Source organism: Drosophila suzukii (genome assembly GCF_043229965.1).
Source record: "Drosophila suzukii chromosome 2 unlocalized genomic scaffold, CBGP_Dsuzu_IsoJpt1.0 scf_2c, whole genome shotgun sequence".
Classification (NCBI taxonomy): Eukaryota; Metazoa; Arthropoda; class Insecta; order Diptera; family Drosophilidae; genus Drosophila; species Drosophila suzukii.
Genome location: NW_027255896.1, coordinates 4,376,851 through 4,448,939, shown reverse-complemented (window position 1 = coordinate 4,448,939; position 72,089 = coordinate 4,376,851). Strand labels below are relative to the sequence as shown.

The window sequence follows — 72,089 nt, the reverse complement described above, 5'->3', positions numbered from 1 at the left end:
TCCTGGAGGAGGCGACTAAAACAATTGTAACCTTACCAGTTTCAATAAACAATGGTTCATTTTTGATACAAACAACACTAGTGGAAGAAGGGTTAGAAATAACTGGTGGAATTTATTATGCAAGAAAGGGACAAGCCGACCTGGAAGTTTCACAGGAAAAGAAAAGAAATTATACCTGGAAAAGCGCTTGGCTGTCACTGCATATGATTCCAAAGATTATATAGAAATCGAAATGCTTAGACCATTTAAACAGGAGTATGTAGGCAGGGAAATAAACACAATGGAGTTAACCGGGGGTGAAGAAAGGCATGCAAAGTTGGACATGTCGCATCTAAATACAGAAGAGACGGGAAGCATTAAAAAACTGTGTTCGGAATTTCCGAGTATTTTTCACACAAAGGGAAATCAATTGACATTTACCAATGCGGTAACTCTCTCATTTACAACTAGGGTGATATTCCTATCTATAAAAAGCCATACAGATATGGATTTAAACAAAGGGAAGAAATGAAAAATCAGATACAGGAGTTGTTGGAACAGGAAGTTATTAGGCACAGTCACTCTCCTTGGAGTGCACCAGTTTGGCTAGTACCAAAGAAGATGGACCTATCAGGAAAACAAAAGTGCAGATTGGTGGTCGATTTTAGGAAGTTGAATGAGAAGACAGTAAAGGATACGTATCCGATGCCAGTAATTGGCGAAGTACTTGATAAACTGGGAAAGGCCATGTATTTCTCGGTATTAGATTTGGCTAGCGGATACCATCAGATGGAGATGGAAGAACAGGACATTCCAAAAACAGCATTTACAACAGATAACGGGCACTTTGAGTATGTAAGGAAGCCATTTGGATTGACAAATGCTCCAGCGACGTTTCAAAGAGTGATGAATAACCTGATTTGAGAGTTAGTAGGCGAGATTTGTCTGGTCTACATGGATGATATAATTGTGTATTCCCCGTCATTGCAAAGGCACATGCAAGACTTGAGGACAGTTTTTAAAAGGATAAGTGGAGCAAATTTTAAACTTCAAACAGATAAATCAGAATTTTTAAAGAAGGAAATAGAGTATTTAGGGCATGTAGTGACACAAGAAGGAGTCAGACCAAACCCAAAGAAGATTCAGGCCATAAAGCTTTTTCCTTTGCCCAAAACACCAAAGGAAATAAAATCGTTTCTTGGATTCATTGGGTATTATAGGAAGTTCATAAAAGATTTTGCAAAAATAACCATAACATTAACTAAGAGACTAAAAGGGAAACAACAAATAATCAAAGATGAAGAGTATACAAAAACCTTTGAATATTGCAAGGCGTTGTTATGCAATGATCCATTGTTGAGATATCCAGATTTTACAAAGCCCTTTATTTTAACCACAGATGCTAGCAATTTCGCTATTGGTGCGGTGTTATCACAAGGAACAATGGAAAGTGATCGTTCAATCGCATTTGCGAGCAGAACGTTAAATGAGGCTGAAGTCAATTATTCCACAGTAGAGAAGGAAATGCTTGCTTGATTTAAAGAACCCAATTCCAAGTTGGTGAGGTGGAAGCTGCAACTATTGGAATATGACTACGAGGTGACCTGCAAAAAGGGGTCACAAATCGTCGTGGCAGACGCCTTGAGCAGAATTGAACTACAAGTTCACAACAGTGAACTGGAGTCAACTCAGGCCACTCGTGCGGGCCAGACAAGTGAACTGGAATTAAGTAGCATTCATGTGGCAGAAAAGCCACTGAATGACTTTAATATCCAGTTAATATTTGAGGTTGGGCTGACACCAGGCAGAACAGTGGTGACACCTTTTAGGAACAAAATAAAAAGGACAATAACAGAAAAGGAGTTCACAAAAGAAGAAATTGCTAAAATTCTTAAGGAAGTGCTTAAACCGTACAGGATGTGTGCGATATACACGTCAGATGAAGTCTTCAAGAAGGTAGAAGAAGCGTTTCAGAGTTATTTTAGCAAGATCAAACTATATAAAGCAGTACGATGTCTTACCTTCATGCGGGAAATAACAGATATTAGTGAACAAAGGGAAGAAATAGAAAGGTATCAGGTAATCAGGTAATCATAGGGGAATAGATGAAACGTTTTGGAAAATGAGACGTGACATTTATTTTCCATTTATGAAAAACCGAGTAACACAGGTCATTAATGTGTGTGAAACTTGCCAGACATTGAATTATGATCGGCAACCACAAAAGGTGGTATTTCAAAATACGGAAACTCCGTGCAAGCCACTTGTCATCCTTCATACGGATTTATACAGAATCAACAAAAACTACGTTATAACAATAATAGACAAGTTTTCAAGGTTTGCTGTGGGGTACACCATACCAGCAAGAGATAGTTTAAATATTGTTAAGTCAATAAAGAAGTTCATAAGTCAGTACGGTGTCCCCAAAAAGATCATATGTGACCAAGGCGCAGAGTATGCCTCGGCATTATTCAGGGATTTCTGTAGGCAATACGGAATTGAATTGCATGTGACGTCGTTTCAACAATCGTCCAGCAATTCACCGGTTGAAAGGCTTCATTCAACGCTGACAGAAATTTATAGAATTATTATGAAAACAAGGAAGGACTTAAAACTTGAAAATGAGCATGAGGAAGTTTTAGATGAAGTTTTCCTAACATTTAATAACTCAATACAGTCCAGTACGAAATTGAAGCCGTTCGAATTGTTCTCGGGGTGAACACACGTTTTTGAACAGGAGATCAATTTTGATACGGAGCATAAGTACTTAAGGAAGTTAAATGCTTATCAAGAGGAAATGTATAAGGAGGTTAAGGACAGGTTAGAAAGACACAAACAGGAAAGGATGCGAAAACTCAATGAGGGAAGAAAAGAACCCTTGGAGTTGGAAAAAGGAGATGTAGTTCATAGGAAGGAGAATAGAAGAAATAAACTAACACCTAGGTTTACGGAGCACACAGTAGATGAGGATAATGGGGTTACATTCGTTACAAAAAGGAAACAAAAGATACATAAATCAAAAATTAAAAAAAGGATTAAACAAAATAAAAACTAATCAATCACGGTTACAGGTGCATATTGGTCCATGGACAGACAATGGACGTGCAGACGCTAAAACGAGAAGAAGCGATCATAAAAATGGAGCTGGGGAAGGCAAGAGTAATGGTCGGAGCGAAGACGTTCGACCATATAATAAACTTTAAGGACTACGAAGGTAATATTGCACAGATTGAAAACGCGTTATTAGACATAGAGAATGTTAGATTCTCAGGTGAGGCAGTCCAGGTAGTTAAGGAAGAATTGTACCAGGTGAAGGGGAAGCTAGAAATACTTAGACCAAGAAGTAAACTCAAAAGAGGGATTTTTAATGGGTAAGGAAGCATGATAAAAATAGTTTCGGGAAATATGGACGCGTATGATAAGGAGAAAATAGGAAATAGAATAAAAGAATTAAGAAACGAAACAAGGTTTCTTACAAAAGAAGCGCACGAGCAAAGAACCTTTTATCAGGAAACTTTGAGTAGGTTTACGAAAATTACTAAGCATATAAACAAGGAGCAGAAAGATATAAATTTTGTAACAGGCTGGCTATTATATATTGTAACAGGCGTGCTAGTTTAGATGCAATACACTAGTTCTAAGTATTATATTGTTATACTCAAAGTTATATGTACAGGGCAGAGTATATGAGTCTGCTCTGGTCACACTATTCGATCCTCGGGAGAGGAGAGTCTCTCTCAAGAGAACCTGAAAACGGGGGTTGAAAAGAGAGTTGCCTGCGAGCACCGAGTTAGTTCAAAACGAGAGTGCGAATAAAGAAGACGTGGAACTACAAACCGTTTGTGAACTTAATCCTGATACAATCTCAGAAGTGGGATACGGAAAAAAAAAATTCTATAATAACTTACACTCAAAAAATTTAAGCAGCCAAATGGATATCCAAATGAGTGACGTGTCTGTGACACAACTAAAACGGTGGCTGGAACTCCTTAATTTGCCGACAACTGGATCCAAGGCCGAACTTTTTTCGGGACTTAGCAGTTTCCCGCCGGAAAATCGGGGAGTCGTCCCGCAAGTCGATCAGGAAGTCGGAGAAATTGTGGACACAGTGACTACAGACTCGGAAGACGAAAACATCGAGTCACAAGGTCCGATGGAGCCGATGTGTGGTTTAGAAACCATGGACAAGTTGCGCTTGGAAATCGAGAAGGCCCAGAAATTTCTAGAAGTTCTGCACAAGCAAGTCGACAGCGTTAGTTCAGCCAGTGGCGCCAAAGGCCACAATTCGCAGAATTTTACGAAGTCGGACGGCGACGCAAGCAAGAGTTCGGAGAATTCCGAGAACGGGCAAGAACGAGATGGCAAGGCGAGCAGCGCTTCGGAGAATTCCGTGATCGGGCAAGAACGAGATGGCATGGCAACCAACAGTTCGGAGAATTCCGAGAACAGGCGAGAGCGAGTTGGCGAGCGAAGCCGCGGTTCCACGAACAGGCTACAAGGAAATTTCGAGAACTTGCAACAACTTGGCTGCGCAGATTACGGTGACAACAATGGCAGAGATGCGCATCGAACTTCTGACGAAATCGTGACACAGCGCCCCGTGGGAAGGGCTGAGTTTTCGTCAGCTGGATTTAATCTAGCCAAGGAAGTTTTGATGGACTTTGCCAAGAAGATTCCTGTACGATCCTGGATCTCCAAATGGGACAACATATCATCGTTGTAAGACCTATCGGACACCCAGCGAAGAGTGTTGCTGATCAGCAAACTAAAAGGCAGCGCTTTGGAGTGGATGCATGCGGATCCTTCTCGTTTTGTTAAACCAACGAATGAGTTGCTGCAGCAATTACAACTTGCTTTTGGTGGTAACGAGTCGAAGGCAGACATAAGGCGAAAATTTGAAGCGCGTCTGTGGCAACCGAATGAAAAATTTGCGATGTACTTTGAAGAGAAGAGAAGGCTGGCCCGAGATGTCAACATGGAGGAGGACGAGCTACTGGATGGACTAATTGTTGGCATACCGACGATTAACTTACGCACGCAGGCCAAGTTACAGTGCTTTGAGAATCCTGGAAGGATGCTTAGAGCTTTCGCTGACATAATGCTGCCAACGAGGGCTGCTGGGAGCAACAAGATGCAGTCTTCGAAAGCCGATCCGGCGAGCAAGGAGACGCGTTGCTACAACTGCAACGGAAAGGGGCATTGGGCTCGAGAGTGCGCCAAACCGAAGAGAACACCAGGGACGTGCTACGGATGTGGAGCTACCGATCATTTCATCAACGGATGTCCTCAAAATAAGAAGCAAGATGTCAATAACTATGTAAGGTTGTTTAAAATTTTTTGTTTTGAAAACCCTAACCAGCCAATTATTACAGAATGTCTAATAGATTCAGGAAGCCCAGTATCGCTAATCAAACATTCGGTTGTGCCGAGAAATATTAAATTAGATCCACATCCATGAAATAAACATTTTTTTTAATTTAATTGTTGTGGCTGATGAATCTATGGGTTGTAATTTTGTGCTGGGTAGAGATTTTATGAAAGCCTGCGATTTGGAAATTAATTTAGAAACTTTAAATATAATAACTGTAGAGAGTACTGAGACCCAAGATAATAGAAAAATTGGGTCAATTTATAAGGTGCCTTGCAATTTAAGAAAAGATTTGGAGAGTGAACGAAATGAAAAGTTAGGAAATGAGATCTTAGAGGATAAAATGTTAGATAGTGAAATATTAGGAAGTGAAAAGTTAGGGAATGAGATGTTAGAGGATAAAATGTTAGGTAGTGAAATATTAGGAAGTGAAAAGTTAGGAAATGAGATGTTAGGGTATGAAATGATAGGTGGTAAAAAATAAGAAAGCGAAATTTTAGAAGAAACTTTAGAAAGTAAAATTTTAAAAGTAGAAAAGCAAACAATTTTTGATAGTTTTAAGCAACAGATGATGGAAATAAATGTGGTAGAAGATTCGGAAAAGGAAAGTGTCTATAATATTGGTGAACAAGTTAGCTATATAGACCAAAAGAAATTAATTGAATTAGTGGAAAAAGGTATGTCTAGGTAAAGCGACCTGAAAATCCAAATATTAAATGTGAAATGAACATCGTGTTGGAAAATTCTAAGCCATTTAGTTGTGTACCTAGAAGACTTTCGTACAGTGAAAAGGAAGTGTTGCAGAAAATGTTAGATGAATATATTAAGGATGGCATTATTCAAGCTAGTAGATCGGAGTATGCCTCTCCGATTGTATTAGTTAAAAAGAAGTCGGGAGATCTTAGACTGTGCATAGATTTTAGACGCTTAAATAAGATCATGGCCAAGGATAATTATCCGATTCCCTTAATTGATGACCTGTTAGATAAATTAGTGGGAAAATCAGTATTTACGAAATTAGATCTTAAAAATGGTTACTTTCATGTGTTTGTTAACAAAGAGTCGGTAAAATACACATCGTTTACTACGCCGTTGGGCCAATTTGAGTTTTTAAGTATGCCGATGGGGCTTAAGACTTCTCCACAAGTATTTCAAAGATTCGTCAACGATATATTTTCGGATATGATAAGACAGGACAAGGTTGTTGTGTATATGGACGACATTTTGGTCGCCAGTAGGAACATGGAAGAACACTTCGAAATATTAGCAGAAGTATTTAAAAGGTTAGTGGAAAATAAGTTAGAATTGAGAATGGACAAATGCAAATTTTTACAAGACAAGGTCAAATATTTGGGGTTTTTGATTTCATGCGATGGAATCAAAGCTGATGATAGGGGCTTAGAAGCCATACAAAATTTTCCAGTTCCGACTAAAGTACAAGCAGTCCAAAGTTTTTGGGGCTCTGCTCTTATTTCCGCCGATTTATTAAAGACTTTTCAATAATAGCGAAACCCCTATACGATTTAGTGAAAAAAGATAGGGTATTTAAGTTTGAGGAAGATGAATTAAATTGTTTTTCACAATTGAAAGCGAAATTGATGGAAGCGCCCGTTTTAGCTATATACGATCACAGAGACGAAGTTGAGTTACACTGCGATGCCAGTGCTTTAGGGTTTGGGGCGGTACTTCTTCAACGAAAAGCAGACAAGAAGTTGCATCCCATATTCTATTTTTCAAAAAGGTCAACAACTACAGAAGCGAAATACCACAGCTTTGAGCTGGATACTTTAGCCATTATTTACGCATTAAGAAGATTTAGGATATACTTACAAGGCAAGCGGTTCAAAATTGTAACGGACTGCAACTCCCTTACGTTAACGCTTAATAAAATTGATTTGAATCCAAGAATAGCAAGGTGGGCTTTAGAGCTTCAGGAGTTTGATTACGACTTAAAGCATAGGGCAGGTAGTCAAATGCAACACGTGGATGCACTGAGTCGTTGCAATAACATAATGGTAATAGAATCGAACACGTTTGAAACTAATTTAATAATTTGCCAATCAAAGGATGATAAAATACAAGAGATTAGGACAATTTTAGAAAATAGTGTGCACAAATGGTTTGAAATGAGGAATGGTGTTATATACAGGAAAAGTAATGACAAGAGGATCTTATTTTATGTGCCGAACCGGATGGAGGATCATGTTTTATATAAGTATCATGATGAATTAGGCCACATAGGAAGGGACAAAATGATAGAAGTAATTGGCAAAAGCTACTGGTTTCCAAACATGAAGAGTAAAGTTTCTGATCATGTTCAAAATTGTTTGAAATGTATAGCATATTCTCCAAAGGTAGGCAAAGGTGATGGATACTTGCACAGTATCCCAAAGGGCAAAAAGCCTTTCGAAATCATTCATATAGATCATTATGGCCCTGTGGATAACAGTAGATCGAAGAAGCACATATTAGCTGTTGTTGATGCGTTCACAAAATTTGTTAGGCTGTATACGACCAAAACAACGAATACGAAAGAGGCAGTAAATGCAATGACAGATTACTTTCTAGCTTATAGCAGGCCCAAATGTGTTATTTCAGATCGCGGAAGCTGCTTTACTTCAACAGATTTTGCTAAATTTATGGAGGAAAATAACAAAAAGCATATTAAAATTGCAACGGGATCGCCACAGGCCAACGGCCAAGTTGAGCGAATCAATAGAAGCTTAGGACCTATGATAGCGAAGTTAGCGGAGCCAGAGAATGGTTTACATTGGGATAATGTCATTGAAAAAGTAGAGTATTCTATGAATAATACAATTCACAATAGTATTAAGCTGCGGCCTAGTGAAACGCTGTTTGGCATAACTCAAAGGGGGAAAGTTTGTGATGAGTTAGGGGAAAGATTAGAGGAGAGTAGTTAGTAGTAGGAAAGAAGCTGAAGAAACACAAGTACATTCGCAGAGGAAAAATGAAGCATACTACAATGCGAGAAGAAAAAACGCAACCGAATTCAGAGAAGGTGATTATGTCATGGTTAAGAATTTTGATAGTACGGCGGGTGTAGCGAGAAAACTTATTCCGAAGAACAAGGGACCTTATATAATTGAGAAGATTTTGAAAAATGACAGATATTTGATCAAAGATGTTGATGGGTTTCAGTTATCTCGAAACCCATATCAGGGTGTTTGGAGTGTTAATAACATTCGACATTGGATGAAAAATAGTAGTATAGTATAATAATGAATTGGATACATATGTATATGTACTAGATTGTAAGCAATAGATAACCAAATATTTCAATTGTAAAAAGTAAATTATAAAATATCAGAGATAGTGGGATATCTCAATGTCAGGACGGCCGAGTTGTAACAGGCTGGCTATTATATATTGTAACAGGCGTGCTAGTTTAGATGCAATACACTAGTTCTAAGTATTATATTGTCATACTCAAAGTTATATGTACAGGGCAGAGTATATGAGTCTGCTCTGGTCCCACTATTCGATCCTCGGGAGAGGAGAGGCTCTCTCAAGAGAACCTGAAAACGGGGGTTGAAAAGAGAGTTGCCTGCGAGCAGCGAGTTAGTTCAAAACGAGAGTGCGAATAAAGAAGACGTGGAACTGCAAACCGTTTGTGAACTTAATCCTGATACAATTTGTTTATAAAAAATTATAAAAATAACGTGTTTAAGGAATTAACACAAGAGCACAATGAAATACATATGCTCCAGCATTTGAATAGGATTAGTTACAGTATTGATTTGTTAACAGTGTACTTGAACAATATTGCGGAGAGCATATTGTTAGCGAAACTTCCCATTGTGCCTAAATTCATTTTAGCACAGACAGAATTAAATAGAATTATACAGTTTGTCGAGAGTCAAGGGCTCAAAATTGGTTTAAACGAACAATAATAATAATAATAATAAATATACAGGCCCAAATAAATGAAACAGACATAATATTTAGAGTAAGATCTCCAATTTTTGAGCCAACTGTCTATCAATTATATCATGTTATACCAATTCCAATTAATGGGAAACATTTATTAGTAATACGAAATTATGTAGCAATTAATAAGTATAAAATAAGCTTCTTCAACAACCAATGTTCAAAAGTTCATGAAACTTTTATTTGCGAGAGCGAAGAGTTGGGTGTTTATATAAAGGGAAAGGAGTGTTTGAGGAAGATTTTAATGAACAAACCACCTATATGCGATTCAGTAAATCTAGAGGGGAGAGAAATGGTTTTGGCACCTGAGGATGGACACATATTCATTTTCAATGCCTTGGACTTACCTGTAAACAACACGTGTGGAGAAGATATGACAGTATCGGGGGCGATAGCAATCAAATATGCAAACTGTTCGATCGAAATAAATGGCATAAAGTATGATGGCCAAGTTATGGAACATAAAGAGGACCATATAGTACTTACCACTACAATAAGTAAGCAGATACTTATAAATAACACCAAACAGGAGTTAAACCTAGAAGTTTTACATCTCGAGGATATGAGAAACCTCAAAAAAGTAGTGTACATAGGAAAAGTACAGGAAAGACATTTTTCCGTTATATACGGTATGTTGGTGCTTCTAACGATAACGGTACTGGCAATATGGAGAATTAGGAAAACAAAAACAATCTTCACCCCCAATGCTTTTCTGCACAATGTCGCTCTGGATATACCACAGATATGGCCATCGCTCCATTCTCGGGGGGGGAGGAGTTACCATACCGGTACCATCAACTACGCCACCGATTAAGCCTCCCCGTGCTACCCTTTTTCAATTGGACAGTGACTGGCAGCTAGCCGTTCGTTGTCCAATATAGGATCGACATAAAAAATGCAACATCAGCACAAGGCAGGATGTTGCTAAACGACACCCACTCAGCAGAGCTCTAGAAAATATTTTGTTTGCATTTACACACCCACACATACATAATTGTAAACACATAAAATTCTTTGGCGTAGGTTTGGTTTGAATCTCAAGCCACAATAAAGATTATTCCATTTGGAACAACCGAACAGAAGACATCAAGTGTTTATTTAAAATCGTATCACCATCAAGAGCAGTAATTAAAAGTTACTATAACTCGCTCGCACTGTCGTCCGCTCTCCCCCCCATCTCTCCCCTAAGTCTACGCCCCGCACTGGAGCGCTGAAATTAAGTTAGGCTTAACTAGTTCTTATTTACAAGTGTACCTATAAACACCAATGCACGTCGCTTAAAAAACCCCAAAGTACCCCGTGTCTTTTGCGTACCCTTCGTTCTTCGGACTTTACCCTATTTCAGCGTTTAAGCCACCCCGCCCCAACACAAGGTTTTATTAAAATTAGATAAATGAATATAGATGATAAGATTATTTAATAAGATAAATAGTTTTTGTGTTGCTTTTCTCCGAATCACAAATCAAAACCGGGTGTTCCAGGCTTGGGCCTGCCCACTTCCGCACTTTCAATAACGGGTGCGCGGTGTTGCGTGTGTGAGTGTAGTCATGGGGTGCACTGTGTTGCTTGCGTGTATTTATGTCAGGGGACGCACTGTGTTGCTTGTGTTTATGTGGGACAAATGGTGCACTGAGAATTTCACAAGAATTTTCGTCGTGGGGCCCAAAGTGGCCACTCTGATTGAAACTTTATATGCACTTTCTTGATTAGGTTGGTAGATTAACGCCTTTGGGTGTATGTCGAAAAGCTGTCGATAATGCTGGCGCTGATCTGGGCAGAAATTTCTCCGATTGAGAAGATTTTGAAAAATGACAGATATTTGATCAAAGATGTTGATGGGTTTCAGTTATCTCGAAACCCATATCAGGGTGTTTGGAGTGTTAATAACATTCGACATTGGATGAAAAATAGTAGTATAGTATAATAATGAATTGGATACATATGTATATGTACTAGATTGTAAGCAATAGATAACCAAATATTTCAATTGTAAAAAGTAAATTATAAAATATCAGAGATAGTGGGATATCTCAATGTCAGGACGGCCGAGTTGTAACAGGCTGGCTATTATATATTGTAACAGGCGTGCTAGTTTAGATGCAATACACTAGTTCTAAGTATTATATTGTCATACTCAAAGTTATATGTACAGGGCAGAGTATATGAGTCTGCTCTGGTCCCACTATTCGATCCTCGGGAGAGGAGAGGCTCTCTCAAGAGAACCTGAAAACGGGGGTTGAAAAGAGAGTTGCCTGCGAGCAGCGAGTTAGTTCAAAACGAGAGTGCGAATAAAGAAGACGTGGAACTACAAACCGTTTGTGAACTTAATCCTGATACAATTTGTTTATAAAAAATTATAAAAATAACGTGTTTAAGGAATTAACACAAGAGCACAATGAAATACATATGCTCCAGCATTTGAATAGGATTAGTTACAGTATTGACTTGTTAACAGTGTACTTGAACAATATTGCGGAGAGCATATTGTTAGCGAAACTTCCCATTGTGCCTAAATTCATTTTAGCACAGACAGAATTAAATAGAATTATACAGTTTGTCGAGAGTCAAGGGATCAAAATTGGTTTAAACGAACAATAATAATAATAATAATAAATATACAGGCCCAAATAAATGAAACAGACATAATATTTAGAGTAAGATCTCCAATTTTTGAGCCAACTGTCTATCAATTATATCATGTTATACCAATTCCAATTAATGGGAAACATTTATTAGTAATACGAAATTATGTAGCAATTAATAAGTATAAAATAAGCTTCTTCAACAACCAATGTTCAAAAGTTCATGAAACTTTTATTTGCGAGAGCGAAGAGTTGGGTGTTTATATAAAGGGAAAGGAGTGTTTGAGGAAGATTTTAATGAACAAACCACCTATATGCGATTCAGTAAATCTAGAGGGGAGAGAAATGGTTTTGGCACCTGAGGATGGACACATATTCATTTTCAATGCCTTGGACTTACCTGTAAACAACACGTGTGGAGAAGATATGACAGTATCGGGGGCGATAGCAATCAAATATGCAAACTGTTCGATCGAAATAAATGGCATAAAGTATGATGGCCAAGTTATGGAACATAAAGAGGACCATATAGTACTTACCACTACAATAAGTAAGCAGATACTTATAAATAACACCAAACAGGAGTTAAACCTAGAAGTTTTACATCTCGAGGATATGAGAAACCTCAAAAAAGTAGTGTACATAGGAAAAGTACAGGAAAGACATTTTTCCGTTATATACGGTATGTTGGTGCTTCTAACGATAACGGTACTGGCAATATGGAGAATTAGGAAAACAAAAACAATCTTCACCCCCAATGCTTTTCTGCACAATGTCAGTAGTAGGGAAAGACGGGTTCTGGGACAATTAGCATATTAATGGCCCCCGCCCCCTTACTAATTAGCATATTAATGACCCCCGCCTCTCACTAATTAACATATTAATGACCCCCGCCTCTTCATTAATGTATGCGGGTTCTGGGACAATTAACATAATCCATAAATTATCTGATTTTAAGGGGTTTAGATGTCATAAAAATGTCACGATCATATCCATAAAGAGTGTACTAAATTGCCCCCCCAACCCCACACCACCATGTGACAATACTGATCACGTGACCTTTTTGCCTCATTATCAGCAATTAATATTCAGCAGGTGTTGCTGTACACGGGAGAAAGGTCGCACACTTTCCCCACATCTCCATGTGACAATATTGATCACGTATTCTTTTCCTTATTATCAGCAATTAATATTCAGCAGGTGTTGCTGTGCACGTGAGAAAGGTCGCAAACCCAAAACATCTAAAGCTGGTTGCCTTAGAGGGACATGTCCGATCATGTTGGGGAATAACGTTTCCTATGATTGTAAAACTAATTTAGAAATCAAAAGAACCCCAAATAAAATAAATCCCACAAGTTAATGATTCTCAGATGTCGAATATTTTCAAACAGACTTTTTTTTCGCCCCAGAATGTTTAACTGGTAAATTTTTTCAAGATCTCTCCTTTCTACAAACGGGTCATAAACATATCATAAAAGGGATTCAAGCAAGAGCTACCCGAACATGCGCACCTGTCTATTACCTGACCGGAATAAAAGGGACACATGCACAAGTCTGAAGGCGCACGCCCATTGACAAAATCATGAGCCTCACGCCAACGACCTCACGGCTAAGTGCGAGCTCTAATACGTTCCCATAATAGGGGTTGAAGTCACGACCGCGCAACAACTCGCAAGTAGCCGACATATCTCAGTCAAGGAAATATTTTCCATTCTCCGTACCTGTAATTTTAACTCGAAATAAAATGTCAGAAGTTTATTTTGTACCATAAAAATACATTTATTCATTTACATTTATTTATTTTGGTATTGCGAACATTTTTTTTGTATATATAGAAATTTATTTTCTGCTATGATTCCGGCGATTTGCATAGAAGAAGCAGGCGCACGTTTCCGACGTCATTTCTGGATTACAAAATGTAAAGTGTTCACCATAATTCGTAGTTTTGAGGTCATGTCCACCTCGATTCATGAACATAGTTTTTGTGTTTAGAAGGTATTGAAAATGCTGACCAATTATCTCTCCTTTAAATTGTTCAATAAATTGGTCAATTTCCTCATGAAACTTAATTTGGTTAATTTTGTTTTCTTGCACATCCTTACACATCTAGTCTCAACTTTAAAATAATGTATAAAAATTATTTTATTGTTTTGAAGCTACTTTTAAAAAATGTCAAAATAATGTATGCATTGTTTAGAGCACAAACCCCGCCCTTAAGGTGTGTTTCACAATATTGAAACCGGTTTCCTTTAAACCTGTTTAATGACGGACAGCCCATTTCCTCGACATTAATGAGCTGACGACTCCCAAAAAACGTCTGTAGAAATCGTTTCTTTTCCACACCTTTACAAATAATTTGTTTTCCGCTTGTAATTGTCCTTAGATACTTTCGAGTTTGTGGAAAACTATTTTCTCCATCGTTCCAAAAAATTTTGTGATGTGTATTGGTTAACCAAATTGCAGTCTTTCGAGATTTTGTATTTAGCAAAGTAAAATCATATGGTGGTTCTATTAAAAAACTATTATTCAAGTTTGGATCTTTTTCGAATACAATTCCAATTTCCTTTAGAATAAAATTATTATTATTATCAAAGAAACCTTGAACATCAATCGAAACAGTATCTTTCAACATTTTTCTAATGTTAAACAACTCGTTGTACTAGTCCGTTTAGTGGGTTATATTCAACTAAACGGTCTTGTATGAGGAGACAATAATCTTGGGTATTTTCATGACTTGGTGTCTTTAGTTCTATTGAAATTCTCACATCAATAGGACCAATTTTACTGATTCATTTTGATATGAAAGATCAACCACAATAATAGGGGTCTTCAATTTAAATTCATTTGGGGTCAAAAATGGTTGTGATTCACGATTAACTAGATTGAAATCTTGTATACATTTCATATAGGTGAGCATACTAATTCTTACTAAAATCAACATTCAGATTATCACATGGATATGACTCAGAATTCAAGTGAACTTTCAAGTTTGATAAGTTATTTGTGATAAGTTCTCCATTTAGTGTAAATCCAATTATGGCAAATCTTGGTTTTTTGCGGTTAGCCGACAATTTCACATTCCAGCTGTGTTGACTTCCATACCCCAATTTGGCGTTAACATATGAATCCCAACTCCGGAATGCGATTGGTAGGTTTACACCACTTTTAATAATATCGTACATCTTAATTTTTTGCAAAATCGCTCAGAGTTACATGGGGAATTTTCCAGATTTTATTCGTAATTTCCAACTTAAAAGTTTGTTCATTTCTGGTTTGCTCAAACACATCACCAAGATTCTTAGTTAGCATCAACACTAGTTCATGCTTACAATTTAACAAAACTTTTTTATAATCCTCAGTCAATCCCAACAAATTTTTTAATGGTACAGAAAAATTTTAATTGGGGATCCCGTAGAAATTTCGTCTCCACTGCTCCATCCAGAATTTAATAGGTATTGACTTTGAAGATTATCCAGAGATATACAATTTTTAGGGTACTAGCCATACCGACATAGACTTGACACGTTGGACTCGTTGTATTTAGTTGTTACCTAGCAGTATTTTGATGGTTACTTTCTTTTTAGTCTTGCTTTTGGATGGTTACTTTTTGTATAGTACCTGTACAGTACTTGATTTTGGATGGTTACTATCTGTATAGTATCTGTAAAGTACTTGGTTTTAGATGATAACTAAATGTTAACAAGTATTATGAGTCGCTATAGTCTCTTATTAAGAACTATCAAAGTACACAAGTTAAAGTTTCTAAGATGTGTTAGCCAAACACACTTGCAGTGAACTATCATTACCTGACCGTCATCAAAGTCACATGCCCAAGACCCAAGGACATTGAATAAAATACTTCCCCTTCATTTGTACCTGGAGTTTTAATTACAGTCAGATACAAAATTTGTAGGATTATTCAATATTTCTTTATATATTTTATTATTGTAAACATATTTCATTAAATTCATAATTAATTATATTTTATGTATATTTGTATATAATTAATTTTCTTACTTCAGCCCTCTGTAAGAAACATGTCGCTTATTAATCTTCGTTCCAAGCGTAGATTTTCGCTTGGTTCCCATAGATAGATGTAAAATAGTTCTCACAATGTAATCTTTCTCAGATGCTGAATTATTTTTAAAGCATTCATTTGTTCCATCCCATAATAATATTGTAACATATTTCGAAGGCATCATTAGCTAGCATAGGAGCGCCTATCAATTTAATTTTTGATTGAAGTTTATGATAGAGGTGTTGGGACCTGATAATATCGGTTTTTGTTGTCAACTATTTTTCTAGTTCTAGTTTTCTAATTCTATTCTATTTGTATACTATTTGTATGAGTAAGGCATCATTGTCTAAGATTCTGAATAAGTTTAATAAACTCTTTAATTACAATACTGATTAGCTGGTTACTATATATTTAGTAGATGTATACAAGTTGTTTAGTATCTGGTTTGATATGTTTAATAGATGTATACAAGTTGTTTACTAGATGTATACAAGTTGTTTACTAGATGTTTAGTATCTGGCTACTATATATTTAGTAGATGTATACAAGTTGTTTAGTATCTGGTTACTATATATTTAGTAGATGTATACAAGTTGTTTAGTATCTGGTTTCTATATGTTTAATAGATGTATACAAGTTGTTTACTAGATGTATACAAGTTGTTTACTAGCTATTTAGTATCTGGTTACTATACATTTAGTAGATGTATACAAGTTGTTGAGTTCTGGTTACAATATATTTAGTAGATGTATGCAAGTTGTTTAGTATCTATGTTTAGTAGATGTATATAAGTTGTTTACTAGATGTATACAAGTTGTTTACTAGCTGTATAGTATCTGGTTTCTATATGATTAGTAGATGTATACAAGGTGTTTAATAGATGTATACAAGTTGCTTACTAGCTGTTTAGTAACTGGTTTATATATCTTTAATATCTGTTTACTTGATGTTTACTATTTATTAGCTGGTTACTAGTTGTTATTAACGTCTACGAGCTTTTATAGTCTTTTGTTAAGAATGATCAAAAATTCTTGATCACTAGACGACTTTCGATGTGAAGTAAAAACTTACACTCTGATTTTCAGTGTGTTTGCTATGTACGTAAGAAAGAATGCAAAGCCAAAATAGCTCAAGATTGATATATAAATCTTAGAGGAACATGTCCGATTATGTTGGGGGAAGATGTGTCCTGTGATTGTAAAACTAATTAAGATATAAATTGTTCACAAGTTGTCTAAAAGCTGTGTAGAAGCTGCTTTGATAAACAATTTTGATTCATAATTACAGATATTAAGAATATATAATAATATCATCCACTTTAACTAGTATATTGTTAAAATAAAACATTTCCATTTTTCATATTCTTTCATCTTATGTAGGTATAATAAATGTAATCTTAACTACGATAGCTAGCCTTACATCCCATAACTATAGTTATTAGCTACAATAAAATGTCTAGAAAGAACAAAATATATGAATGTCCAAAAACCATTTAAAACTAACTATAATTGGGAAAGTAATTGAAATCGCTCCGGCGTAATACAGTAAAAAACAAAAAACACTGTGGTTATCCCATTTTCTATCACCATAACAAATGTGTATACCCACACCTAAATGACCAATTATATCCTTTGTCCAAAAATGTCTGTGACTTTCACTTATAAATTTGTCACCGATAATTTAAATCCCATTAAGCAAACCACCCATTGCTAACCGTACCATAACCCCAGAGTCAAGTTGGTTACCTACAATAAACATAGGTGGTGGTGTAAAGGATTGCTAAAATGCCTCGACGCAGGCGCAAATGTCATAAAAAATGATCATAAAAATATAATTAGGAAAGTATTTTTTATTTGCGAACCATTTATAACTGTTACCAACAACACAAATAGTTATGTTACAAAGGATTTGCTTCAATGCCTCGACGCAGGCGCAAAGGTCAAGGTATTGGAAAAAAATTCATGGAATATTATCCCTTCATAAAAGAGGTCATATAATATATAATTAGGAAAGTATTTTTTATTTGCGAACAATTTATAAATGTTACCAACAACACAAATAGTTGTTACAAAGGATTGCTAAAATACCTTGATGCAGGCGCAAAGGTCAAGGTATTGGAAAAAAATTCATGGAATATTATCCCTTCATAAAAGAGGTCATAAAATATATAATTAGGAAAGTATTTTTTATTTGCGAACAATTTATAAACGTTACCAACAACACAAATAGTTGTTACAAAGGATTGCTAAAATACCTTGATGCAGGCGCAAAGGTCAAGGTAAAGGAAAAATTCATGGAATATTATCCCTTGACCAAAAACGAAAGTTTCTTCTATTTGGATAATAAAAAAATATATATTAATTCAATACTTTGATTTTTCCATCAAAATGCTTGATAAATCTAGTTGTTTGATATTCTCTAACTAATTGAGTAATATGTTTTCATGTGCCTATTTAATTTACCAAAAACAGTATTAGTCTTCTCTCATAAAATCCCTCTAATTCCCCACCGGTGAAATATATGTTCCTCATATTTAATAATGATGGTTTGTCATAGATGGGTACTTGTAATTCATATTTAAGATACTTACATCCTTCTCTAACTAATATCCTTTTATCCATCATGTAAACTGGTTTAGAATTGTATTGCGTGCTTCAACCCCTAGCCACACCCACCACTGTAACAGATTTCACTTTTCCAATGGCTGCCCCAGCTACCTAAACTGTACATTTCTTTTGATTTTCTCTTTTCCTTTCTAAGCAATGTACACAATTTTTAAACTGGTTCTGACCTCCCTCTTTAATGGCATCCTCTACTTTATTTTCGTTATATTTCTGATCTTTTCCTAACAGTAGGTTGTTAAACTTTTATTATTTTATGGGATTATTGAGCACCCGAAATCCCTGATATTAAGTCATAACATGTAACTAGCAGAATATAGTAAAAGACATTAGACTCTAAAAAGACTAGATTTACCTACAATTCAATTTACCATCTACAATCCCTGGAGAAGAGCTTAGTATTTGCAGTTTAATTTTCAAATTTATTGATTTCACAGATTCCCGCTGGTAAATACCAATTTTTAACAAATGGCTGCCAACTTCATACCATTCAGACACTGGTTTACAACCTCATAGAACTGACTCTCAAGGTATCTGTAATGCACAATATATTTCTGTCTCTTTTCTTCTAATCAATATTAAAAAATTTCATAAACTGGTTTTGGAGTTCATTTTATTCTTAGAATTAAATTATTAAAAATTATTAAGCCAACAGAGATAATATTGATTTTGTGATAGTATCCCGTTAATAATACATACATAATTCTTATTTGTATATTTTCAAATTTTTTTATTTTAGAAAATTATTCATTAATCACATTCAAATAATATTCATAATATATCTTACAATTTTTTAAATTTATCAATAATGTTTCCCAATTATTAATATTAAATGATATTGCATCATATCTATTTTTAAGATTAAATATTAAGAATAAAAATTCTTTTCCACTCCTCCTACTTAATGATGACCATTATAAAATTATAATTATCAACAACTATTATATTAAATACAATTAAATGTATGCGTACTCATATAACAACAGTTCCCAATATCGATATATGCTGGCCTACAATCTTACTTTGCCTTTGATTTCCGGTTTCTTATGTATTCTTCTTCTCACTTTGACACAGTATGGAATGGTTTTACTTAAGCCAATCGCATAGGATGGTGGTTTGATTCTTGGGGGAGGGGGTTTGATCCTTGGATATAAAGTACCTGCTCGATTCTACGTTCTCTCTTTTCCTGGTTGATGAGATTACAAAACCTAAAACAGTACAAAATTTGAATCGAAGGACATAAGATGACTGAAATCAACAAGCAAATCAACCACTGTGATTTTAAAATAAATGAAGATTTGTTGGTTGAGATAGGAATCTTCAAGGAAATTTTAAAGGTTTCCAAAGAGTCGCGGCGAGAATTCGGTAGTATCTATTATGATACTATAGAAGAGTTGGACATCCTGAAATGGCGCTTGGTGGATTTGCAGAGCGAAAACAATAACGATTCCCATCTCTTTGATATTGAGAACGTGGAAAATCGAATCACCGAGCTGATGATGGAGACAACCAAGTTTCAACAGCAAATTGATCTTCACGATGCGGAAATCGAAAATAATCCGCTCTCACGACTGCTCCTGGAAGTTAAGGAGATGATTTTTCGTAAAGGGGTTTCAATATCAGACTTAGAGTATCTTAAATTTAATGGTGAGGCAGAGCAATGTGAGTTGGTCAGCGCTATGTCTCGCGAGGACGACCCCATCTTAATATTTAATCTTAAAAATAGATATGATGCAATATCATTTAATATTAATAATTGGGAAACATTATTGATAAATTTAAAAAATTGTAAGATATATTATGAATATTATTTGAATGTGATTAATGAATAATTTTCTAAAATAAAAAAATTTGAAAATATACAAATAAGAATTATGTATGTATTATTAACGGGATACTATCACAAAATCATTATTATCTCTGTTGGCTTAATAATTTTTAATAATTTAATTCTAAGAATAAAATGAACTCCAAAACCAGTTTATGAAATTTTTTAATATTGATTAGAAGAAAAGAGACAGAAATATATTGTGCATTACAGATACCTTGAGAGTCAGTTCTATGAGGTTGTAAACCAGTGTCTGAATGGTATGGAGTTGGCAGCCATTTGTTAAAAATTGGTATTTACCAGCGGGAATCTGTGAAATCAATAAATTTGAAAATTAAACTGCAAATACTAAGCTCTTCTCCAGGGATTGTAGATGGTAAATTGAATTGTAGGTAAATCTAGTCTTTTTAGAGTCTAATGTCTTTTACTATATTCTGCTAGTTACATGTTATGACTTAATATCAGGGATTTCGGGTGCTCAATAATCCCATAAAATAATAAAAGTTTAACAACCTACTGTTAGGAAAAGATCAGAAATATAACGAAAATAAAGTAGAGGATGCCATTAAAGAGGGAGGTCAGAACCAGTTTAAAAATTGTGTACATTGCTTAGAAAGGAAAAGAGAAAATCAAAAGAGATGTACAGTTTAGGTAGCTGGGGCAGCCATTGGAAAAGTGAAATCTGTTACAGTGGTGGGTGTGGCTAGGGGTTGAAGCACGCAATACAATTCTAAACCAGTTTACATGATGGATAAAAGGATATTAGTTAGAGAAGGATGTAAGTATCTTAAATATGAATTACAAGTACCCATCTATGACAAACCATCATTATTAAATATGAGGAACATATATTTCACCGGTGGGGAATTAGAGGGATTTTATGAGAGAAGACTAATACTGTTTTTGGTAAATTAAATAGGCACATGAAAACATATTACTCAATTAGTTAGAGAATATCAAACAACTAGATTTATCAAGCATTTTGATGGAAAAATCAAAGTATTGAATTAATATATATTTTTTTATTATCCAAATAGAAGAAACTTTCGTTTTTGGTCAAGGGATAATATTCCATGAATTTTTCCTTTACCTTGACCTTTGCGCCTGCATCAAGGTATTTTAGCAATCCTTTGTAACAACTATTTGTGTTGTTGGTAACATTTATAAATTGTTCGCAAATAAAAAATACTTTCCTAATTATATATTTTATGACCTCTTTTATGAAGGGATAATATTCCATGAATTTTTTTCCAATACCTTGACCTTTGCGCCTGCATCAAGGTATTTTAGCAATCCTTTGTAACAACTATTTGTGTTGTTGGTAACATTTATAAATTGTTCGCAAATAAAAAATACTTTCCTAATTATATATTATATGACCTCTTTTATGAAGGGATAATATTCCATGAATTTTTTTCCAATACCTTGACCTTTGCGCCTGCGTCGAGGCATTGAAGCAAATCCTTTGTAACATAACTATTTGTGTTGTTGGTAACAGTTATAAATGGTTCGCAAATAAAAAATACTTTCCTAATTATATTTTTATGATCATTTTTTATGACATTTGCGCCTGCGTCGGGGCATTTTAGCAATCCTTTACACCACCACCTATGTTTATTGTAGGTAACCAACTTGACTCTGGGGTTATGGTACGGTTAGCAATGGGTGGTTTGCTTAATGGGATTTAAATTATCGGTGACAAATTTATAAGTGAAAGTCACAGACATTTTTGGACAAAGGATATAATTGGTCATTTAGGTGTGGGTATACACATTTGTTATGGTGATAGAAAATGGGATAACCACAGTGTTTTTTGTTTTTTACTGTATTACGCCGGAGCGATTTCAATTACTTTCCCAATTATAGTTAGTTTTAAATGGTTTTTGGACATTCATATATTTTGTTCTTTCTAGACATTTTATTGTAGCTAATAACTATAGTTATGGGATGTAAGGCTAGCTATCGTAGTTAAGATTACATTTATTATACCTACATAAGATGAAAGAATATGAAAAATGGAAATGTTTTATTTTAACAATATACTAGTTAAAGTGGATGATATTATTATATATTCTTAATATCTGTAATTATGAATCAAAATTGTTTATCAAAGCAGCTTCTACACAGCTTTTAGACAACTTGTGAACAATTTATATCTTAATTAGTTTTACAATCACAGGACACATCTTCCCCCAACATAATCGGACATGTTCCTCTAAGATTTATATATCAATCTTGAGCTATTTTGGCTTTGCATTCTTTCTTACGTACATAGCAAACACACTGAAAATCAGAGTGTAAGTTTTTACTTCACATCGAAAGTCGTCTAGTGATCAAGAATTTTTGATCATTCTTAACAAAAGACTATAAAAGCTCGTAGACGTTAATAACAACTAGTAACCAGCTAATAAATAGTAAACATCAAGTAAACAGATATTAAAGATATATAAACCAGTTACTAAACAGCTAGTAAGCAACTTGTATACATCTATTAAACACCTTGTATACATCTACTAATCATATAGAAACCAGATACTATACAGCTAGTAAACAACTTGTATACATCTAGTAAACAACTTATATACATCTACTAAACATAGATACTAAACAACTTGCATACATCTACTAAATATATTGTAACCAGAACTCAACAACTTGTATACATCTACTAAATGTATAGTAACCAGATACTAAATAGCTAGTAAACAACTTGTATACATCTAGTAAACAACTTGTATACATCTATTAAACATATAGAAACCAGATACTAAACAACTTGTATACATCTACTAAATATATAGTAACCAGATACTAAACAACTTGTATACATCTACTAAATATATAGTAGCCAGATACTAAACATCTAGTAAACAACTTGTATACATCTAGTAAACAACTTGTATACATCTATTAAACATATCAAACCAGATACTAAACAACTTGTATACATCTACTAAATATATAGTAACCAGCTAATCAGTATTGTAATTAAAGAGTTTATTAAACTTATTCAGAATCTTAGACAATGATGCCTTACTCATACAAATAGTATACAAATAGAATAGAATTAGAAAACTAGAACTAGAAAAATAGTTGACAACAAAAACCGATATTATCAGGTCCCAACACCTCTATCATAAACTTCAATCAAAAATTAAATTGATAGGCGCTCCTATGCTAGCTAATGATGCCTTCGAAATATGTTACAATATTATTATGGGATGGAACAAATGAATGCTTTAAAAATAATTCAGCATCTGAGAAAGATTACATTGTGAGAACTATTTTACATCTATCTATGGGAACCAAGCGAAAATCTACGCTTGGAACGAAGATTAATAAGCGACATGTTTCTTACAGAGGGCTGAAGTAAGAAAATTAATTATATACAAATATACATAAAATATAATTAATTATGAATTTAATGAAATATGTTTACAATAATAAAATATATAAAGAAATATTGAATAATCCTACAAATTTTGTATCTGACTGTAATTAAAACTCCAGGTACAAATGAAGGGGAAGTATTTTATTCAATGTCCTTGGGTCTTGGGCATGTGACTTTGATGACGGTCAGGTAATGATAGTTCACTGCAAGTGTGTTTGGCTAACACATCTTAGAAACTTTAACTTGTGTACTTTGATAGTTCTTAATAAGAGACTATAGCGACTCATAATACTTGTTAACATTTAGTTATCATCTAAAACCAAGTACTTTACAGATACTATACAGATAGTAACCATCCAAAATCAAGTACTGTACAGGTACTATACAAAAAGTAACCATCCAAAAGCAAGACTAAAAAGAAAGTAACCATCAAAATACTGCTAGGTAACAACTAAATACAACGAGTCCAACGTGTCAAGTCTATGTCGGTATGGCTAGTACCCTAAAAATTGTATATCTCTGGATAATCTTCAAAGTCAATACCTATTAAATTCTGGATGGAGCAGTGGAGACGAAATTTCTACGGGATCCCCAATTAAAATTTTTCTGTACCATTAAAAAATTTGTTGGGATTGACTGAGGATTATAAAAAAGTTTTGTTAAATTGTAAGCATGAACTAGTGTTGATGCTAACTAAGAATCTTGGTGATGTGTTTGAGCAAACCAGAAATGAACAAACTTTTAAGTTGGAAATTACGAATAAAATCTGGAAAATTCCCCATGTAACTCTGAGCGATTTTGCAAAAAATTAAGATGTACGATATTATTAAAAGTGGTGTAAACCTACCAATCGCATTCCGGAGTTGGGATTCATATGTTAACGCCAAATTGGGGTATGGAAGTCAACACAGCTGGAATGTGAAATTGTCGGCTAACCGCAAAAAACCAAGATTTGCCATAATTGGATTTACACTAAATGGAGAACTTATCACAAATAACTTATCAAACTTGAAAGTTCACTTGAATTCTGAGTCATATCCATGTGATAATCTGAATGTTGATTTTAGTAAGAATTAGTATGCTCACCTATATGAAATGTATACAAGATTTCAATCTAGTTAATCGTGAATCACAACCATTTTTGACCCCAAATGAATTTAAATTGAAGACCCCTATTATTGTGGTTGATCTTTCATATCAAAATGAATCAGTAAAATTGGTCCTATTGATGTGAGAATTTCAATAGAACTAAAGACACCAAGTCATGAAAATACCCAAGATTATTGTCTCCTCATACAAGACCGTTTAGTTGAATATAACCCACTAAACGGACTAGTACAACGAGTTGTTTAACATTAGAAAAATGTTGAAAGATACTGTTTCGATTGATGTTCAAGGTTTCTTTGATAATAATAATAATTTTATTCTAAAGGAAATTGGAATTGTATTCGAAAAAGATCCAAACTTGAATAATAGTTTTTTAATAGAACCACCATATGATTTTACTTTGCTAAATACAAAATCTCGAAAGACTGCAATTTGGTTAACCAATACACATCACAAAATTTTTTGGAACGATGGAGAAAATAGTTTTCCACAAACTCGAAAGTATCTAAGGACAATTACAAGCGGAAAACAAATTATTTGTAAAGGTGTGGAAAAGAAACGATTTCTACAGACGTTTTTTGGGAGTCGTCAGCTCATTAATGTCGAGGAAATGGGCTGTCCGTCATTAAACAGGTTTAAAGGAAACCGGTTTCAATATTGTGAAACACACCTTAAGGGCGGGGTTTGTGCTCTAAACAATGCATACATTATTTTGACATTTTTTAAAAGTAGCTTCAAAACAATAAAATAATTTTTATACATTATTTTAAAGTTGAGACTAGATGTGTAAGGATGTGCAAGAAAACAAAATTAACCAAATTAAGTTTCATGAGGAAATTGACCAATTTATTGAACAATTTAAAGGAGAGATAATTGGTCAGCATTTTCAATACCTTCTAAACACAAAAACTATGTTCATGAATCGAGGTGGACATGACCTCAAAACTACGAATTATGGTGAACACTTTACATTTTGTAATCCAGAAATGACGTCGGAAACGTGCGCCTGCTTCTTCTATGCAAATCGCCGGAATCATAGCAGAAAATAAATTTCTATATATACAAAAAAAATGTTCGCAATACCAAAATAAATAAATGTAAATGAATAAATGTATTTTTATGGTACAAAATAAACTTCTGACATTTTATTTCGAGTTAAAATTACAGGTACGGAGAATGGAAAATATTTCCTTGACTGAGATATGTCGGCTACTTGCGAGTTGTTGCGCGGTCGTGACTTCAACCCCTATTATGGGAACGTATTAGAGCTCGCACTTAGCCGTGAGGTCGTTGGCGTGAGGCTCATGATTTTGTCAATGGGCGTGCGCCTTCAGACTTGTGCATGTGTCCCTTTTATTCCGGTCAGGTAATAGACAGGTGCGCATGTTCGGGTAGCTCTTGCTTGAATCCCTTTTATGATATGTTTATGACCCGTTTGTAGAAAGGAGAGATCTTGAAAAAATTTACCAGTTAAACATTCTGGGGCGAAAAAAAAGTCTGTTTGAAAATATTCGACATCTGAGAATCATTAACTTGTGGGATTTATTTTATTTGGGGTTCTTTTGATTTCTAAATTAGTTTTACAATCATAGGAAACGTTATTCCCCAACATGATCGGACATGTCCCTCTAAGGCAACCAGCTTTAGATGTTTTGGGTTTGCGACCTTTCTCACGTGCACAGCAACACCTGCTGAATATTAATTGCTGATAATAAGGAAAAGAATACGTGATCAATATTGTCACATGGAGATGTGGGGAAAGTGTGCGACCTTTCTCCCGTGTACAGCAACACCTGCTGAATATTAATTGCTGATAATGAGGCAAAAAGGTCACGTGATCAGTATTGTCACATGGTGGTGTGGGGTTGGGGGGGCAATTTAGTACACTCTTTATGGATATGATCGTGACATTTTTATGACATCTAAACCCCTTAAAATCAGATAATTTATGGATTATGTTAATTGTCCCAGAACCCGCATACATTAATGAAGAGGCGGGGGTCATTAATATGTTAATTAGTGAGAGGCGGGGGTCATTAATATGCTAATTAGTAAGGGGGCGGGGGCCATTAATATGCTAATTGTCCCAGAACCCGTCTTTCCCTACTACTAATGTCGCTCTGGATATACCACAGATGTGGCCATCGCTCCATTCTCGGGGGGGAGGAGTTACCATACCGGTACCATCAACTACGCCACCGATTAAGCCTCCCCGTGCTACCCTTTTTCAATTGGACAGTGACTGGCAGCTAGCCGTTCGTTGTCCAATATAGGATCGACATAAAAAATGCAACATCAGCACAAGGCAGGATGTTGCTAAACGACACCCACTCAGCAGAGCTCTAGAAAATATTTTGTTTGCATTTACACACCCACACATACATAATTGTAAACACATAAAATTCTTTGGCGTAGGTTTGGTTTGAATCTCAAGCCACAATAAAGATTATTCCATTTGGAACAACCGAACAGAAGACATCAAGTGTTTATTTAAAATCGTATCACCATCAAGAGCAGTAATTATAAGTTACTATAACTCGCTCGCACTGTCGTCCGCTCTCCCCCCCATCTCTCCCCTAAGTCTACGCCCCGCACTGGAGCGCTGAAATTAAGTTAGGCTTAACTAGTTCTTATTTACAAGTGTACCTATAAACACCAATGCACGTCGCTTAAAAAACCCCAAAGTACCCCGTGTCTTTTGCGTACCCTTCGTTCTTCGGACTTTACCCTATTTCAGCGTTTAAGCCACCCCGCCCCAACACAAGGTTTTATTAAAATTAGATAAATGAATATAGATGATAAGATTATTTAATAAGATAAATAGTTTTTGTGTTGCTTTTCTCCGAATCACAAATCAAAACCGGGTGTTCCAGGCTTGGGCCTGCCCACTTCCGCACTTTCAATAACGGGTGCGCGGTGTTGCGTGTGTGAGTGTAGTCATGGGGTGCACTGTGTTGCTTGCGTGTATTTATGTCAGGGGATGCACTGTGTTGCTTGTGTTTATGTGGGACAAATGGTGCACTGAGAATTTCACAAGAATTTTCGTCGTGGGGCCCAAAGTGGCCACTCTGATTGAAACTTTATATGCACTTTCTTGATTAGGTTGGTAGATTAACGCCTTTGGGTGTATGTCGAAAAGCTGTCGATAATGCTGGCGCTGATCTGGGCAGAAATTTCTCCGATTGAGAAGATTTTGAAAAATGACAGATATTTGATCAAAGATGTTGATGGGTTTCAGTTATCTCGAAACCCATATCAGGGTGTTTGGAGTGTTAATAACATTCGACATTGGATGAAAAATAGTAGTATAGTATAATAATGAATTGGATACATATGTATATGTACTAGATTGTAAGCAATAGATAACCAAATATTTCAATTGTAAAAAGTAAATTATAAAATATCAGAGATAGTGGGATATCTCAATGTCAGGACGGCCGAGTTGTAACAGGCTGGCTATTATATATTGTAACAGGCGTGCTAGTTTAGATGCAATACACTAGTTCTAAGTATTATATTGTTATACTCAAAGTTATATGTTCAGGGCAGAGTATATGAGTCTGCTCTGGTCCCACTATTCGATCCTCGGGAGAGGAGAGGCTCTCTCAAGAGAACCTGAAAACGGGGGTTGAAAAGAGAGTTGCCTGCGAGCAGCGAGTTAGTTCAAAACGAGAGTGCGAATAAAGAAGACGTGGAACTACAAACCGTTTGTGAACTTAATCCTGATACAATTTGTTTATAAAAAATTATAAAAATAACGTGTTTAAGGAATTAACACAAGAGCACAATGAAATACATATGCTCCAGCATTTGAATAGGATTAGTTACAGTATTGATTTGTTAACAGTGTACTTGAACAATATTGCGGAGAGCATATTGTTAGCGAAACTTCCCATTGTGCCTAAATTCATTTTAGCACAGACAGAATTAAATAGAATTATACAGTTTGTCGAGAGTCAAGGGCTCAAAATTGGTTTAAACGAACAATAATAATAATAATAATAAATATACAGGCCCAAATAAATGAAACAGACATAATATTTAGAGTAAGATCTCCAATTTTTGAGCCAACTGTCTATCAATTATATCATGTTATACCAATTCCAATTAATGGGAAACATTTATTAGTAATACGAAATTATGTAGCAATTAATAAGTATAAAATAAGCTTCTTCAACAACCAATGTTCAAAAGTTTATGAAACTTTTATTTGCGAGAGCGAAGAGTTGGGTGTTTATATAAAGGGAAAGGAGTGTTTGAGGAAGATTTTAATGAACAAACCACCTATATGCGATTCAGTAAATCTAGAGGGGAGAGAAATGGTTTTGGCACCTGAGGATGGACACATATTCATTTTCAATGCCTTGGACTTACCTGTAAACAACACGTGTGGAGAAGATATGACAGTATCGGGGGCGATAGCAATCAAATATGCAAACTGTTCGATCGAAATAAATGGCATAAAGTATGATGGCCAAGTTATGGAACATAAAGAGGACCATATAGTACTTACCACTACAATAAGTAAGCAGATACTTATAAATAACACCAAACAGGAGTTAAACCTAGAAGTTTTACATCTCGAGGATATGAGAAACCTCAAAAAAGTAGTGTACATAGGAAAAGTACAGGAAAGACATTTTTCCGTTATATACGGTATGTTGGTGCTTCTAACGATAACGGTACTGGCAATATGGAGAATTAGGAAAACAAAAACAATCTTCACCCCCAATGCTTTTCTGCACAATGTCGCTCTGGATATACCACAGATGTGGCCATCGCTCCATTCTCGGGGGGAGGAGTTACCATACCGGTACCATCAACTACGCCACCGATTAAGCCTCCCCGTGCTACCCTTTTTCAATTGGACAGTGACTGGCAGCTAGCCGTTCGTTGTCCAATATAGGATCGACATAAAAAATGCAACATCAGCACAAGGCAGGATGTTGCTAAACGACACCCACTCAGCAGAGCTCTAGAAAATATTTTGTTTGCATTTACACACCCACACATACATAATTGTAAACACATAAAATTCTTTGGCGTAGGTTTGGTTTGAATCTCAAGCCACAATAAAGATTATTCCATTTGGAACAACCGAACAGAAGACATCAACTGTTTATTTAAAATCGTATCACCATCAAGAGCAGTAATTATAAGTTACTATAACTCGCTCGCACTGTCGTCCGCTCTCCCCCCCATCTCTCCCCTAAGTCTACGCCCCGCACTGGAGCGCTGAAATTAAGTTAGGCTTAACTAGTTCTTATTTACAAGTGTACCTATAAACACCAATGCACGTCGCTTAAAAAACCCCAAAGTACCCCGTGTCTTTTGCGTACCCTTCGTTCTTCGGACTTTACCCTATTTCAGCGTTAAAGCCACCCCGCCCCAACACAAGGTTTTATTAAAATTAGATAAATGAATATAGATGATAAGATTATTTAATAAGATAAATAGTTTTTGTGTTGCTTTTCTCCGAATCACAAATCAAAACCGGGTGTTCCAGGCTTGGGCCTGCCCACTTCCGCACTTTCAATAACGGGTGCGCGGTGTTGCGTGTGTGAGTGTAGTCATGGGGTGCACTGTGTTGCTTGCGTGTATTTATGTCAGGGGATGCACTGTGTTGCTTGTGTTTATGTGGGACAAATGGTGCACTGAGAATTTCACAAGAATTTTCGTCGTGGGGCCCAAAGTGGCCACTCTGATTGAAACTTTATATGCACTTTCTTGATTAGGTTGGTAGATTAACGCCTTTGGGTGTATGTCGAAAAGCTGTCGATAATGCTGGCGCTGATCTGGGCAGAAATTTCTCCGACTGGGCCGATTGGGCCGTAAGCCAGTGGGAGAGACCACTCGACTTCCAAGAATTTGCCTATGAAGCTCAATATTTTATGAAAACCGGGGTTTTTCTACGAAATATTAGTTAAACTTACTTTCTTTTATCAATAGCAACCTAATGGTAACCAAAAACCTTACCAATGGCCGAGGATTACTGATATTTTGTAAATTTAGCTTAAGCAGATTACTCAGTTTGAGTTCAATCACTGAAAAAACTTTGTTCAGACCGGATAATCGATATGCTGCAATAATCAGGGCTGGTTTGTCGGAAATTGTTGGACCAGAGTTGCTGATGCAACTCTATCGAATGCCTCTTTTCAGTGTTGTAAAGACGAAACATGGTTGCATTTTGTTCGGCCCTACAAACACCCCTCCACCAAAATCGCTTTTTGGGGATGAAATCAACAAAGGGAGATCCGCGCTTGGAGAAAGTTATTGTTTCAAGTCCTTCGCGTAGAACTGGCTAACAAATATACCTTGTAGATCTTCTATGTCAGGTGGTACACCTGGATTATAAAAGTTGTTCTGATACTGAAGAGAATGTTGTGGGCTGTTAGAATTGATGTTAAGTCCTGTAGCGATAGCTTGTATTAGCTTATCAGTTTGATCCTTTATAGACCGAGTTAAGGACTTACCATGTTCAGACTTGTGTCCTCTAGGAGCTTAATTTGTGATCGGGTCACAACCGATGTTGGCGGAATGGGAGCTCCTCCTTTTGAAGTAGGTGCACCACAAAAATCAGATGGAGTTCTAGTCAAATGAGTCAGGGACTCTTTGCACACAGGGCACAAGGTCCTTCCTGGTTTGTCAAGACACTTTTGATGGAAACAATGTCCACAATTGGCTATAAAAAGTTCAGACTCAGACTGAATAGTATCAGAGCAACTGTCACACTGAAGATCGTCAATACGCGTTACTGACATTTCAATACCAAAATACTAAATTTAATTACAGGAAAATTATTTTAAATTAAGTGTTGAAAACAAAAGGTATTATATAATATTATGAATGGAAGAAATGTAATGTAAATGTAAATATAACAAGGGAGAACGCTATAGTCGAGTACCTCGACTATCAGATACCCGTTACTTAGCTAAATGGAGATATGCAAGCAGCAAAGCGAGATTAAAATGCGCCACCTACCGGCGGTATACAGATTTAAGCGTTGTGGGCGTTAGAGTGGGCGTGGCAATTTTTTTTTTGGATCAATCGATAGGTATTGACAACACCAATACATTTCAGTGAAAATTTTTTATCTAGCATGAAAATTGTGGGCGTCACAGGTTTTTGCGGTTTGTGGGCGTTAGAGTGGGCGTGGCAAACTTTTTTTGGGTCAATTGATAGGTATTGATGAGAACATTACATTTCAGCTAAAATTTTCTATCTAGCATCAAAACTGTAGGAGCCACAGTTTTGGGCGGTTTGTGGGCGTTAGAGTGGGCGTGGCAGTCTACTGAAACAAACTTGCGCTGCGTAAGAAGGTCAGGAATCTGCACGCCAAATCTCAATAGCCTAGCTCTCATAGTTTCCGAGATCTCAGCGTTCATCCGGACAGACGGACAGACGGACATGGCTAGATCGACTCGGCTGGTGATCCTGATCATGAATATATATACTTTATGGGGTCGAAAACGCTTCCTTCTGCCTGTTACATACTTTCCGACGAATCTAGTATACCCTTTTACTCTACGAGTAACGGGTATAAAAAGTTTATCAATAATACAAGTTTGGAAGCCATGCAATCAATTCACAAGATAAGAGTCAAGCATCAGCCAAGTATTACTAGGGATATGATATTAAGAAAATAAAAGTTAAGGGAATTCGATCATCATCCATTGTTCGGAAGGCGTAGAACTTGTCCACATAGCCTACATCCAGATTCAATTTACGAAGATCTTATTCATAGTATAGATGTTGAATAACAAAACCGTTACTCAGCTAAAGGGACAAGAAGGAAATGGAGGCATGCAAGCAGCAAAGCGAGACTGAAATGCGCCACCTACCCCTGATCTCAGGGCGTTAGAGTGGGCGTGGCAAACTTTTTTTTTGGTTCAATCGATAGGTATTGACGAGACTAATACATTTCATTTAAAATCTATATTCAATTTTTAAACTGCAGGCGCCACAGTTTTGGGTAGTTTGCAAGCGCACACATTTGGATAACAAAATTGCGCTTTCTGAAATCTTAACCCTCTAGCTCGTATAGTTTTCAAGATAACAGCGTTCACACGGACACACCAATAGGCAGATAGACGGACAAAGCTAGATCGGCTAGTGATTTTAATCAAAAATAGTTATACTTATAAGGTCCAGTGCACCCCTCTCTCGCTCTCCCGACCTGTTCCCATCTAGCCATGAAGTCTCCACTGTGCCCTAGAGCGCATAACCTACGTAAGCTTAAGTCAGTACGAAATTTGTCACTAAGTGGAATAAATCGAGGTGGCTCCCCGACCTATTTTTACTAAATCAAGTTTGCTTGTGTTTTTAGTTTCTTTCTTTTCCCGGGGTATTTCGCGTTCCGAATAATTTCTCCCACACAGCCCAGCAGCAGTCCGCCGCTCTTCTCAATGTGCAGACCGTTAATCAGGTCAGCTATCTTAAAACTTCAAAGCAAAATCCAGGGTTGCCTCACGGCGTTAGAAATGTCCGGAATTCAAACCAACAATTTGGATTGCCTCTTGTTGTACACCTGCTTTTCCAAACTCCCTAACCTCACGCTATCGTTTTGGGAACAGTCCTTGCACAACAAGACCGAGATTCCGACATGGCTGGAGCTAAACGCATTCCTTACAGAGCGTCACAGGTCCTTAGAAGCTACAGATGACTTCCGACCATCAGGTTCGAGTCAATCTCAGCCGAAAGCATCCGCCTCCAGTGCAGCGTCTCGAAGAATAAATTCTTGCGAGACAAGGGTGGCATATATAACTGCATCGCACGAGGGCATCAGCTGCTGCAAAAGCTATACGTATCGCGGCCGCCATCACACCCTACTACACAGAGGTAACTCCTCCCCATCGTCTTCCAATCCTTCTCCGAGACCCAGATCAAGACCAAATACACCCGATCTGGTATAGATCCGTCTGGCTGGGCACCGCCATAGTTGACATCTGATAGAATTTTAAAGCCTGTGCCCTGAAAAATTCAGGATCGGAGGCAGCTTTTATTTTTGAGCGGCTGTTAAAATTAATTAAGTTGCCTCACCAAGTAATCCGTGCCAAGTATCAGGCTTAAATCAGACAGTATCCGCTGATCCAAAAAGCTCTGTCAGTTTACCATTCGTTCTCCGAACAGGCCTAGCTTGAAAATAAACACGACTGCCTACGTTTTTCCACAATTAGCTGGAAACCTCCCATCTTGTCCAATTCCGCAACAGTTCCTACGGAATCTCCCGATCTGCCACTAGCGGATGCAAAGTTTTATGAATGCGCACATATAGATATTCTGGTCGGGCCGATGTACTGCCATCCATTCTCCTAAGCGGCACCCGGCCGAACGTTTTTGGCTCCCTCCTCGGTCAAGAAACCATTTTCGGGTGCATCCTAACAGAACCCGTGCCTGCTCCAAGGCAAAATCAGATTTTCGCCTTTTCCACGCGAATTTCCCACACGTCTGACAAATCCCTGGATAAACTTCTCACCAAATTTTGGGAGGTGGTGCAAGTAAAAGTGGCAAAAGCATCCGTTATGAACTGTGAGGAAAATTTCCTCCGGACGACTACGAGAGACGATAACGGCAGGTATGTCGTAAGCCTTCCGTTTCGAGATCCTGAAAACGTGAAACCACCAGATTTGGCAACGAAAATTTCCCCAATGAAACGCCAGGTCCTCTCCCAAATTGTCAAGCTTTTTGACCAGCCTGCTGGGTCGCTCCATTTGTTGTGTGTGCCAAAATCTTTATGCAAGAGATTTGGCCTTAGGATCTAGACTGGGACGATAAACTTCCAACTGAGCTGTGCCAAAGGTGGAACAGCTTTCTCCAGAGCTATTGGATCCTAGACCAGGCCACAATTCCGAGATGGGCTTTCTACCGCCCAGAGTTTCGCGTAGAGCATCGCGAATTCTCTGACGCCTCGCAAAAAGCATACGGATCTGCGATCACGGCCAAGACTCGTGTGGCGCCAGTCAAAACGGTGTCACTTCCTAGGCTGGAGCTGTGTGGAGCTCTACTGTTGTCCGAGATGGCCGAAGCCATTCTCCGAGGCTGTCCTCAAGATTCCATTGTTGGACCGATTGCACAATTGTGCTGGCATGGTTAGCCAAACCAGCGTGTCATTGGACAACGTTCGTTGCCAACAGGGTGACATAGATCACTGGTTCCACAGAGGCAGCCAATTGATCGCACGTTCAATCCGAACACAATCCAACTGATTTAGATAGTCAAAGAGTTCCCCTTCAGGAGCTGGTGGATATCCCGCTTTGGTGGCCACGCAATCAATGGCCTAGCCAAAGAACCGAATTGCCGTTGACCGAGGTCGAAAATCGTGCCGTCAAAGCCCATGTGGCGTCTATGCCGACAGAAGATTTCCTGGATCGTTTTTCCGAGGTAGATAGAGCATTGCGGGTCCTCGCTTATGTCCATCGGTTTCCAATTACCGCTTTCAGGGGTCCGTCTAGAGGCGCAGGATGTGCCGCCGCTGAACGGCTCATGACTATTTGTACTCAGCGCGGCTATTTTTTTGAAGAATACCGTTGCTTGAGTCAGAAGCGTCCAGTGCCCGCGGCAAGTTCGGTTCTGTCCCTGAACCCCTTTCTAGACCAGAAAGCAAATGGAGAAGAAGAGAGTTTGGAGACCAATGTGGGAGAATAAGAGAAATTGGAGTCCAAGGAGCGGAGAATGAGAGAGTGGAGACTTGTAAAAGGTGATAACGGAACTCTACCGGACTTTGGACTCTGCCGTGAACTTTGGCGTGCCACAAGCATCACGGGAACCAACGGGACGGCAGCTGTGGGCAGATTGTCGGTTGGAAGGTGTGCGTAAAGGACAAGTGCGTCAAACGGGAATCACGGACTTTGGACCCGGAGTGGAGAGATTCATGCGGGCCGTGCGCAAAAGGGAAACAAATGTTCCCGGAGATCCGATATAAGGCCGCAGAGCGCTGGCAGCTGGATCAGTCGATCACAAGGGGTCCTAAAGTGAACAGTCAGTCAACCGAGTAATCTACGAGGGAGCCACCTTAAGGCGAGTCGTCCGAAGCAGCGCCGTGGGAAGCATACAAGGAGCAAGATCGCCACGTCGAGACGTTTGGGATCGGGGCATGAGGAATCGCCGAATTGAGTTACAAGTGGCTGAGGTCCGGAAGGCATCACACGGCTAGGTCAATGCGTTCGGTGTCCAACTTTGTCACAACCACACCCTTGCGAATCGCCCGGCGGTTCTGTCAGAGTCAAGCGAAAGAGGCCTGCGACGGGAACCGTGAGCTCGGGGAGGAAAGTTGTCAAAGACCCAGCGTACCTTGCCCGATCAAGCAGGACCTGGCGTGAAGGACGAGCGGTGGATCGATTTGTGGTTTCAAGAGGCGTTGGCCTGGAGAGCCTTGCGATTACCGGCGAAGTTCCCGAACATCAACCAGCAGACATTACCGGCAGCCACGTCCCCATCGCCGCGCGGAGTTCATTGGAGAGCACAGGAGCGTCGCGGACGTCAAGCACTAGGGTGAAGCCGGGTGGAAAGTTTGTCTGCGCTAGGCGTAAAGCAAAGTAAACTGCTAGGCAGCTTCCTGGCGTTATCTTTGACTGTCAGCACGATCTGAGCAAGAACATAGCGGGCCCGTCCGAGACAGAGCAAGGAACAGGTATTGCCTCGAAAGGCGTTGGCCTGGAGAGCAAAGCTTGTCATCTGGGCCGAACTGGAAGCAACACACCACGACAGAGCCGGCCCAAGAAAAACGTTAACGAACGCTGAAGGGGACAACCTAGTGGCAAGCCTGAGCAATAAGAGGCCCACAGGAGAGAGTCAAGCCAAGATAGAAAAACAGCAGCGCTGACCCCGAGACCAAGCCAGTCGGACTAGGCAAAGGTCGCTAAATAGGTCCGCGAATGGCCATTCAGTTTCGACGGGGCGGAAAAACCATTTGAATTCCTGGAGCAGGTAGAATGGTCCGCTAACACGTACGGCTTGGACTTAGATATGATCCCCCGACCGATGCCGGAATTGCTTAAGGGAAGGGCTTTGAAGGGGTTCATCGCCAACAACAAGCAATGGAGAACCTGGGCGGAGTTCATAGAAAGCTTCCACACCTATTTTCTGCCGAGAGATTTCTTCACCAGGCTGGCAGACCAGGCCCGGCAACGGAAGCAGGGCTTGAGCGAGTCGTTCAAGGACTACATGATCGACATGCAGACGATGCAGAGCCCACTTATCTATTCTGTAGAGAAAAACCTCTTAGATTCGTTTTAATATTCTTTTATTTAAATTTGGAGCAGCAAAGGTGACGCTACCAACGTCCAGTTGTTTCTGATCATACATTTTTCCTTAGGTTCTAAGTACGCCTAAGTCTCGTAGCTGCACTGCCCACAGTTGGACGGCAGAGAGACGGCTATGTATATCTTATATATAATGTGTATCTAATTATGCTCTATTAAGCTGGAGCGCGAGGGTATATGCATGTACTTGAGTTGAGCTGAACCTTGCACTTTCTGTGAGCCGACCGACTCATGTTTCGGCCACATAGGTTTTTGACCGGGCCCTTGTTTATGTTTAGTGTTTAGTTTAGTGTTATATTGTGTTTACTTCAAGTACTCTTGGTACACTAGATATTCAATATATATGCATACTACATCTTCCTCCTTTTGAAAAATAACGTAATATTATGAAGTTATTTTATTAGTAAAATTTTTTTAAAAGAATAATTTTTAATTAACGTAGAAAAAATGTTTTTAATTTTTTGTTTATTAGTTACAAAGAAAATGGAATTGGGAATAATATTCGTACGTAAAGAAGGAGTATATCTAAGCATGGCTTTGCCAAATACAATTATGAAGTAAACATTTTTAATCTGTCCTTATGAACTGTTGGTTTTTTGATTTATTATTCATTATTATAATGTTATTTCTTTCTCATATTTCCGTTAGCATAGTCACCTATATTATATATGTGTTCTTTATTTTCTATACTATTAAATTGTTTTGGTAAATTATTTGTTTTACCAAATACTAACTCGTATTGACAATAAGTATGTGCCATTGAAGGGGTCGTGTTGAAACAAAAAAGGAAATATTGAAGCCATACGTCCCAATCAGTTTTATCAACCGATATACAGCTGTGTTCATTGAAATAGCAGTGCATCCGACTTGCACGTATAAAATCGAAAAACACTATTATAAACACATCATTAAAACAAAACTTAAATACAACAGTTTTAATTATTTATTTTTAAATAATTTAGCTGTTTTTTCCTGTTGGGTACTTCAATATTATAGCAAATATGGATAATAACAAAAAAGAAAGACTGAATTATAGTGTTCATTGAAATAGCAGTCTTAAAAGAAAAATATGATAAAATTCAATATGGCTCATTAATAACTTAATCCTACTAAATATCGATTTGATTTTGACAAAATATTTTGTTGTATGGCCTTTATTGGCTATTACAGGCTAAACCCTACGTGGCATGGAGTCCACCAAGTCCTTGCAACGTTTGCGGGAAATCTGACCCCATCCCTCCTGCACAACTTGCCAAAGCTGCGGCTAAGAAGTCGGGGATTTCTTGAAAACAAAACGCTTTTGTCCCTCGATAAGTTTTCAATCGGATTTAAATCCGGGGACTGTGCTGGACACGGCATTACGTCAATTTGTTTTTGGCTAAATGTTGGTGTGGCCAATTTGTTGGTGTGTTTATGATCATTGTTCTGCTGAAATGTCCATATTAAGAACATTTGATCATCACTATACGACAGAATGACGTTTCTCAGTATATTTACGTAAACATGTTGGTCCATGATCTCATCGATCAAACGTATGGGGCCCACACCGCTATATGAGAAATTTGCCCATACCATGATTTTAAGACCATCTGCCTAACGGTCTTGAGATTTTGTTTTGGGTGGTACGGGTCGACGGACTTACTATTTTGAACCTGTTCCACCAAAAAACACCAGCTAAGACTCATCTGTCCAAAAGATATATCGACTTTTTGAAAGTGGCTAGTTCAAGTGGCTTTTGGCAAACTTCAACTTGTCTTTGGGGTGTCTTTTACCAAGTAATGGCTCCTTTGGTGGACTTCTAGCATTCAAATTTTCATCGAACAGACTTCGGAGAATAGTGCCATCCCTGATTCCCAAGCTCAGATCCGCTTTTATAGTCCTACAGGATGCAAAAGGATAAGTTTTGCTGAAGCGCACTTTGCGAACGTCCTCTATAATTGTGGTTTTCCGTATCGCATAACGTTTTTCGGGCTTCGGTTCATAGTTTATGGCATTGTAACTCATCTTGGCTGTACATTTTAAGGGACTTTGAATATATTGATACGTTTTGCCCTCCTTTCTAAGCTCAATTAATTTTTCCGTTCTCCCTTGATGCAATGAGGTCCTCTACCCATTAAAGTTAATATTTTTATAATATACACTGGTAGAAAAAACACGAAGTGAAATCTCCCATGCATAGTCATATTTAATATTAAAACCTTTCATTTAAATAAAAAACATATTTAAGCCGTATGTCAAATATGTAAGTATTCAATTCAAAGTGATTTTTATTTAAAAACAAGTTAGTCACATTCAAATCCAATGTGGCCATCTTGGTTTTAACTATTATAAAAAGTAGTTCAATTCATAGTATATTTGATGGTTTTTTATATTTCAAGTAAATACTTTTTTAATTTGTTCGGAATAATTACTCTTTTATTTTGAATATAGAACGTTTTCAAAATTTGTATTTGACCAAACAATTGTAAATTATAAATCAAATTACATAGGAATGTATATGAATTAAGTTTGTGACCCATATACACAACATAATTTAAATTATTAGTAATTTTCAAAAGAAAAATATATAAAAATAAAATAATAAATAATATATAATATAATATAAAAATAAATAATAAAATAATATTTAAAGAAAAGGGTTTTAGTTACGGCTGCCCAACCACCGGCAGCCTCTTTCTATTTCCATGACAATTATCATAAGATTTGGCTTTGTAATTTACTATTACAAGTACAAAAACATGCTTAGCCAAAGAAAAAATGTGCGTGCATTGTAAACGCTGGGCCGTAACGAAAAACTAAAACCAACGGCACAATGTGCATACTTACATACATTCAGACAAATTAGAGACAAATATGAACAAGCAAAACGGCAAACGCAAGCGTGTCTTCTTCTTCCATTCGCATTTGTACATTGGTGGCCAAGAAAATATGTATGTGCAGAAGCCATAAATATTTCTTGTGTACCGATGTTTTAACAATAAGATATGTTCTTATAATATATAAATATAATAAAATAAAATAAATAATACTAAATTGACATATACAAGTTATTAAACTTAAGGACTTATTTGCACATATTTCTTATTTTTTTCCCCATTACTTTGACCTCTATTGTAAAGTAACGGCACGCTACAGATTTTGTGCGTACTTTTTGCACACATGCATATGTATGTATGTACCCTGCAGTACCATTCAGCGCTTATTGAGCACTCAATCACTGCAAAAAGCTCATCACTCAGCGCTCAATGAGCGCACAATTTGTATGGAGCTATGTGCTGAAATTAACATAGGCATGTCCTAGGGTTCATCAGTGCTCAAAAAATAGCACGCATTGAGCGCTTTTTTGAGCACCCTCTTGAGCGCTCGATTGAGCAGCGGTAAAAGCACACATTCAGCACACGTTAAGCGCTCATTCAAGCAGCGAAAAAGCGCACTTTCAGCGCTTAGCAGCAAATAAAATTTCAGTTGTAATTTTTATTTTTTTTTGTTTATTTTAAAATTTGAGCTCGGGGGTTTCCGGTGTTATCGGGGTCGCTGGCACCTCCTTCTCAGCATCTGGTGCCGGCGTTGCCTTTTTTTTGGTACAACTCAAGTTTTTAACGCACCGCATTGCCTTCTGCAGCGCCTTTTCGGGAGGCTCCGAGGGATCCACCAGGGCGATTGCATCTAGTATTAGAAAAAAATTAGTTTTAAAAATAAAACAAGACGAGAATAAAAACGAGTGACCGAAAGTAATCGTTATTTGTAAGATATATTTATAATAAAAGAAATGTTATCTTTGGCATTCAATGTAAAAATCCCAGAAGTCTTTTAAAAATTAAACTTACAAACAATAGTTTTCAGCCTCAACAAAAATTTACTTAATAGGGCACGGCGAAATTTGGGTAGTCTGAGCCTCTTCTTGTTTTGCCCCCCTCCAAGTTGTGGGACAGAACAAGTTCCTCGGATAATATGCTTAAGATGGAACGACTTAGCCTTCCATTTTTTTTATAGATTTACCATCAGCCTTGTCTAAAAATATAAGAAAATTAATAAAATATCGAGAAGAAATTTGCAAACTTTTGTTTTCGGTCACTTGATCTATTTTATTTTGTTGTAAAAAATTATTTATGTATTTTTTTTATTATTTATTAAATCGTTTATTTATTTTGCAGATGCGGAAAAAATACCACTTTTCCAGGGACGGAAAATTAGAGATGTTTGAGATTTTTATTTAAATACCCTGCAGTACCATTCAGCGCTTATTGAGCACTCAATCACTGCAAAAAGCTCATCACTCAGCGCTCAATGAGCGCACAATTTGTATGGAGCTATGTGCTGAAATTAACATAGGCATGTCCTAGGGTTCATCAGTGCTCAAAAAATAGCACTCATTGAGCGCTTTTTTGAGCACCCTCCTGAGCGCTCGATTGAGCAGCTGAAAAAGCACACGTTCAGCACATGTTGAGCGCTCGATTGAGCAGCTGAAAAAGCGCACGTTCAGCACATGTTGAGCGCTCGATTGAGCAGCGATAAAAGCACACATTCAGCACACGTTGAGCGCTCATTCAAGCAGCGAAAAAGCGCACTTTCAGCGCACGATGAGCGCTTAGCAGCAAAAAAAATTTCAGTTGTAATTTTTATTTTTATTTGTTTATTTTAAAAATTGAGCTCGGGGGTTTCCGGTGTTATCGGGGTCGCTGGCACCTCCTCCTCAGCATCTGGTTTTTAACGCACCGCATTGCCTTCTGCAGCGCCTTTTCGGGAGGCTCCGAGGGATCGACCAGGGCGATTGCATCTAGTATTAGAAAAAAATTAGTTTTAAAAATAAAACAAGACGAGAATAAAAACGAGTGACCGAAAGTAATCGTTATTTGTAAGATTTATTTATAATAAAAGAAATGTTATCTTTGGCATTCAATGTAAAAATCCCAGAAGTCTTTTAAAAATTAAACTTACAAACAATAGTTACTTTCAGCCTCAATAAAAACTTACTTAATAAGTAAGTTGTGGGACAGAACAAGTTCCTCGGATAATATGCTTAAGATGGAACGATTTAGCCTTCCATTTTTTTTATAGATTTACCTTCAGCCTTGTCTAAAAATATAAGAAAATGCAAAAAATATCGAGAAGAAATTAGCAAACTTTTGTTTTCGGTCACTTGATTTATTTTATTTTGTTGTAAACAATTACGAAAAATAAACCACACATTATTTATGTATTTTATATTATTTATTAAAACATTTATTTATTTTGCAGTTGCGGAAAAAAAATAACACTTTTCCAGGAACTGAAAATTGGAGATGTTTGAGATTTTTATTTAAATACGTACACAAAAGTAAGAATTGTTGTTAAATGTTATTAATATTCATTTTTATCGAATTTTAACCACAAATATAAGTTTTAAAAACAAACATCTCTTATTTTTTGTCCCTAGAAACTTTGCACTCAATAAGATTTTTAAATTCTTTCACAGATTTGTTTATTATATGCACCATTTGTTGCTTTTCACGTCAAAAATTAATATTTTTCACAGCTATTTTTTTTCCGCCACGTGTTATTTTGGGAATCTTGTATTTCCCTTATTTTTAATATAGATTATCTTGTTTTTTACTCTCACTGTTTTCAATATTATTAGTCTGCGACAGACTTACCTGGGAATCGTTTCTTTTTCACTTTTAAGGCACTAATTTAATTTAATTTAGTAAATTGCTGGTATGTTTGCTTCAACTTCTAACTCCTTCACTAAAGTAAACGCAAGTGAAAAGACGAAAAAAGGCGCGTGCCTTCCAGAAAAACAACAAGCAACAACAACAACGGTTCCGCTAAGCCGTTGTTGTTTTTTTTGCATGTCCCGTTTGGTCTATGCATCTTGCACATAAAAGCAGGGTATTTATAGACATATTCGACTATGCAAATCGGTTTATAAAAATATATTTTTAAAACTTTACATATTATTAAATTATATTAATAAACATATAAATTTGTTTAAGAAATACAAATATTTTAAAACAGAAACCTATTATTTTAAATCGTTTTTTTAACATTTACGAACAAATGTCGCATTATTCCAAAAGCAAGGGTGCACAAAGGTCTATATATTTTAGTTGCTGGGCCTCCTGAATTGTGCTTTAATATTATTAATACAAAAAATCATAAGTTATAAAACCGAACATCTCATATTTTTGGTCCCTAGGAACTTATCACTCAATAAGATTTTCAAATTTTTTCACAGATTCATTAATTTGTTTATTTATATGCATCGTTTGTTGTTTTTCACGTCAAAAATAATTATTTTTCACAGCTATTTTTTTTTTTGGGAATCTTCTATTTTCCATTTTTTCAATATACTTTAACTTGTTTTTATTCTCACTGATTAAATAAATATTGGTCTGCGACAGACTTACCTGAGAATCGTATAGGTATCACTTTTAAACCACTGGTTTATTTTATTTAACTACCTTAATTGCGTGCAATTCTAACTCTTTCATATAAGTAAACCCAAGTGAAAAAGACGAAAAAAGTAGCGTGCCTTCCAGAAAAACAACAAGCAACAACAACAACGGTTCCGCTAATCCGTTGTTGTTCTGTTTTTTTGGCATGTCCCGTTTGGTCTATGCATCTTGCACATAAAAGCAGGGTATTTATAGACATATCCGACTATGCAAATCGGTTTATAAAAATATATTCTTAAAACTTCACATATTATTAAATAATATTAATAAACCTATAAATTTGTTTAAGAAATACAAATATTTTAAAACAGAAACCTTTTATTTTAAATGGTTCTTTTATCATTTACGAACAAATGTCGCATTATTCAAAAGGCAAGGGTGCACAAAAGTCTATATATTTTAGTTGCTGGGCCTCCTTCCCATCACGCGCACTTTTTCGTCTGAGACTTGACGAGAGAGGGAGAGCCCAAAATTACTTTTTTGTGCGTTCTCTTTGCGGACCCGACTGAGAGCGCGTCGCTTTGCCGCCGTTGCGCTCAGCTCTGCCGGCGTCGCTGGCTTTTCTGCCGACTTCGCAGTCGGCTTCGTGATGATTGGGCGCTTAACTCAATTGTGGAACTGCAGGGTATATACGAAATATTTTGACACTCCGCTTTGTAGCGAATCCCGCGATCATTTCGAAGCAAGCGGTTCTCCTGATCGGATGTAAAAGTGATTAATAGAGCTCGGTAGACAAGTGTTCATTTAAGTGTAATAAAAAAGTGAAAAGTATAGAAAAAAGGTGAGTCAAATAAAAATACAATAATTACTTAGTATTTAGGCATGTGCATGTCCACGTTTTTATTTGTCGCATTTTTCCTTTTTGAGTTTCTTCTTTGTTGTGCGCGTTATTACATATGTCGTGATAATTTAGATAATACATTTAAAGAAATTAAAGCTTAAAAGAGCATTACATTTAAAACAAAAAAAGACATACGGTTGTGTAATAAACATGAAGTGGATAAAAAATACGAGTCCCTATAAGACAGTGGCCCGTGAGGGCATTTAGGAGAGTGGAAATGTTCTCCCTGCTACATTGTAGGAGAGTTTTTGTTCTTTTCGTGTTGTATGTATTGGTGTCGTCAATACCTATCGATTGATCCAAAAATAATTTTGCCACGCCCACTCTAACGCCCATAACGCTTAAATCTGTCTACCGCCGGTAGGTGGCGCATTTTAATTTCGCTTTGCTGCTTGCATATCTCCATTTCCCTTTGAGTAACGGGTATCTGATAGTCGAGGTACTCGACTATAGCGTTCTTCCTTGTTTTATATTAAGTTTCGAGTAGGTTGTTTTATATATAATCATTTAAATAAGACCAAAATATTTTTTTAATTTAATTTGTTTTTATTTTTAAAAAATTAAAAATTAGATAAGTGTAATATCGGCCAATTCCTGAAACACGTGTTACCGAAGTATTCGTAAAAAAACTTTTATAAAAATCGAAAATGCGAAAAATTATTTTTTGCGAATTCCGAATATAAACCAAATTCGCTCTTAAAAGAATGTTGGATCAGTAAGTTAACTCAAAAATGAGAAAAATCACGTGAAAGAACAATAAAATATAATAAAGATGTATGTAGGTGAAACGACTGCGAAGCCACCGAGCAGAATGCAACGGCAGCAAAGCGTCTTCTTAGCGCCTTTTTCCTTCTCGTGCATTCTACTCCTTTTATCTAGTTTGCGCGGGTTTTCACTTAATTTCCTTTCATATTCTTCATTTCTTTCGCGTATTTTTTATCCACTTCATGTTTATTACACAACCGTATGTCTTTTTTTGTTTTAAATGTAATGCTCTTTTAAGCTTTAATTTCTTTAAATGTATTATCTAAATTATCACGACATATGTAATAACGCGCACAACAAAGAAGAAACTCAAAAAGGAAAAATGCGACAAAAAAAACGTTGACATGCACATGCCTTAATATTAAGTAATTATTATATTTTTATTTGACTCACCTTTTTGCTGTACTTTTCACTTTTTTACTTCACTTAAATGAACACTTGTCTCTAAAACTCTCAAACTCCCTCTCTTTAAAAACTCAAACTCTATTAATCACTTTTACATCCGATCAGGAGAACCGCTTGCTTCGAAGTGATCGCGGGATTCGGTACAAAACGGAGTGTCAAAATAATTCGTATATACATACATATATAATTCGTATATACATACATGTGTGCAAAAAGGACGGACTAATTCTGTCGCGTGGCGTAACTTTACAATAGAGGTCAAAGTAATGGGGAAGAAAATATAAGAAAATATGTACAAATAAGTCCTTAAGTTTAAAAACTTGTATATATCAATTTAGTAATATTTATTTTATTTTATTATATTTATATATTATAAGAACATATCTTATTGTCAAAACATCGGTACACAAGAAATATTTATGTTCTTATGCACATACATATTTTCTTGACCGCCAATGTACAAATGCGAATAGAAGAAGAAGACGCGCTTGCGTTTGCCGTTTTGCTTGTTCATATTTGTCTCTAATTTGTCTGAATGTATGTATGTAAGTATGCACATTGTGCCGTTGGTTTTAGTTTTTGGTTACGGCCCAGCGTTTACAATGCACGCACATTTTTTCTTTGGCTAAGCATGTTTTTGTACTTTTAATAGTAAATTACAAAGCCAAATCTTATGATAATAGAAAGAGGCTGCCGGTGGTTGGCCATCCGTAACTAAAACCCTTTTCTTTAAATATTAAAGCTGTTTTTCTTTTGCAAATTTCTAATAATTTAAATTATGTTGTGTACTTAATACATATACATACATAGATATGTAATTTGATTTATAATTTACAATTATTTGGTCAAATACAAATTTTGAAAACGTTCTATATTCAAAGTAAAAGAGTTCATATTCCGAACAAATGGAAAAAGTACTTACTCGAAATATAAAAAACCATCAAATATACTATGAATTGAACTACTTTTTATAATAGTTAAAACCAAGATGGCCACATTGGATTTGAATGTGACTAACTTGTTTTTAAATAAAAATCACTTTGAATTGAATACTTACATATTTGACATACGGCTTAAATATGTTTTTTATTTAAATGAAAGGTGTTAATATTTAATATGACTATGCATGGGAGTAAAAAAAATCAAATAAAAATATATTTGATTTCACTTCGTGTTTTTTCTACCAGTGAATGTATAATATGTATATGTATATATGTATCATATAAATTCTAAGAGTTACGTTAAGTACAAATGTATTTAAATCAAAAGTAATGACGACGTGTTAGCATGGTAAAAAATAGAGTTTAAGCAGAACAATTGTTTGGATTATATGTTTACGTTTACTTTCAATAAAAACACATGTTTTAAACTACAGATTGGTTTAAATTGAATATGAACCATATTAGTATGGCTTAAATACTATATTTAAATCAAAAATAAAGTACAGTTCTTTTAACGGGGATTATATTTAATTTAAATAAAATTTGTATTTATATTAAAGTTCATCCCAGTCTGTTTTAAATATGAGAATTATTTAATCCAAATAAAAATATGCTGAGTTTTAAGGCGGGCTATTATTATTTTAACTAAAAAAACTATTCAAATGAAATATTCTATTTACTGGAACTAAATATGAAAATATTTAAAAGAAATATAAAAATATAATACTTTTTACTATGGAACATATTTAATTTAATTATTTTGTACTATTTTAACATATTTGTTCAGGCCCACTGTCCGGCGAATCTGGACTGGCCCCGCTATCCAGCTGCACCAGCTGCACCGCTCTACCGCTCTACCGCTCTCCCGCTCTCCCGCTCTCCCGCTCTCTAGCGCTCCCGCTCTCCTGCGCTGTTCCTAGCTCCCGCCATGAAGTCTCCGCTGCGCTTTGGAGCGCAGAGCGGAGCTTAGACTAAGTCAGTTCGATTCCTGAAGTTCAAGAGAATAAACCGCGGTCGTACCCCCGCCTACTTTTTACCCAGTTTAACTTCTTGTGAACTTTTTATTTCCGACTAAGGGGCAAATACGCGTTCGAGTGGTTTCTCCCCTACAGCTTCATCAGCACCAGCAGCAAACCGCACCAGCAGCAAGCCAGCGAAGCCCTTCGAACCAGCCCGCCGACGCCGAACGTTTTCCCGCCGTCGCCTCCCACGCCAGTCCACCAGCGCCAGCACGGTACCCCGCTGCCCCCCGGCGTACATTTTGGTCCTTCGAGCCGGATAAGATAAGTAAAGCTTTTCGTTATATTAATTGCCGGTCTGCAGTCAGCCACTCGAAAATAATTCGTTTGACTTTCTGTACGATTTGTCTAAAATCCTAGTCCGATTAAATCCGACAACGGCAATTAAAAATTACTTCGCCATTTTTTTCTTCGATTTTCCTTTTGCTACGTGCGGCCATATTGCCAATTTTTTCCGACTCCTTTTTTAATTGCATTTGGCCGCTCATCCATACTTACATACACATATACAAAATCGAGAAAAAATTCCAAGCTTAGAGAAAATATTGTGCAAATATAAGCCAAGCATACAGTGAGAATTATTAAATTTCTAGTGTTGTGCCAATTCAGGCCCCCAAAACTTTTCAAGATTTTTCTCTCTGTATATCCGCAGCCGCTAAAATACTTGCACATATTTTTTCGTTTTTCCAAATACAGTCCACACACAATAAATCGAAAACTTCCACAACAACACATACCCCGCCGGCAATAATTATTTAACAAATTTAAAACCGGCGAAAATTACATACATACAAATATATTACATCCATACAAATATCTACATCCATACAAATATCTACATATATACACATATCTACATCCATACAAATATCTACATCCATACAAATATCTACATCCATACAAAAATCTACATATATACACATATCTACATACAGTCACATATAATTTTTAACTCCACCATCCCGTTCCGACTAATTAAAGTTTTCCGTCGGCCATCCGGTAAAAAATAATAAAATACAAAAATTACACCAACCGACGAGAAAATTTTTTGGTCATTGTGTTTTATTTACCATCAAACTTTTTTAGTATTTTTTTGGTATTTGGTATTTACTCCGTAAAATTTATTTTATTTAAACGGGAAAAATACCAGCACTCCACTGCATGCATAGCATCCTCCGTCCACCATTTTTTGGTATATTTTTAGTATTTTTTCCTCGAAATATTAAATCAAATTAAAGCAATACTCCAATATTAAATAATCAACCGATCGCATCCTCCGTCCACCATTTTTGGTATTTTTTCTTCATTTAGAAGTTTAAATAAAGGCAAAATTATTACAATTACTCCACCGGGGACTATATATATACACATAGTTGGTATTTTCCCCCCTCAATTTATCCAAACGCAAAAATACCAGCAAAAATATACCAAACTTGATCCCAACCATAATACATATACCAAAAGGGTTAAATATTATAGAATTACTTCTCAACGGGTGATATTCGAACTCATCACTCACTGTTCCTAATCCGTATTATTGGGTTTAATTCCGCAAAGTAACCAGGTCGGTGCTTGCTTCCAATTTCTATTTCTCCGATCCACTACTTTTTTGTCGACACCTCGTTCCACTGTTCCAGAAGTGGGCCAGGTTTCCTATTTATCCGACATAAACAAAGGCGAACAGATTCAGACCCAAATAAAGGTAATTTCTCTTTAAATGTCCGCTGGAAGTGATAACAACAAGTTGTCTATTCCACCTGCCGTAGTCCCAGGCATATCCGTAGATCCGCCCACACCCGAACTAACTGCCAAGACCTCGTCGCCCCGAAAAAGGGTCACCCGTGCAAACGTCAAAATGGCACTAACACCTTCCCAGATCGCTCTAAGCAAATTTACTGAGGTCTCAGATCGGCTGAGTGAGTTTGAATCCAGAGCAAACACTCCTTCGCCGATCCCTCCTACTCTGTCTATGCTGAACATCCGCCGCGAAGAAATACGCGCGTTATGGGACCGCATCAAGGCAGAATACGATGAATGCACCGGGTGCATAGCAGAAGCCGGAGACAGTGCAGCTGATAGTTTGCCAGTTCTCAAGGCTAAATACGGCTACTGCTATTCCGTTTACGAGAGATGTGGGGCTCAGATCGCGGATATGATAGCCCAGGCTCCCCAAGTTCAAGCTGTTCCTACCCAGACTTACATTCCCTCTGGATGTCGGCTGCCTCCGTGCGATACCGAGGTTTTCACCGGAGACTATCTGCGGTGGCCGACCTTTAGGGATCTGTTTACGGCCATTTACATAAACAATCCAAGGCTGACGCCAGTCGAAAAATTGTTCCACCTAAATGCCAAAACAAGCGGCGATGCACACACGATAGTGTCAAACTCCCCCCTTACTAACGACGGCTTTCGCTCAGCTTGGGCTAACCTAACTGAGCGTTTCGAAAACAAGCGGTTGTTAGTAAATAGCCAATTGAAAATACTTTTCAATGTGCAGTCCGTTAATCAGGAATCTGGGTCAGCTATCCGTGAACTTCAACGTACCATCCAGGGTTGCCTTACGGCTTTAGAAATGTCCGGAATTGAAACAGAAAATTGGGATTGCCTCCTAGTGTACATGTGCTCCTCCAAACTTCCTAAGCTCACGCTATCCTTGTGGGAACAGTCCCTGCACAATAAGGCAGAGATTCCGACGTGGCAGGAACTGAACGCCTTCCTTACGGAGCGTCACCGGACCTTAGAAGCCATAGACGACGTACGGCCGTCGGGATCGAGTCAATCTCTGCCAAAAACATCCGCCCCCACTGCAGCGCCTCGAAGAATAAATTCATACGAGACAAGGGTAGCACCCAAGCCAAAAGGATGTGACCTTTGTAAGAAGGAAAACCATCCTGTCCGCACATGTGCACGGTTCCTCCAGATGACGGTCGACGAGCGTTCGGCATACATAAAGAGGAAGCAGCTGTGTCTAAACTGCTTCGCACGAGGGCACCAGCTGCGTGATTGTGAGAGCACTCATAGTTGCTTTACGTGCCGCGGCCGCCATCACACCTTACTACACAGAGGCAACTCCTCCCAATCGCCTTCGAATCCCGCCCCAAGACCCAGATCAAGACCAAGTACACCAGTTGCCACCGCTTCCCGGTCCACGGACTCGACAGTACAAAATTACTTCGCGACGGGGTATAGATCCGTCTTGCTGGGCACCGCCATAATTGACATATGTCACTTGGGGTCGAATTTTAAAGCTCGTGCCTTGATAGATTCGGGATCAGAGGCAACCTTCATTTCTGAGCGGCTGTTCAATCTAATTAAGTTGCCTCACCAGGTAATCCGAGCCCAAGTATCAGGCTTAAACCAGACAGTATCCGCTGAATCCAAAAAGCTCTGTCAGTTTACCATCCGTTCTCCGACCAGGCCTGGCTTGCAAATAAACACGACGGCCTATGTTCTTCCTCAATTAGCTGGAAACCTTCCATCTTGTCCGATTCCGCAACAGTTTCTACGGGATCTTCCCGAACTGTCACTAGCGGATCCAAAGTTCTACGAGAGTGCACAGATAGATATTCTGGTCGGGGCCGACATACTGCCATCCATTCTCCTAAGCGGCACCCGGCCGAATATTTGTGGCTCGCTTCTCGGGCAAGAAACCATTTTCGGGTGGATCCTAACAGGACCCGTTCCTGCTCCAAGGGAAAATCAGATTTCCGTTTTTTCCACACGAATCTCCCACACAGTTGACACGTCCCTGGATAGGCTTCTCACCAAATTTTGGGAGGTGGAGGATCTGCCAGTAAAAGTGACAAAATCTTCCGATTTGGCTTGTGAGGAAAATTTTCTCCGAACGACTACGAGAGACGATAACGGCAGGTATGTCGTAAGTCTTCCGTTTCGTGATCCTCAAAACGTAAAATCCGCCCTCGGTCACTCCAGATCCTCCGCGTTGTCGCAGTTCCTAAGAACCGAGCAACGCCTGAAGAGGGACTGTCAGCTGAAAGCCAAATACGACTCCGTGATTCAAGAGTATCTCGACCTCAATCACATGAAAGAGGTCCGTCCTACCCATAATTCTGCCAGTTATTACCTTCCGCATCATGCCGTGCTTAAGCCGGAAAGTACAACCACTAAGTTACGTGTGGTTTTCAATGCCTCCAGCCCTTCAGAGAATGGGGTCAGCTTAAATGATATCCTTCATGCTGGCCCAGTCTTACAGTCCGATCTAACTATCCAGATCCTGAAGTGGCGATATTTCCGATACGTCTACAGTGCCGATATCGAGAAAATGTATCGGCAGATATGGGTAGATCCGAAGCATTCCCCGTTCCAACGCATTTTATTCCGCAACAGCGAGGGGCACATTCGAGATTTCGAATTACAGACGGTAACTTTTGGAGTCAATTGCGCGCCATTCCTGGCCATTCGAGTCCTGCAAAAGTTGGCAACTGACGTGCAGCTCAGCCATCCAAGAGCGAGCAATGTCATTCGAAATAATATGTATGTAGACGATGTCCTTGCGGGAGCTGACTCCGCCGAGGACGCTAAGTCCATAGTTCGCGAGCTACAAAGTGCTCTAGATTCCGCGGGGTTTCCACTGAGAAAATGGACCTCCAACAACAAAGAAATATTAGCTCATATCCAAAGCGATCATCTTCTGACAGCCGACTTCCTCGAGATCGACACTGAGAGCACAGCCAAAACTCTCGGCGTACGATGGAAGGCGACGTCCGATGAGTTCTTTTTCGTCCCACCAGATTTAGCAACGGAAATCTCCCACACGAAACGACAAGTCCTTTCCCAAATTGCCAAGCTATTTGATCCAGCAGGCTGGCTCGCTCCATTTGTTGTGTGTGCCAAAATCTTTATGCAAGAGATTTGGCTTCAGGATCTAGGCTGGGACGATAAACTTCCAATTGAGCTGTGCCAAAGGTGGAACAGCTTTCTCCAGAGCTATTCGGTCCTAGACCAGGTCAGAATACCCAGATGGGTTTCCTTCCGTCCAGAGTTCCGCGTAGAGCATCACGGATTCTGTGACGCCTCGCAAAAGGCATACGGTGCTGCGATCTATGTGCGCGTAGAAGTGGGCCATAAGACGATGGTGCACTTGCTCACGGCCAAGACGCGTGTGGCGCCAGTCAAAACGGTGTCCCTTCCCAGGCTGGAGTTATGTGGGGCTCTCCTTTTGTCCGAGATGGCCGAAGCCATTCTTCCAAATATGCCGAGGCTGACCTCAAAATTCCACTGTTGGACCGATTCCACGATTGTGCTAGCATGGTTAGCAAAACCAGCGTGCCATTGGACTACGTTCGTTGCCAACAGGGTGACGAAGATCACCGAGTCCACTGAGGCGGCCAATTGGTCGCACGTTCAATCCGAACATAATCCAGCTGATTTGGCTAGTCGAGGAGTTCCCCTTCAAGAGCTGGTGGATAACCCGCTTTGGTGGCATGGACCCACTTGGCTGCAACGTCCACACGATCAGTGGCCCAGCCAGGGAACCGACCTGCCGGTGACTGAGATCGAAAAGCGTGCCGTTAAAGTCCATGTGGCGTCTATGCCGTCAGAAGATTTCCTAGATCGCTTTTCCAATTTAGATAGAGCTTTGCGGGTCCTCGCGTATGTCCATCGATTTGTCCAACGATGTCGAAGACAATCACCGCCTTCCGGGGTCCGTGTAGAGGCCCAGGACGTTGCCGCCGCGGAAGAACTCATGACGATTTGCACTCAGCGCAGGTATTTTTCTGAAGAATACCGCTGCTTGAGTCAGAAGCGTCCTGTGCCCGCGGCGAGTTCGATTCTCTCCCTGAACCCCTTTCTAGATAAGAAAGGGGTAATCAGGGCATGCGGCCGCGTAACGGCCTCCGACAGTTTGCGGTATGATGAACGACATCCGATAATCCTGCCGTACGAATGTGCACTCTCGCGGCTTCTGGTCAAATTCACGCATCTCATTACGTTGCATGGTGGCAACCAGTTAGTGGTGCGTCTCACTCGGTCCAGATACTGGGTTCCGAGAATAAAGAACTTGGTGAAGGCAGTGGTTAACTCCTGTAAGGTCTGCGTTATCCACAAAAAGAGATTGCAAGTCCAGATGATGGGAAGTTTTCCGAAAGAGCGAGTGTCCTTTTCCCGCCCGTTCACGTACACAGGGATGGACTACGCCGGCCCGTTTGACATAAAAAATTATACCGGAAGAGCTTGTCTCATTACGAAAGGGTATGTGTTGGTTTTCGTTTGTTTTTCTACAAAGGCCATCCATCTAGAGCCTACATCCGACTTAACGACTGAAAAGTTTCTGGCCGCTTTCGCTCGTTTCGTCTCTAGAAGAGGGTGTCCTCGCCAAGTCCAATCCGACAATGGAAAGACCTTCGTCGGCGCCTCCACCGTGCTTTCCCGAGACTTCCTGCAAGCCGTTAAGGAGTCTGTGACCGATGCCTATAGTCATCAGCAGCTCACCTGGCAATTCATTCCTCCGGGGGCACCCCACATGGGAGGCCTATGGGAAGCTGGTGTCAAGAGCTTCAAGACCTTGTTTTACAAGTCCACCGCTACGCGGAAGTACACCTTTGAAGAGCTGTCCACCCTCCTAGCGAGAATCGAAGCTTGTCTGAATTCCAGACCGCTATCTCCCATGTCCGAGGATCCAACTGATCTCTTAGCATTGACACCAGGGCACTTTCTTGTTGGTGGACCTCTTCTATCCATAGTGGAACCTGAAGTAAAGGGCGAATCCAAGTCCATTCTGAACCGGTGGCAGCACTTAAAGTCTCTCCATCAACAATTCCGCACTCGATGGAAGGATGAGTACCTTAAGGAGCTCCACAAGCGCAACAAGTGGCAAGTCCCCACAGAAAATCTGCGTGTTGGCGATCTGGTCGTCATTAAGGATGACAATTTGCCCTCAAATGAGTGGCGACTCGGAAGAATAGACTCCGTTTTTCCGGGAGCCGATGGTAATGTCCGCGTAGTCGACATTCGTACGACACGCGGCATTGTCAAACGTCCAGTGACCAAGGTGGTTCTTCTTCCAAGAGAGCCGCCCAAAACTACCTCGTAACGAGCCGCGTTTCTTACACACCCTAGTCCGTAGCCATTTTCCACGTCAGTGTTAATCAGCCGTTTGTTTTTTTCCTTATCCACACTCTAAACAGGAAAATGGCTCCCCGTCCACGTAGCGCTCAGGCTCTGGATAGCAGACGTACTCGAGGTACTCAGTCCTACCGATGCCGAGTCTGCCGCGGAATCCATCCTCTTCGGAAGTGTCAGAGGTTCCTAAAGCTGAGCGCAGAGAAGCGGCTGCGGGCAGTGCTTATTAACAAGTACTGCGCGAACTGTCTCGCACACGAGCACTCCACTGGGAGCTGTCGTAGCGGTGACCGGTGCAGAACGTGCAACCGGGATCATCACACGCTGCTGCACATGCATGACCTTGGTTCCCGGAAAAAGTCCGGCTCCAAGCAAAAGTCCCGCTCTAAGCAAAAGTCCCGCTCCAAGCCACAGCCCGCTTCTCCGCAGCGTTCGCGCCGGCAAGATCCGCCAACTCGCCAAACGCCTGCTCCTCCACCGCGCTCAGCATCCTCGACACCAGCTCCGTCGCTCGCCGCACTTCTCCAGCGGCATAGCGTTAATGTCCTCCCGACTGCTGTGGTGATCGTCGAGACCGGAGAGAAGAAGTTCGACACCGCCGCACTCATCGATCCGTGCACCCCGACAAGCTCCATTGATGCATCCCTGGCCGCCGCGTTGCGTTTGCCGACAACGAACGTGGGCGACGAGAGCATATGCACGGCGACGATTCGTTCGAGGGTCGACGAGGCCATCAAGCTGGAGGTGGTCCTCAAGATCGAGCCTAACGTGCGCATCCGCACTCCCATCCGTGCGCTCAGTGAGAGCGTCGTCCAAAAATTTAAGGAGCTACCGCTCGCGGATGAGGTTTTCCACCGGCCAGCCACGATCTCATTGATCCTGGGCGCAGACGTCTACCCGAAGGTGATAAAGCCGGGCTTTCACATGGTCGACGAGGGACTGCCGGTAGCCCAGAAGACGGTGTTCGGGTGGATCGTCTCCGGCGCCTGTACGCAACCTTGAGGCGTAGGCGGCTGGCCGAAGTTCCGTCCCCGTTATTATTTTTGCAACGCTAGCGATTGCAAGGGGGGCGGAATGTTCAGGCCCACTGTCCGGCGAATCTGGACTGGCCCCGCTATCCAGCTGCACCAGCTGCACCGCTCTACCGCTCTACCGCTCTCCCGCTCTCCCGCTCTCCCGCTCTCTAGCGCTCCCGCTCTCCTGCGCTGTTCCTAGCTCCCGCCATGAAGTCTCCGCTGCGCTTTGGAGCGCAGAGCGGAGCTTAGACTAAGTCAGTTCGATTTCTGAAGTTCAAGAGAATAAACCGCGGTCGTACCCCCGCCTACTTTTTACCCAGTTTAACTTCTTGTGAACTTTTTATTTCCGACTAAGGGGCAAATACGCGTTCGAGTGGTTTCTCCCCTACAGCTTCATCAGCACCAGCAGCAAACCGCACCAGCAGCAAGCCAGCGAAGCCCTTCGAACCAGTCCGCCGACGCCGAACGTTTTCCCGCCGTCGCCTCCCACGCCAGTCCACCAGCGCCAGCACGGTACCCCGCTGCCCCCCGGCGTACAATATTTAATCGAAATTAAAAAATCGTTGGATTTACTACGAGATTATTCAAAAAATAATTAACTATTTAACGTTTTCGTTTTTACGATTTTCATGTTAGGTTCTAAACCGCTGGGAAAAATAGTTGAAACGTTGGCGAAATAGTGACATTTACGATGTTTTTTCTACCAGTGTAGTTATAGTGTATTATGGTTCAATTTATAATAATGATCTACTGTTCCGACTGTTTGGTGGTGGTGTGCCGTAGGTGTCATATTTTCAATTTTTAGGTATTTGCACAAATTTATAAATTTAAATTATAAATTTATAAATGAATTCTTATATTCTGTACCCATGTCCGTAATGAGCGTCTTTATTGGACCTTACTTCAGAATAAAGGATTAAAAAATTGCTTTAGCGACAGTGTTCGCGTTCTTATTTGGAACTGGTATGGCAACTAAATATTAAGTGAGGTCACATATTAGAGTGACTGAATATTCATTGGCAGTTTCTGATTTTGGTAGTGGACCAATAGCGTCCACTATCACTCTGTCGAAAGCATTTATAGGCGTTAGTTATTATTAATGGAGTCATATTGGGCTTTGTTATTTCAGCTTTTTGGCATTTCTGACATTATGTACTATGTACTACTCAGTAATATCTCGAGTCATACCTTTCCAAAAATAATGTCTTTTGACCTTGTCCAAGGTTTTTGTAATGCCAGTATGACCTTCTTGTATTGGATCGTCATAGAATTGTTTTTCCCGACTTGTTTTTCTATAAGGGCCACCGGGTTGAGTAGCGCTACCCTTAATGTATTCAATATCTTATTGCCCATTCGTCTAAAATTATCTATGGAAACATGTTTAAAGACATTTCCCCACGGTTCCATTTTGAGTTGGCTGATTTTGTTTATACCGGCTTGCATTTCAAGCCTGTCGAAAAATTGACCTCAGTCTAGGATTCCATTGGTATATAAATCGCTAACATCACATCTTGCAGTAATTTCCCTACCATGTTTAAATAAACATAGCATATCTTTTACATGCAAGGTCACTACTTTACGTACTTCGTCATTGCTTATGACTTCATATACGTTGGGCTTAGAAGCTTTCTCTACACGTAGCGTAGGCAATTCTATTTCTTTGTTTTCCGCCCGGATTTTCTGTCTATTTTTATATCTAGTAGTGACTTTCCTTATATTTCCAGTAATGTTTTGTGGATCTTTAAGGGTTATTCTTGATAACGCATCATTTACATAATTGTCTTTTCCCTTTAGGTATTCAACTCTGAAATCATACTCTACTAACTCTAGCCTCATACGTGTCAGTTTAGAATTCGGATTGATCATTGAAAATAGATATATTAATTGTGTGATCTGTTTTGATTGTTAAGTTATTTCCATAAATATATATTGTCGAAAATGTAATATTCCCCAGTGAATTGCAGCTAATTCCTGCTCAGTTGTACACTTATTACTTTCTCTCGTAAGGAAAGCTCTTGATGCATATGCAATGGGAAGTTGGAGTCCGTTATGGCTTTGAGTTAAAACCGCATGCTTGTGAAGGTTCTAATCCAGAGAATGCAATAGTCATCTTATATCCTTAAACCTTTTTCGAGTTAAATTTGATGTAATCCTGATATTAGGTTAGGTTAGGTTAGGTAGGAGTGGTTGGAGACTAAATATTAGTCCCCTCACTTAGGCCACAATGGGCCCCTTGTGATACCACATGATCTCTGAAAAGATCCGTTTCCCTAGCTCATGGGTTATCTGCTTTCGCGAAGTATTCTGTTTTTCTCAAGAAACATAGTAGTTTTTGAATGCTTACGTCCTGAATGGCCGCAAGGTTCGGAAGTGTGTAGCTACCTAGGGTTTGAAAGCGCTTTAGGTTATGCGCTGGGCAGAAGCATAGGAGGTGTTCGATGCTCTCCTCGTCGTGGTTACTTAGACCCAGCCTTATCGCATGAGTCCCTATAAGACAGTGGCCCGTGAGGGCATTTAGGAGAGTGGAAATGTTCTCCCTGCTACATTGTAGGAGAGTTTTTGTTCTTTTCGTGTTGTAGTTTGACCATGTAAGTCTAGAATTGTGGCATGTTGAGATTGAGTTCCAACGGTTGTTGGAAAGAGTATACAATCTCTGCCTGAGATGGAGCTTGCAGGTAGCCATGGGCATCCCTACCGTGTCCTTATCGCGAAGGATATCGGTGGTTGTCCCCTGTCTTGCTAGCTCGTCTGCTATGCAGTTGCCCTCAATGTTGCGGTGTCCAGGCACCCAGATGAGGTTGATACTCAGATGAGTGGCCATCTCGTAAAGAGATTTGCGGCATTCAGAGATTGTTTTTAAGTCTAGTTCGGGGGAAAAGACTCCCCCACCTGTTTGGGAGTTAAGCTTGGAGCCGTCAGTGTATATGCTGACGGCGTTTACGGATTGATGTGGGAGGTTGTCCCAGTCTGAATGGGTGGGTATATAAATTTTGTATCTTCTTTCGAAGTCGACCATGGGTGGGACGTAGTCTGTATAACGTGGTAGGGGTGAATGCTTTGATAGGATATTGGAGTGACCCGTGGAGCCTGTTGTCCATGCCGCTGCTTCACGGAGCCTCAGCGCTGTGGCTGATGCCCAGCTTTTGGCAAGTAAGTCCAGGGGTTGGAGATCGAGAATTGTATTTAGTGCCTCAGTGGCGGTAGTGCGCAGCGCCCCACTGATGCAGAGCCCTGCGCTTCTTTGGATCTTGTGAAGGATCCGGAGGTTACAGTTTTTATCTAGAGAAGGCCACCAAACGATGTTTCCGTAGAGTAGAATGGGCCTGACTATCGCAGTATATAGCCAGTGAACTATCATGGGGGAGAAACCCCTCTTCCTCCCTATGGCTTTTTTACAAGCGAAGAGGGCTATGGCCGCTTTGCGTGTGCGATCTAGGATGTTATCAGTCCAGAGGAGCTTTTTGTCAAGAATGACACCTAGGTACTTTGCTTGGTTGCTAAAGGTTAGGCGCGTTTGGTGTAGTTTTGGGGGAACTATAATTGGTACCTTGTACTTCCTTGTAAAGAGAACTAGTTCGGTTTTTTCCGGGTTAACTCCCAGTCCACAGCCAGCTGTCCACCGGGAGAGGGTGGATAGGGCTGTCTCCATTAGATTGCAAAGGGTTTGCGGGAATTTACCCTGCAGTAGGATAACCACGTCATCCGCGTAGGCTACCACTTTTGTGCCCGCCTCACCATAGAAGAGGTGAGAGTACGCCCCCTTGTGGGGTTCCTCTACTGACGTTCCTGGTCGAGTGGGCCGGTCCCATAGTGGAGTGCACTACCCTGCTGGTTAGCATGGTGTGTATGAGTCCCACTATGGGCCGTTCAATGCCCAGTTCAGTCAGAGCACAAGTAATCGCCGTTGGGGTGACGTTGTTAAAGGCGCCTTCTATGTCTAGAAACGCTGCAAGAGAGTATTCCTTATTGCGGAAGCCTCGTTCTATACTGTACACTAGAGAGTGGAGGGCGGTATCGGTTGACCTACCCTTACGGTACGCATGCTGTGCGTCAGAGAGTAGGCTATGGTCGATGGTTAGTCTGATATGGGTGTCGATTAGCCTTTCCAGGGTCTTCAACAAGAAGGAAGAGAGACTGATCGGGCGGAAGTCCTTTGGGTTGGTGTGGGAGGGCTTGCCGGCTTTCGGTATAAAAATTACCTTAACGTCCAGCCACCTTGTTGGAATATGGTTTAGAGCAAGGCAGCCGTGAAAGATGGCTGTCAGCCAGGGAAGGGACATATCTAGTGTCCGTTGTAACTGGGCCGGGAAGAACCCATCTGGGCCAGGTGATTTGAAGGGCTTGAAAGAGTTGACAACCCAATGAATGCGGCCAGGGTTTGAAATGTTGTCAATACTCTGGTCGTCTAAATTCTCCTCTATGTGGAGGTCCTCCACTACATGGGTGTTCTTAGGGAAGTGGGTGTCTAACAGTAGTTCAAGGGTTTCCTGACTGTTTTCCGTCCAGCTGTCAGCATTGGTTTTAAGATAGCCAATGGTCGCTGGAGCTTTAGCTAGAATTTTTCTGAGTCTGGATGCCTCCGCAGTAGATTCTATACCACTGCAGAAGTTAGCCCAGGCTCTTCGTTTTGATATTCTAATTTCCTTTTTGTATAGGCTTAGTTTTGTATGATATAAATTCCAGGAGGATTCGCTATTGTTGTAATTAGCTTTATTGAAGTAAGTTCTACACTCTCTTTTAAAGTTCGCTAGGGTTGGGTTCCACCATGGGGGTTTGTGCTTTGTTTTGACTGTTCTACTTGGGAAAGCCCTTTTTAAGGCCTCACGCCAGATATCAGTGAAAGTGTTAACTAGGCTATCTAATTCTTGACGGTTGCGTATGTGTGTCGGAGGAGCGAGTAGGTTCCTGTTGAGGAGATTTTTATAGTATCCCCAGTTGGTTAATCTTAGATTAGTTATGTTCTCGGCGGGAGGATAGTATAGACTTATTGTAAATTCTATGTATCGGTGGTCCGAGAATGAGTGTTCGATCCCCACCTTCCACGCGTCTAGCTGGTTAAGTAAGGGATCAGATATTAGAGTAATTTCTATTTCTATTTCTAGTGATGAAAGTTGGGTCATTACCTTTGTTGCAGATGAATAGATTTGATTGAAGGAGATAGTCGTAGAGTAACTCACCCCTTTCGTTGGTGTTTGTACTTCCCCATTGTGTGTGGTGTGAGTTAGCGTCCCCACCCAGGATGAGTTCCTTAGATGAGTGAGTGCGTATGAGTTTTTGTTTAGTGGTGTTTGGTAGTGGCCCTTCGTAGTCGTGAGCCAGATAGAATGATGCTATGGTGTGATGGGTGTGTTCGTTTAGCTCCAGTCTGACCGTGGTAAGGTCGCCTTCGCTAAACTGTGGAATAAGAAATGTATTAAAGTGTGACTTTGTAAGAATGCAGGTTCTGGTTTTACCCTTGTCCTTGGTGTAAAAAAGCTTGTATAGGGGGGTTGATAAGCCACAGATGTTGTTACCAGCAATCCATGGCTCTTGAATGAGGACTACGTCTATGTCGCCTGTTGCCAGGCGGGTGAGGAGGGCAGCGGATGCTGCCTTGCTGTGGTGAAGATTAATTTGCAGAAACTGCTCCATCTTTGGGACTGGGTTCGGGCTGGGTACCCTCCGCTTCCTCCGCTATGTCCTGGAGAACAGAGCGCCCTGGTCGGGTTGTGTCCTGGGTGCACAGCTGCTTCAGGCTCTCTGTCAGCTCCGAGTCGGTGAGGGTGGCCTCTTCGTGATCTAGTTCGTCGTCGCTCGGGGGTTCGTACGTCGCGCAGGCAGCCAGGTTGTCTGCCGCCAACTTATCGGTGTCGTATATGCGTAGCTGCACCTTATCGAACCCGTAGTTCACTCTGTGCTGTTGGGCTGCGAGGGGTTCCAAGCAGGCCTGGTTCAGGAGGATAACCACGCTCATGGTGACTCGCTCGGTTTTCTCCACCTTGACCACCTTCCAACCGTCTGTTGGAAGTTTTGGGTTGAACCTGGTCAGCAGGCTGAGTATAGCCTCTGGTTCCTATGGTTCCGACGGCAGCCACACCCTCGCTCTCGGTCGAGACGGGATGTCTGCGGCCTCACAAGCTGCCAGCTTGGCCCCGGGGTAGACCTCGCCGACTTTGGTAATTGCAGCCTTGTAGAGTGCTGCCGATCTCTCGTCTTCGCAGGCGATCAACTTTACATTGCCCTGGTACCACCCTGCATCTGTGCAATCGGGTGGCGGGCCTGGGTTTTCGTCCAGCACTTTCAAGGCCACTGATGCAAGGGCCCGTCTAACCAGACCCCATTGGTTCCTTGGGATCCTACCGCCTTCAACGCTCTGGTCGATGACACCAATGATCTTCCGATCCTTTACCACTTCCGCAAAGGATCTCGACCATGTGCCGCGGTTGGTTACCTTAGCCTTCTTGCTCGCTGGTTGAGCTGACTCCATCGACCTCTCTCGCTTGTTGCTGTTGTTGCGATGTCGAAGTCTGGGATAATTGCCTTTGCCCAGGCTATGTCCTCTTGGATTTTCAGGTAATGCAATTTTGATGTCTGATCCTCCCGTATCGGATTGGTGGCCAGCCGTTTAAGGATCCTAGAAGCCTTCCTTCTTTCAAGAGGTCCTGCCTGGTTAGGTGGTACCCTCTTAAACTCCTTTGCCCTGGTACTCACCACGAGACCGGCCTTAGCGCTACCCTCAGGTTGGAGTGGCTGGTTAGCCACACCTACGCTGGTGGGAGGCTTGGGCTTGTCGCTATGGCGAGTTGGGCTTAGCCGGCTGCGTTGTTCGCTGGAATTGGCAGGGGTAGATGTCACGTGGACTGGGGTAGTCAGAGCCGTGATCTTGCTCTTTCTTTCGTCGTTGGTTACGACTTCCGACTTTATAAGAGTGTCGGGCTCTTGTCTTGTGCAGTCTTTTAGTTTTGTATTTGTTAAATTCTCCATGTTAATTCCCACGAGCTGCGGAGAAAGGACAGGTCCACCCGGGCAGAGATCCGCCGTACCCGGGTAAGGCTGAATTAGAACAGGCGGTCGCCACTTGCCTGAGCTCACCGTTTGAGACTGAGTTATTTGATGACTCGGGCTCCCAGCCAGATTGACTCTCGGCACGGTACGAGTGACACCTTAGTCCAGCCCGGGGTGAGATGAGTTGTGTGGGTAGGGAAGAGGTAGGTACAGAGCGTGTGGGTAGGGGTGTGTGTGAGCTATTTGTCGGAGGCGGCAGCACAAGCTCGACGTCGGTACTGCTACGGCGCAGATACCCGCTGACTGTCCGGGGCTACTTATTTGCGCTTCGTGTTGGGGGCTTGGTGGTAGCCGGGCCGTGTCCAACTTCCACGCTTATTCGTAGCTATCCGCAACCTGCGACCCGTTCGGTAGCCTTCAGCTCGGCGCCCTCAGAGCCATCCCACTAGCTCTTTGGCCGAAAATCCTGATATTAAGTCAAGGCATGAAAAATATTTTGATCGTCCCAGTTGATCCAAAACATCATCAATTCGTGTGAGTGGAAATGTATCCGACAGTAATTTTTTATTAATTTGACGATTGTCAATAACTAATCACCTTTTCTTTTGTTCTGAACCTGGAGATGGTTTTTTAGGAACAAGTAATAATGGGCTATTATATTCAGCTACAGATGGTTCAACAATCCCGTCGGTGATCAATTTTCCGACTTGTTTCTGTATTTCGTTCACCTGACTGTGTGGGATTCTTTAATTTTTTTTTAATCTGAATTTTTGTCTATAAAAATTTGTGCTTATTGGTTCGGTTTCCAATCCGAATATATCAATATATTGGGTGCATAGACTTGAAAGCTGTGGTTTGAATTGTGGAGGAAAGTTTTTTGAAAATTGAAATAATACAGATTTTTCTAAAGCTAAATTTTTTTACTGAATACTTGATCTTTATTCGTGGTATTGAGTAGTCTTATGAAAGCGTTTTTAGATGTTGCTATGGTACTTGCTATATAAATACCATTCTTAATTTCTTGCTTTGGAATCGATACACTGTCTTCTTTTGAACTTAGTTGAAGTATTGAGTTGTTGCCAGAACTGTATGTTATTGGAAAATAAAATCGAAATTCTAAGTTATTAGGTCTAATTATAAGCCAATCTTCAGATGGCTTGAAGTCTAATTGACAGTTGTATTTTTTAATAAAATCGATTCCTAATATGCCATCACAAGGAATAGCGAATTGTAAATCCACGATATGAAAACCGTGTTGGATTATGTACTTAGTTGTCTGTATCTCAATAGAAGTTAACCATTTGGATTTGGTTACCTCTTGACTTATTCCTCTTATGTCTATAATATAATTATCTTGCATGTCATGAAAGAAATCACAATTTTCTTTAACTATTGAAATGTCTGCACCTGTGACTACTAAAAAGACAAGTTCTTTTCCTGTAGCCACATGGTTGAATGATAAAAATATGTTCTGACTGAGATTAACGGTATTCTATTTTCTACTGTTAAGTATCTAAAGGGTTTTTTGAGTTTCCCGATGTATTATTGGTTACTTGAACATTACTTGGGTTATTGTTGTTGTGGCCTCGACTCGAGTTGCCACGGTCTCTATAGTTACCTCTACATTGACCATTATTGTATTGGGTATCATTGTTAATGTAATTATTATTACGACTACGAAAGTTACCTCTATAATTTCCACGTCCGCGGTTTCCGCCGCGCTGTGTATAATTTTTGAAATATATGGCAGTGTTTGGCTGTCCGGTTACTTCTGTGCAACTATTTACAAATTTTGATACGACATCATTTATAGTAGTGCATGACAAGTTTTACCTTACCGATTGTGCAATTTTTAGTCATTGCTTTGACTGCATGGAATAACTTATGGCTAACTCTAGGGGTAAGCCGTCTCTTATATATGCACCTTCTAAAGTTTTTGTCATCTGCTCAACCTCTTGCGTGTACCGGTTAGCAGTTTTATTGCGTTGCTGTAGGTTCATCAGTTTTGCTGACAATACTTCTACAGTTTCGCCTTTGACGTTGCTTTTTAATCTGGAAATGACTTCAGTTATTGTTGTTTCATTTCCGATTCGATTTCTGGCGACATTTTTTAGCATTGTTATACCCGTTACTCGTAGAGTAAAAGGGTATACTAGATTCGTCGGAAAGTATGTAACAGGCAGAAGGAAGCGTTTTCGACCCCATAAAGTATATATATTCATGATCAGGATCACCAGCCGAGTCGATCTAGCCATGTCCGTCTGTCCGTCTGTCCGGATGAACGCTGAGATCTCGGAAACTATGAGAGCTAGGCTATTGAGATTTGGCGTGCAGATTCCTGAGCTTCTTACGCAGCGCAAGTTTGTTTCAGTAGACTGCCACGCCCACTCTAACGCCCACAAACCGCCCAAAACTGTGGCTCCTACAGTTTTGATGCTAGATAGAAAATTTTAACTGAAATGTAATGTTCTCATCAGTACCTATCGATTGACCCAAAAAAAATTTGCCACGCCCACTTTAACGCCCACAAACCGCAAAAACCTGTGACGCCCACAATTTTCATGCAAGATAAAAAAATTTTCACTGAAATGTATTGGTGTTGTCAATACCTATCGATTGATCCAAAAATTTGCCACGCCCACTCTAACGCCCATAACGCTTAAATCTGTATACCGCCGGTAGGTGGCGCATTTTAACCTCGCTTTGCTGCTTGCATATCTCCATTTAGCTGAGTAACGGGTATCTGATAGTCGAGGTGCTCGACTATAGCGTTCTCCCTTGTTTTTATGGAAACTGCTAATTTTTCGTGCTCGCCTTCTTTTGATTCTATTATTTGTAATGCATCAATAAAACTTGTTAAGTTTTCAGCTTTTCCATCCAAAACTGGTATAAGCTTGGATGCTGTGTTAATAAAATCAATATTAGATTGTTCCATTGTGATATTGTTGCTTATTTTATTCTCTATTATACTTGAACTATCATCGGAATCTGTAGAAGTATACAGATTTGACATTAAAACAGCTGGAATAACATGATTATTTTTATTTTTTATTTTATTATTATTATTATTTTAATCTTGCTCTTCTATTTTAGGGCTTCTCTCTGTAAGCTCATCTGATTCTATTTGATCAATGTCAGTTTGTTCTGTTGATTCCGATTCATCACCAGATTCAACTGTTAGAGAAGTGTTAAGTATAGTCGCTACTGACATATCTAAATTGAACTTTTGTTTAATTGATATTAAATTAGATCGTAGTCTGATCAAAAATTTTGATACTTGGGACCAATGATCTTGATTTAATTTTTCCCTCTGGCCATGTAAAAGTATTCGTGCTTCATTAAGCATTTTACTAGTATTTCTACATGTTTTTTAATAGTATTTTTTTGAGTTGGCCTGTTTTGAGTAAGTGACTTGTATGATTTTTCAAAATCCACTTTTATGTTATTTAGTTGCCTATATAATTCATTCCATTCCATTATATAATGGATATGAATTATCTCTTAAAGACCATCATCACTATTGTTCTACCTAGTATTGGGTCATCGTCTCTTACTGATCTAACTTGTACACCTGGAATGGTGGATATACAATTCCCTTTTGGGTGCTTGTGCAATGTATTAATGGGGTGCAGAATCCTGAGCCTCTTACGCAGCGCAAGTTTGTTTCAGTAGAGTGCCACGCCCACCCTAACGCCCATAAACCGCCCACAAACTTCAAAAAATCGTAAGTATGACCGTGGATATCTCGGAAACTATCAAAGATAGAGAATTTGGATTTCAGATTTAGATTCCGTAGCCTTATACGCAGCGCAAGTTTGTTACGCGAATATGCCACGACCACTCTAACGCCCACAAACCGCGAAAACCTGTGACGTCACAATTTTTATGCTAGATAAAGAATTTTAACTGAAATGTATTGGTCTCGTCAATACCTATCGATTGGTCGAAAAAAAAATTTGCCACGCCCACTCTAACGCCCATAACGCTTAAATCTGTAAACCGCCGGTAGGTGGCGCATTTAATCTCGCTTTGCTACTTGCATATCTCTATTTAGCTGAGTAACGGGTATCTGATAGTCGAGGTACTCGACTATAGCGTTCTTCCTTGTTTTTTACTAAATTTTGTCCAGACCATTTGCCTGGCTCATAAATTTATTTTTTAACTTGTACAGTTTATAAAAACAATTTGCCCACATTATAACAACAATTATTATTAACAGTGTTTGTATCAATTCTAAATTATTATTGTTTGATTCTACTTTATTAATAACATTAGCAGTGGAGTCTACTGACTTAACGTCTACTATTGCCATTTTTGGCGTATATATATTTGAATTATAAATATAACTATCTGTTTCTTCAGAAAACTTACTTATTGCATTACTTTGCATCCACTTTTACAGGTTTTCTTTCTGTTGTTTTGTATAGCTTTACGGTCTACACTTTTAATCGGGCAGAAAAGATTCTGCCCAATTTTACAATTCTTATCCAATATATGGATATTGGAATTATTTTAATTGCTGCATCGGATGTGTTACGAACTGCTTTTTTCGGTGGCAGTGCCGCTAGCTCAGTCGTCTTCAGGGCAGAGTACCCCTAATGCCACAGCTCGCAACAAAAGTATCGATAACTTCGCGGTCTCACCTTACTAATCTATCGCTCATCACTAAGGGCAAAAACGTAAACAAAGCAAAAAATCTACAATTGTTGTCGGGAAAATGGATTACATTTGGTGGTTATCGATGTCCTAGCCAAGCGCTCCCACCCAACCATGGATGCCCTCAAGATGCTGCAGGGCACCACCCATTCTCTGTCGGCAGGAGCCCCCTCCTCGCGACTACGGCGGTTCCATCTCCCCCACTGGGAAAGATTACTCACACATCGTGTGTATTACAAAGGTTTTAATAAATATCGTAAGTACAATCGTTTATGTACATGCTCCTCTTAACAGATCTATCCTTCCTCAGCCTTTAAGACCGAAACCTGGCCGCCGTCTCGGATATTTACGCGGTCAAAGCAGAGGATTTTGTTTGGCTGGAAAAGGGTACAGGCGCCGCGGAAACTATGCTCCACCAGTCATGTATTAGTAGAGCTCGCATGGAAACGCGGCCCTCAAAGTAACATACGCGATGCGCGTGTGTGTGGTCGGGTCTGGAGGCAATGATAGCCCGGGCGGAAGGCTTCTCGCCGGAGGCCAGCAGTGATCCGGATCTCCACACAGGAAAAAGGCGCTCTCCGGTGAGTTATGCAATGACAGTCCGAGATTCGGCTGCCAGACAAATGGCGGTTCTTCTCAGCGCCGCAATGCGACCGCTGGAAGTTCCCGAGAGGAGGATGACGCGGTACTCCGGAACGGACTCACCGGGAAATGTGGACGTCGTCGTCGACTGGGAAAGGCCCTTCTTGCTGGTCGCTGATACGGGTCGAACGGACACCGTTTGCTGGGCCGCCAAGTCGGGCTGGCAGGTATGTCGAAGTCGCGCAGATGTCAGCAGATCTCCAATAAATCTTCCGGGGCCCTTTGTATTGGGACCCTGGCTGCCTTTATAAATTATAATTATTAAACACTGAACTACTATCTAACATTAACCTCACTCACTATTTGATTTTTAAGCACAAAGACAAATTTGTAGTTTCCCGTCTACCTGTCTGCATCTGCCTTGATTGTTGGACAGTATGGCCGCGACTATCACGATATCTGCTGATCATCGCCCCCCGCCATATTACATGGCCTCTCTCAGCATTGGGTCATTGGATACATGGGCCATTAGAAGTAATCCCAGAGCGAACCGGGATTAATCTTTAAATGGCCAGATCGCCCGCCAGACTCATCCCGCTGCTGCAGCTATCGCCCTATCGACCTAACCTATCGATAACGTCGCTCCCACTCGACTCCAATTGCAACAGATGTCTTCCGCGTCAGCTGGTCGTCGCCGGTTTGGCTACGCTAACGCTCCTTCGAAGGCGAAAGGGAGTCCCTCGCGCTGTTGGCTTCACTGCTACTGATGTCCGTGCCCTATTGGTTCAGGCGGGGCCGATGCCGGTCTTCGCACTGGTCTTTTTCATGCCTGTGTATTTGCATGCTGCAGCTTCTAGTGGTCCAGGGCAGTCGTTTGAGCAGACGTCAGGTTTCTTCGGCAAAGGCTTTGGAGATGGTGGTTTATTAGTTACTGTTTCATTTATAACTTTAATATTAGCTGAGTGAGTTGCGGTACTTGGCTTTCGTAGCTGGAGGCATTCTTTTAGAAAATCAAGTTCAGCAGTTAATTTTTCTGCTGTTGCCCATGTGGGCGGCGTATTTGTATATAATAGCCACTTAATGTGATCTCTTTTAGCGAACTTGTTTTTCTGGCCTCCGCGTTTCCCATTAATCGCTCTCTACTCACTTAGACGTTTTATTTTTCCGACTTTATAAGAGTGTCGGGCTCTTGTCTTGTGCAGTCTTTTAGTTTTGTATTTGTTAAATTCTCCATGTTAATTCCCACGAGCTGCGGAGAAAGGACAGGTCCACCCGGGCAGAGATCCGCCGTACCCGGGTAAGGCTGAATTAGAACAGGCGGTCGCCACTTGCCTGAGCTCACCGTTTGAGACTGAGTTATTTGATGACTCGGGCTCCCAGCCAGATTGACTCTCGGCACGGTACGAGTGACACCTTAGTCCAGCCCGGGGTGAGATGAGTTGTGTGGGTAGGGAAGAGGTAGGTACAGAGCGTGTGGGTAGGGGTGTGTGTGAGCTATTTGTCGGAGGCGGCAGCACAAGCTCGACGTCGGTACTGCTACGGCGCAGATACCCGCTGACTGTCCGGGGCTACTTATTTGCGCTTCGTGTTGGGGGCTTGGTGGGCCGTGTCCATCTTCCACGCTTATTCGTAGCTACCCTGGAGAACCAGGGCGCTCGCTATCCGCAACCTGCGACCCGTTCGGTAGCCTTCAGCTCGGCGCCCTCAGAGCCATCCCACTAGCTCTTTGGCCGAAAATCCTGATATTAAGTCAAGGCATGAAAAATATTTTGATCGTCCCAGTTGATCCAAAACATCATCAATTCGTGTGAGTGGAAATGTATCCGACAGTAATTATACCCGGTACTCGTAGAGTAAAAGGGTATACTATATTCGTCGGAAAGTATGTAACAGGCAGAAGGAAGCGTTTCCGACCCCATAAAGTATATATATTCTTGATCAGGATCACTAGCCGAGTCGATCTAGCCATGTCCGTCTGTCCGGATGAACGCTGAGATCTCGCAAACTATGGGAGCTAGGCTATTGAGATTTGGCGTGCAGATTCCTGAGCTTCCTACGCAGCGCAAGTTTGTTTCAGTAGACTGCCACGCCCACTCTAACGCCCACAAACAGCCCAAAACTGTGGCTCCTACAGTTTTGATGCTAGATAGAAAATATTAACTGAAATGTAATGTTCTCATCAATACCTATCGATTGACCCAAAAAAAAGTTTGCCACGCCCACTTTAACGCCCACAAACCGCAAAACCCTGTGACGCCCACAATTTTCATGCTAGATAAAAAATTAATTAATTAAATTAACTGAAATGTATTGGTCTCGTCAATACCTATCGATTGATCCAAAAAAAAATTTGCCACGCCCACTCTAACGCCCATAACGCTTAAATCTGTATACCGCCGGTAGGTGGCGCATTTTAATCTCGCTTTGCTGCTTGTATATCTCCATTTAGCTGAGTAACGGGTATCTGATAGTCGAGGTACTCGACTATAGCGTTCTCCCTTGTTTTTTATTAATTTGACGATTGTCAATAACTAATCACCATTTCTTTTGTTCTGAACCTGGAGATGGTATTTTAGGAACAAGTAATAATGGGCTATTATATTCAGCTACAGATGGTTCAACAATCCCGTCGGTGATCAATTTTCCGACTTGTTTCTGTATTTCGTTCACCTGACTGTGTGGGATTCTTTAATTTTTTTTTAATCTCAGTTTTTGTTTATAAAAATTTGTGCTTATTGGTTCGGTTTCCAATCCGAATATATCAATATATTGGGTGCATAGACTTGAAAGCTGTGGTTTGAATTGTGGAGGAAAGTTTTTTGAAAATTGAAATAATACAGATTTTTCTAAAGCTAAATTTTTTTACTGAATACTTGATCTTTATTCGTGGTATTGAGTAGTCTTATGAAAGCGTTTTTAGATGTTGCTATGGTACTTGCTATATAAATACCATTCTTAATTTCTTGATTTGGAATCGATACACTGTCTTCTTTTGAACTTAGTTGAAGTATTGAGTTGTTGCCAGAACTGTATGTTATTGGAAAATAAAATCGAAATTCTAAGTTATTAGGTCTAATTATAAGCCAATCTTCAGATGGCTTGAAGTCTAATTGACAGTTGTATTTTTTAATAATATCGATTCCTAATATGCCATCACAAGGAATAGCGAATTGTAAATCCACGATATGAAAACCGTGTTGGATTATGTACTTAGTGGTCTGTATCTCAATAGAAGTTAACCCTTTGGATTTGGTTACCTCTTGACTTATTCCTCTTATGTCTATAATATAATTATCTTGCATGTCATGAAAGACATCACAATTTTCTTTAACTATTGAAATGTCTGCACCTGTGACTACTAAAAAGACAAGTTCTTTTCCTGTAGCCACATGGTTGAATGATAAAAATATGTTCTGACTGAGATTAACGGTATTCTATTTTCTACTGTTAAGTATCTAAAGGGTTTTTTGAGTTTCCCGATGTATTATTGGTTACTTGAACATTACTTGGGTTATTGTTGTTGTGGCCTCGACTCGAGTTGCCACGGTCTCTATAGTTACCTCTACATTGGCCTCGTCCATTTTTGTATTGGGTATCATTGTTAATGTAATTATTATTACGACTACGAAAGTTACCTCTATAATTTCCACGTCCGCGGTTTCCGCCGCGCTGTGTATAATTTTTGTAATATATGGCAGTGTTTGGCTGTCCGGTTACTTGTGTGCAACTATTTACAAATTTTGATACGACATCATTTATAGTAGTGCATGACAAGTTTTACCTTACCGATATTGCAATTTTTAGTCATTGCTTTGACTGCATGGAATAACTTATGGCTAACTCTAGGGGTAAGCCGTCTCTTATATATGCACCTTCTAAAGTTTTTGTCATCTGCTCAACCTCTTGCGTGTACCGGTTAGCAGTTTTATTGCGTTGCTGTAGGTTCATCAGTTTTGCTGACAATACTTCTACAGTTTCGCCTTTGACGTTGCTTTTTAATCTGGAAATGACTTCAGTTATTGTTGTTTCATTTCCGATTCGATTTCTGGCGACACCTTTTAGCATTGTTTTTATTATGGAAACTGCTAATTTTTCGTGCTCGCCATCTTTTGATTCTATTATTTGTAATGCATCAATAAAACTTGTTAAGTTTTCAGCTTTTCCATCCAAAACTGGTATAAGCTTGGATGGTGTGTTAATAAAATCAATATTAGATTGTTCCATTGTGATATTGTTGCTTATTTTATTCTCTATTATGCTT

At 39.5% G+C, this 72,089-nt stretch overlaps 4 long non-coding RNA genes across 11 annotated transcripts; 1 reads left to right on the top strand and 3 right to left on the bottom strand.

Moving 5' to 3' along the window:
* Positions 1–40,567: 40,567 nt before the first annotated feature.
* Positions 40,568–45,666, bottom strand: LOC139353990 (uncharacterized). 7 transcript variants are annotated; one of them, XR_011605051.1, is made up of 5 exons: positions 45,536–45,666; positions 44,013–44,231; positions 43,489–43,808; positions 40,930–41,113; positions 40,568–40,768 (listed from the first exon to the last, which is right to left on the bottom strand). It is a non-coding gene; the product is annotated as an uncharacterized lncRNA (long non-coding RNA). The 7 variants fall into 7 exon arrangements; XR_011605049.1 differs by lacking the exon at positions 43,489–43,808 and having other exon boundaries at positions 43,852–44,231; XR_011605055.1 differs by lacking the exon at positions 43,489–43,808 and having other exon boundaries at positions 40,963–41,113; positions 43,852–44,231.
* On the bottom strand, positions 41,713–43,079 carry LOC139353991 (uncharacterized). Of its 2 annotated transcripts, none has more exons than XR_011605056.1 (3): positions 42,414–43,079; positions 42,077–42,178; positions 41,713–41,879 (listed from the first exon to the last, which is right to left on the bottom strand). It is a non-coding gene; the product is annotated as an uncharacterized lncRNA (long non-coding RNA). The 2 variants fall into 2 exon arrangements; XR_011605057.1 differs by having other exon boundaries at positions 42,736–43,076.
* On the top strand, positions 45,662–47,534 carry LOC139353992 (uncharacterized). Its single transcript, XR_011605058.1, has 2 exons — positions 45,662–45,810; positions 47,276–47,534. It is a non-coding gene; the product is annotated as an uncharacterized lncRNA (long non-coding RNA).
* A 19,938-nt stretch (positions 47,535–67,472) lies between these two features.
* Positions 67,473–69,114, bottom strand: LOC139353988 (uncharacterized). Its single transcript, XR_011605047.1, has 3 exons — positions 68,976–69,114; positions 68,189–68,733; positions 67,473–68,131 (listed from the first exon to the last, which is right to left on the bottom strand). It is a non-coding gene; the product is annotated as an uncharacterized lncRNA (long non-coding RNA).
* Positions 69,115–72,089: the final 2,975 nt, after the last annotated feature.